This window comes from Bombus terrestris, chromosome 13 (genome assembly GCF_910591885.1).
Source record: "Bombus terrestris chromosome 13, iyBomTerr1.2, whole genome shotgun sequence".
Lineage (NCBI taxonomy): Eukaryota > Metazoa > Arthropoda > Insecta > Hymenoptera > Apidae > Bombus > Bombus terrestris.
Genome location: NC_063281.1, coordinates 4,743,337 through 4,815,425, shown reverse-complemented (window position 1 = coordinate 4,815,425; position 72,089 = coordinate 4,743,337). Strand labels below are relative to the sequence as shown.

Genomic DNA, 72,089 nt, shown 5'->3' with positions numbered 1-72,089 from the left:
TAAAGCAATCAAGGAACTTCCCATAAAAGGGATTGCACTCGTCGCATCAATCTTTAACGCTATCCTCCGCCTTCAACACTTTCCCAAGGCTTGGAAAATCTCACTAATCACCCTCATCCCTAAATCCGGTAAACCAATATATGAAACCACCTCTTATCGCCCAATCAGTCTTTTACCAACCCTGTCTAAACTATTCGAGAGGATGCTCACGAATCGTCTCCTCCCACTCCTAGAAGAATTGAAAACACTCCCTGACCACCAATTCGGCTTCCGAAAACAACACTCAACAGTATAGCAAATCCACCGCATAACCCACATGATCAGCCAAACCCTTGAAAAGAAAAAATACTGTTCAGCGGTATTCTTAGACATCCAACAGGCATTCGACAAAGTATGGCATGAAAGGCTACTCTACAAGATCAAAAAGATCCTACCCCATCCATACTACTCCATCTTAAAATCCTACCTAACCAACAGACAATTCATAGTTAAATGCCTAGGCGCCTCTTCCGCAACATTCCCAATAGAATCCGGCATACCCCAAGGTAGTGTCCTCGGACCCCTACTGTTCTCCATCTACACTGCCGACTTACCCACATCAAACGAGGTAACAATAGCAACATTTGCCGACGACACAGCGCTATTAGCTACCCACGCAGACCCGGCAATTGCCTCATCCACTCTCCAGCGAAGTCTCGACTCCATGGAAAAGTGGTTCCAAAAATGGGGCTTCAAAATAAACGAAAAAAAATCCTCTCATGTAACCTTCACGCTCCGAAAACAAACCTGCCCCCAGGTCACCATTAACAACACAATAATCCCAAGCAAGGACTTCGTAAAATACCTAGGCATGACCCTGGACAGGAGGCTAACTTGGAAAAAACATATCTCAGAGAAATCAAAGCAATTAAAGGAAAAACTAAGAAAACTCTATTGGCTCACGGGCCGACGCTCCAAACTAAACATACAGAACAAAATAACCCTCTACAAGGCCGTAATAAAACCTGTCTGGACCTACGGAATCCAACTATGGGGAACAGCAAGTAATTCCAACATTGAAATACTCCAACGCTTCCAATCGAAAACGCTAAGATCCTTATTAAATGCACCCTGGTATGTTATCAACGAAACAATCCACCGTGACCTCAAGATACCTACAGTCAAAGATGAAATACACAAGTTCAGAAGCAGACATAACACAAGAGTCAACAACCACCACAACCCACTAGTCACCCAACTACTGGACACGACGGACCAGATCCGCAGACTAAAAAGAAAATACCCTCTAGATTAAATCCTTAGTTTCTACTAGAACCAACGATATAAAATTATTATAATCCATGTCATTGTATCACGCCAAACTAAGTTACTGAAAATTCTCAACGAGAATTGATTGTAAATATTCTAATAAATAAAAAAGAAAAGAAAAAAAATGTCTCCTCTATCTCTGACTGTTTGACAAATCGAGTGACCGCTCGATTTAGCTATCACTCTCCTCTTAATCAAATCTTCCATTTTGCATGGTAACTAAGCGCGAATTAAAGTGTTTTATAGATAATAATAAGATAATAATAGAGACATAAAATGGTTTCTCGTAGAGTCGATGCTTGACATTGATCAGAAAGAGTTTCTTATACGTTGCTGCCTTTTAATTTATCGATAAAGGTTTATCATTCTTGCTCACTGTTCTCAAGTTGAGATTCTCTCAGCTGGAAAAATAATTCAAAGTACGTATGGAAATTCAGAATTCTCACTAGTGCATGTCATTTGGCCTTTGTCTATTCGTAGTATCCGCCGAAGCATGTATCATGACATCATTTGTCGAGTGATATTTAATATTAAATGGTATTAAATTAATACACGTATATGTTTGTTATACGTATATACGTATCACGTAGATGAGTAAATAAATTATATATTATTTATGACCCAGTGTAATTTAATAGTATTTCTTGTAGAAACATATCCATGAATACATTCTTTAAAAAATATCATTTTATCCTAGAAACCTGCAAATGTCAAAGAAGACGCGAATACTTTCAAATACCATAGCCAATTTTTCATTTTCTATATTCTACATTTTTCTATAATTTAATATATCGTTAAAATTCAAATGTTCTGAACCGCGCACTTTACTACGTATTGCGTAATAATGACATTCTAAATTATAGCTACTTATATCAACTTATACTTGCAAATATATGTATAAATTATTCTGTCTCTTAGATTTATTAATGTTCTTTTCCCCTCATTAACATTTGTACGATGTTACTGAATAAAAAATTAATATACAATAAACCTTTCAACGGTTTCTGTCCCGTGACTTGCTACACAAAGCAGACTCTATTTCTCGAACAAGATGATTGCCAGATATCTAAATATCTTCATTGCATATTTTCAACTATCTTAAGGACCCGCCATAAATCTTTGGATTTCTCTAGTTAAGGTCCTTCAAACCGAACAAATATCTTTTAGTTTAGCATTCCTTAATTTATTATCTATCCCGGAAAGATACGGGAAATCTGGTTTGTCTCACGTATGATGCTTCCTGCCAGCAACTTTCTCTCGAGGGCGGGTAGCATTCTTCCTCACCCGTCAACCTGGTAGATTAACCAATTAACAGCGATCTCCATTTCTCTCACTTTCCTAACGAAAACTTTCCTTAACGAATCCGATTGTCTCCTACCCTTAGACACAGCCATCATAGTTTACCTCCGCAGCATCATCATCATAGTTCCTGGACGTTTCATGAGCAATCATCATCTTAACTTATATCGCGCACTCTGCTCAATCGCTATCTTAACTCATTGTCTAACAGTCGCGTTGTAACCGAGAAGTGTAAATCGTCAGTTGTAATCGCGAGCTCTACGTAAAGTGTCGAAAGCGAGAATTGCTAATAAATATACTGTTTAAACATCTCCGAGTGTTTCTTTGGCACCTATCACATTTTGTACACCTCACGTACAATATTTCGGTTCGGCATAACAGTCACGTTTATACGTATATACGTTATTATGTTCTTAAAAATATGAAAAATATTAAAAATATGAAAAACTGTTTCAAGCGAAAGCTGTTCTCTTTCGAGAGACAATTAATCTTTTTATAGACTATGGCATAAAGAACATACGAAGGCCAACAGTGTTTTCTTTTCAGTATTCCTTAAAAAATGATATTTAAACCAATTATATCGAGAAACCATTTGTTTAGGAGATATTTCGCTTTGAATATTACAAACTCGTACTGTTAGTGCACGAATATGATAATATATCTGAAATAGATATCTTCGTGCATTTGTTTTCTTTTTGCGCGGTAGTACAGGAAAGTGTCTTTGTATATTGTAGCACTTTGTTTCGCTTTAAAACATTTAGTTAGTGATAATGTTATTTACAACTAACGAGAAAGTAGAGTTTGTACTGCTTCGTTGTGACGAATGTTTATCTTATTGCGAGGTTTGTGATAAATTTCATGAACGTTATCCTACTAGACCGAAATCGTTTATGATGCTGAGAAGACACTTACTCGTCTCCATATTAGGCGCAAAAAAGTGATTTTCCTTTTTTTGAACGTCGAAAAAGTGCAAAAGTAGGAAAATTGCCGAACTCGTGCTTGGTCTGAGGCGGACGAAATAAATGTTTCAGCAACGATTGAAAATAATCCGAATTATAAAATAATATCATTCGTAACATTTTGGCTATTTCAGGACTATTTAAATGGACCATCCGTTGTGCACAAAATTCTAGTCTGTGCATACAACTCTATTCAGTTATATAGATAAAATGATACATAAAATAAATATACAAAATAAATCATTAATCGGTAATAAATCAAAGAAGCTTAATTTTGAACAATTCTTTGCTACATTTACAGTTTTGTTATTTATTTGTTGTACAAATCTGGTGCTTAATAGTTAAGTGGAGTAATAACTCACAATCACTGAATTCTTCGTGATTCTATAATAACATACGATTGATATTTTTCATTTCTCTGGTGTGCAACAGTTGCCAAAAATTTTCACGATTCCATTTGGGTTTTAGTTCTATAAGAAGTCCTGGTTTACAGAATGCGAGAGATACCTTACTACATTCCGTCCAATTAGACGTATCAGCGAAGGTAAATAAAACGTGATTACTGCAGCTCCAACTGTAACACACTTTTTTCTGCACTTCAACAAAGTTACAAAACTATTTTTAATCGAGCAAGAATTCTCGTAATGTATTTTACTACATACTGCACGATAGCTGTGTTATAAGTCGGTGCTGCTGAACGAACTTGTACTTGAAAATATGTTGAAACTTAACCTCGCTTTTCTCGAATTGTCTTATATTCTTCTTGTCTCATTAAAGGTTGAACGTCAATAACAAAAAAAAAAAAAAAAAGAAATTAATGTAAGTATGTCTTTAATCGGAATATGTTATTTAATATACATATGCATATATATACTTTGTACGTAGATGAGCAAAGTACAACATTTATGACTTACAAGTTTAAAAATTCTATTCCTTGTAGAAATATGAGAACTATTTGCAAGTATATTCTTTTTACGATAGAATTGAATTATAATTTTATTACATACTACATGTACTTGAAAATATATTATCGAATCCTACAAACCTACAAACATCAAGCAAGACGAAACAATTTTTCCATTTGTTTGCGGAAGCAATGCGACAGATCGGGTAAGTTCATTTCATTTTATATGGTCCACTGGTGTAAGGTTGTGTGAAGTGTAGGGTGCCAAAGAGATACTCGGCGGTGTTCAACAATATATTTATTTAACAATCCTCGCCTTCAACTCGTTTCGTACAATTCTAACTCATTTTTCGCTTCTCGGTTACAACTCGACTATTCTCACTTTGCAGTTAAAAATCGACTCTCTCTCGTTTTGCTGTTAAAACTCGAATGTTTCTTTGATCCGTTGCCATGTACGCTTTCAAATATTCGGCGGAAGGATCGTAGGAATATCGATGGCTCATTACGCTTCGGTGATATACTTTGTATCGACGGAACCGTTGGAAGATTTCGTTGTCGTATAGTGCCGCTACTACAGTGTCGATTTCGACCACTTTTGGATATGTTGTAGAAATCGATATTTTGAACATTTTCCTATACATATAAGAGCTGAGTTCGCTTAGTTACTGAAATATTCGCGAAAAACTACCGGTACCATTATAATAAACTATTAAAGTATATAAAAGGCGCTGTAGTCGTTGGTCTGTGCCAACGTTACGTGTCAGTAGCGTTTAGCTGCCGTCGGTCATTTATCGTCTGTTTCTAAAGGACGGTCGGGCGATTTAAAAGCCCGTATATTACAACGTATACCTGCTAAGCTACAGGAAATGTCTTTTATAACTTATAATTCAAATAAAATTCAAATTTACCAATGTATTAAGTTTGGGTTTGAGTTAGAATTTTCAATCCGGTCGCCGCGAGAAAAACTCGCAAGGAGCTTGCGTGAAATAATAAGAAATCAACCAATCGACCAATACTGATGCCACAGATTATCAGCAGAATTCACTATAGTAGGATCAGCTGTGTTTCATTTAAAGCGAGTTTAGCCCGTATATGTATAGTAAAATGTTGTTCAAAACGTTGAGTTTTACAACATATCCAAATGTCATCGAAAGCAAAGTCTAGTCAGCAGCTTTTTTACAGTTTCACCAGTCCATTCCTTTTGCCTACAATTTAACAAAAAGATTCAAAAATGTTTTTAACCGGGCAACAACTTTCCTACTTTACTTCACCATCTACATACTGCATAATAATTATGTTATAAATTATAGATGCTTATACCAAACTGTGCTCGCAAATACCATATAAATTATCCTCCTTTGTAGATTATTCTATATTCTTTTTTCTGCATTAACATTTGTTTTTAATAAAAAAAATTAATGTACATATATTTGTAACCTATACGCGCGCGTGTGTGTGTGTGTGTGTGTGTGTGCGCGCGCGCGCGCGCGCGTTATGTAGAAGTTCAATAGGATGTATCCCTCACAGGAATGTGAGAGCTAAGTAAGTAAAATTTTTTACACTTGAATTAGATTCTAATTTCATTACATGATACATATATTTAAAAAATATGATTGTATCTTAGAAACCTCAAGCAAAACGCATTGTATATTGTCTATTGCTTTTCTACAGTTTAACGAGATCAAAAGATTGTGTTCAACCGAATAGCTATTTCCATTAGAATTTTTGCCAATGGAAAATTATTTAAAAATTCTGTATAATTTTTTGGTTTGTACCCAAGAATATGTGACAAAGTTGAACAGTAGAAAATTATGAAAAAAAAAAAAAAGAAAGAGATAATTAAGAGATAATTCTATTATCTGTGCATCCATATAGATAGGAGGTGATTTAGCGGTTTTAGTTGTTGCTGGTATTTGTGGTTCTATGGTCATTTCTTTTGAGAGCAAATTGAAGGAACTGTTGAAATGAGCTTTGTATCGTAAGGAAGCAAGAGAAATTTCGAAATGCGAAAATAATAAAAAAAGACTGGATTAATATAATATCAAATTGTTATGCAGGAAAACAATTTATATTTATTTTAATTCACTCAACTTAACTCTGTTATTCAAGTTAATTCAGTAAATTAATATAAAATATCTAAATTATTTATTTATTGCTGTATTCTATTATATTAAAAGCAATTTCATTATGGTTCTTCCCATATTTTATATTTTTATTACGATTGATAAAATATTTGCAGTTGTATGTTTATATAATATTTTCGTTTCATTTTTAGCTATAAAATACATAGAAAAGGTTTGTACAAAGACTTGCATAGTTATCTAAATTGAAAGAGTGAGGTATCATATTAAAGCTTGTCTTGTTGTTACTTTGAATAATATTTATCTTAAAATATGAAACTTACTAATTTATATAAGTTATTCCTATACATATTACATCATGTATCATATTATAGGTTCTAATATACATTTTGAAGATTTAAATTTGGAACGTTCTTACTCATCTGTTAAAGCTTAATGTCAAAGTAAGTTAGCCAACATTTTATTTACTAAAAAATTGAACAAAAAAAGTAACAGAATTATGCTTTTAAAACATTATATAGTTTAGTAATTTTGGTTACTTCCGCTCTAAATAAACTGATTCAAATGTCTATTTATTTAAATATTTAGTGTGATCACACATTAAATTAATCTAAATGTTCAACTTTTGCTAAATTATGTACTTGTAGACGAGTCTCCTCTCTGGCCGAGAGTAGCCTTCTCTAGGCTCTTGTCATACTTGACTTATAAGTCTGAGTCTTGATGCGAATTTTGAGCCAAACCAGAATATCACGACTCAGGCTCGTGGTCTAATTTCATGTTAAACATGGATATCACGAGTCTCACCCGTGGTCTTTATCTCGGGCCAAGTATGTGTCTCGAATACTGCCTTTTTCTAAATACTGCATGTTTCAAGTTCCGACACACTGTCTCTGCTGCTTCGGCTCCTTTCTCGACCATCCTTCCGAGCCGGATTCTTCCGAGTTGAATGGCATGGCAAGGGACAAGCACACGGCGTTTCATCGCCTTCTGAAATACTCGAGGTATTTACGCCTCTGAATCCTAGTCCCTATACCCAACTCTTTTCCTATCAAGGTTGCCCCATTACCATTTTACAGCCACATCGCTTGCGTTACGTTGCGTTGCGATGCGTCACATGTTCTTTTTTTTTTTTTTTATTTCCAGGTTTTTTACATAGTTTTTTTTACATGATTTTTTTCCAGAATAAACGCTGAATTCTGGTTGTGGGGTGGTTCAGACAAAAGTACCGATACGCGACGGTACGACATAGCCATGCATTATTACATTTTTTTTTTTTTTAAGATTATTATTGTACTTAAATTTAAGCCGCTGTTGCGCTGTGCTTATGTACGATATTTTAATTTATATCCTGAAAGCCTGGACGCAGAAACAGGGCAGATGCGTTACATGAGTGACACAGCGTAGGTTGTAGGTCGTAGGTTGTAGATTAATCACAGTCTGTAACTCACAGTTACACGCACACTCAAATGTATTTCAGTGGTAAGATTTGCGCAATACTTTCTTTTAACGAAATAAATAATAAATCATTTAATATAAGTTAAATTCTTTCAATAAAATTTAAAAATTAAATTAATAAAATAAATTTCAATAAAAACACAAAACAGTTAGTTAGGAGGAATATTTTCATATATTTATTGTATATATTGTAAACAATTTCATTTATTCATAAGTTATTAGTATGCGTAATGTACAAATATATAATATGGGCAAAGTACAGAAAATGAATAAAATGCAAAATCAGATAAAATATAAGGCCAGTTTAACAGTACGGTATTATCACTATCATCCGTTTCATGGAGTTTAAGAACATGAACGTGTTCCTGTGGTATTGGTTCCTTTTTGTACATACTATTCTTGAAAAGTTGTAGCACTTCGTTAGTTATTGAGTTAGTTATAAAAATATGCGCTAGTATTGCTGAAATCTAATCGGATTCTGCTTAATGGAGTAATTATTTCTGACTTTAATTTATTCCGACCTCTCGTTTGTATTTCGTTCAATGAAAAGAAAAAGATCTTCCTATATTTGTATCAGAATCGGGCATAGACAAACACAAAATTGTCAATTTGGAAATGTTTACTTCTTTGTTTCCCCCGCTGGAACCTTTTAGTTTGTTAATTCTATTCCAAAATTATGAAATATTAAATTTCAGATCATTTTGTTATGCTGTTTGTGCAAATTGGAATGCTTAACAAGTACCATTCATGCAAACACTCTTGTTTATTAACTTTTGCTTGAAATTTATCGATATACGAATCGATATACGAAATACGTTGTTCCTGTGGAAAAATATACAACGATAAAACTGGTAAAAATGTAAGTACACGCTTCGAAGAACACGAGAGGTGATCTGGACTGAGCTACATACATTCGGCCATAGCAGAGCATCAAAAGAATACCGGACACAAGATCTTATTTCATCTCGAAATCATTGGCGTCAAAACTAGAGGACATTTTTTGCGAAAATACAGGGAATCCATAGAAATATTTAAAAAACCAGATATGCACATAAACAGTTGACAGAGATGGAGACTTTTAACGCTATTTCTCCTATTCTAACGATCTAATCTAATCTAGCGATCTAATCTTTTCCTATCTTGTAATTGGTCCAATTTAGTTTATTATAAATCGAAGTACTGCACTCATGCTTATAAAATTCTGGAATTGTTGGGTATCTTCAATTTGAAGCTTTTTGGAATTTGAACTTGTTCTTGTTTTGAACTTGTTGTTTGAACTTTGTAAGTGATACACATTCTCCTAATTCTTCCTTGCGATTAATTCAAATCCTGATATAGTAACTACCCTTGTACGTAGTTTTGCTTTTCTTCATAACAGTTTTATCAGTAATAAGGGCACTTATTTTTTGATCATTCATGATTACACAGTACTTCATCTGCATTTCAATGTAAACTGCAAAGAATCTCATATGAGTCGCATAAACGAATCTCAAATGGACATGATTCTGTGAATTTTTATTGACCACCTGAGAATAAAACTTATCGAACTTACTTTCAAATGGACACTTAGTACAACCAGAGAGAAAATTTCCTCTCTGGCACAACCTTGTGCTGATTGTTTCCTTGTATCGTAGACGCGGTATAGAATAGACACGACATGCGATGCTTTTTTGTGTCCCACGTTTTGGGTGTTACCCACTTATCACTTCTGTGTCACACGTAACGTTATCGTTTCAAAATTTTCTATTTCACCCGATCTTTTTTTTTTTTTATTATTATTTAATTTCTTCTTTACAATTTGTCCAGCTAAACATTTGGTAAATTTTTCTAACTTAATTGCTAAATAACACGTGGATGGTCACCCCCAGCGGGATACCATCTTCGAGTTTGACTATTTTATTTCTTTAGCGAGGTCAGTGGAGTGTTTGCTTTCCATGTCTTTCGCCCGATCTGGCCGAAATTTTGCAAATAGCTTCATTTTACATTGAAACAATGTTCGCTAGAAGGATTTTTGCCGATTCGAAAGTCAGGATCCAAAATTTTGTGAAAAATGATTTACCATTTTAGCGCTGCTCTCTGTAATTTTGAAAACTTCCATGCTTTGATCTGCTTGAAATTCTGAAAATGGGCACCTTTTAGAACCAAGATAGCAAAAACAATATTTACGAGAAGGATTTTTAGTGGCTTAAAGGTTACGACTCAAGATATTACGAAAAACGTTTTACTATTGCAATGTCACTTCCTGTTTTACCGACACAACGTACAATAAGATTACAATACTGGTTAAAATAACAGAAAACAGAGCTTTCGTACACACTTTGTAAGATACTTCTAAAGAACTGTTTAAGTTACTGACATTCGAAATGTTTATGCTATATTTCATTCGTGTTTCCTATTTTCTGTCTTTTATGTGCATTCACTTAGAACTGTACCTTCAGAGATTATATGTAAATAGTACGCGTTGTTTATATTTATCATACACTTTTTGAAGTCTGTTCTCTTTAAGTCTGTCGGTTAAATCCATTAATTGAGTCTTTATTTAACTACTTCTTTCATACTTTTATACTATATTTTACTTTATCGATAAAACTATGAAATACAAAAATATTATAAACTAGTCAACATAAAATTGAATTCGCTTAAGGGATTTGTCAAGTGATTGAGACTATTCAATAGAGACTATTCAATATTATATATGTTATGTCGCGTGAAAAGGTCCGCGCGACGTCCTTTATTGTCTGACCGTCAAGGCCCAAGCATCGTTAGAGAAACCCTCGATAAACCTAAGGCCCCACCATAAGCCGAGTCTCATTAGCTTGCAGGAACCTTGAATACTGCAAGTATTTTCGGTTTATAGCTGGTACTTAAAAAAGTCCTTAGGTCTATTGAACGTTCTTAAAGATTACGGAGAAATCTGATAGTTATGACGGGAAAAACTGTTAATTATATGATAGGGAGAACCAGGCATTTATATAATAGAAATGTCCGAATTTTCCCACGAGTCATGCCGGTAGGGTGTTTACATCTCCCATCTTCAATCGTTAACGTCTTAGCCAATGGGTAGCGCGGATCCTTGTCCTCACTTTTCCTAACGAAAAGTATGAACAACGAACGAAGCTTCCTTCGTTCAAATGGGACGCCCATACCGAGCTTTCCTCCGTAATCACATCAGAACGAACTTCAGAGTTTCTATAGTTCCGACGGAGAGTTCCTGGGGTCCGACAGAGAGTTCGTACAATTCTTACGGCTCTCAGAGTTCCTACGGTTCTCACGGTGCCTAGAGTCTCCATAGCTTTCACAGTGCCTACAGTTCCTACGGCTCTTACGGCTCCTCTTGCTCCTATTGCTACTACCGCTACTACTGCTTCTACGCCAACAAGAGGGTCAACTCTACTGGTTCGCATCCCCAAAAATCAGTCAGTCAGTCAGTTCAAGTCACTCAGTCAAGTCAGACGGTCGAAGTCAAGCATTCGAAGTCTATTCATTCGGTCATTCGGTTGATTCTGTTGATTCGATTCAGTCAAAGTCGGATTTGATCAATCTCTACGTCTACTATGACCCGAGACGACTTCATCTATTAGATTGGCAGTCAGAATCTGAGCAAGATCAAGGCAATCCTCATACTCAGCGACGTTACTAGTGTGTGTGATTATACGAAGTTGTTGGAAAATATATAATTTATAACACTGTTAATCACGGAGTTATATCATTTCAACCACCGCTATTGTCTTAAAGGAAATCAGGGGATCGATCTACTCGCGGCGTCGATTATTATAATCGTAACGGGAATTTACGACTCCCGTTGACGTGTTTCCTCGCGATTGCGTCTCCCCGCGATTGGTCGAATTTACAATATATATATATATATATAGGTCACTCAAGGATTAAAATGGATCATATAAACTTATTTTCCCTTGCTAAGAAATTAAGCGATCACGAGACGACAATTGAATGACTTCGGAAATTCAATAAATTCCAAGAGAAAAATGGTGTGTGAAACACAAGAAACAAGTGATTTGTGTCGAAGAAAAAGAAGGTTTAGGCCCTTTTCGATGTTGCAAATGTGAGAAATATGATCATATTGCAGTAGTATGCAATACATTGTTGTTGTTATTATCTAGTTTATATTATATCACATTATGTATTTTATGTGAAAATAGGTTGCTAACTGGTTAATTATAACATATGCTTTTGCACGTCGGTATCTTTTGAACAAATGAAATGTGATCGATAGCTAAAAAATTTCTTCTAAAACAATTATGGACAGGTTTCATTTGTAGAAAAGTTTGTATTATACTATACAACAGCAATCTTTGTTATAGTTTCTTTTGGTTTCTTCATTTTTTATTTCATGTATATGTATGCGAATATCGTAATATACAGCGATCAGTAGTAATTTGTGTAGAAAGTGTACGTAGTTAATGCTAGATAGCGTTTGACCACGTTTAATAGCACCTCAAGAATAATTAATGCATGTGCGATTTTTTATGGACACCCGCGCATCGGAAGATCGTGGTGCGTATATAAAATTTGTATAAACATTGCTTATATGTGCTATTATTTACTAATTGTTTATAAAGGCAAAAGATCAGAGGAAACATTAATCCTCTCTACTCAAAAATTTCACGATGGTTTAATCTGTGATTTGTCTCTTCATCTGCAGGATGGTTTACGTTTTCAAATCTTCGAATGGCTAATCTTCTTCTCTACGCTCGTACGAGGTAAGCTGCTGCCCGTGTAACGTTCGATTTGGAGATCCCTGTGCATGCTGCTGTTTAGGCTGACCTATTTTCGTTCGTGTAAGAAGGATCAATCGCGCACAGGGATATTTCGGCTAATATTTAATTGTCAATAACTAAAAAACAAAGCCAAAAGCGCAATTTCTTCATTCTTGATTTTCATTATATTTTAGCTTGATGGATCGCCTCTTAAATTTTTTTACACCTGTAGGCGAATGTGTAGCCCTCGATGGGATTCGGTCGTCTTGGAATAATCGTAGAAACTGATGGATGCAAAATTGAACGAATTTGCGGGAAGAATCATGAATTCTTGGTGTGGTATGTATGATATATATGATTGATATATACCTACATATACTGAAAAATATCACCAATATTAGATATCGTATTTCATAGAGTTTAGTTTAGATCTCATTATACCAGCCGCCGTGGCGTACAGTTAAGATTCAGTCTGCCAGAGTATTATCATCTAAAGCCACTACCTAAGTCTGAACCTTGATGACACATTTATGGTTCCGGCTATCGGCTCATACTCATACTCTTGAAAATGCGTCAGCCTTGACACGTGCATTTTCCCCTATAGAGGAGTCGACAGTAACATACGTATGCAGTTATATCAGTTTTTTATTGATTTACACGTAAAAGGTATTCAATTAATATGTAATATGATTAAATTATAAACAATTATATGGTTTATTAATAGTGAATAATATAGACGCAATTTTTATTATATTCATGCAACTTCCATATTCCGTTATATTTCAGTCACGAATTCTTTATATTAATATCATCATTAAACTTGTATGAACAAATTGGATATGTTTACGAATTTTAATTACCTATGTAAAATGTAAGAAACATATATAATCGAAAGTAACTATGTGATTTATTTTACTACAGTCACGATAGTCAACGAATACAAAATGATACGACTCGCTCGCCGTTTCGGAAAGGATTGGTGAATCCCTATGAAGGAAACGGCCTCCTTGCCATCCTCCGTGATCTCGTCCCTTTGATCCTCCGCGTAGGCACGATCATATAAACAGGTCTCGACACTCGCTAGGAAAAATCGTCGAAAAATTGAGTTGCGAAAAATCAACATGGAAGACAAGAAAGTTCTCGTTCTTACGAGATCGACAGGGATAAATAGACTGCCTCTGTCTCTATCAGACATTCGTAGCATCTCTCGCATGCGAAGAACAAGAACCTTCTTCTCTTTCATGTTGATTTTTTGCAACTAGTTCCGACTCAGTTTTCAGGCGATTTCCCCTATGCTTCGGTATATGAGTGCCGTGACCTGTTTATATAATCTTGCACGTGGATGCCTTTACACATGGCATAATACGCGTCCATTCCAGGCATTCTCAGTAAGGCGTGTGGGCCGATACGGAGAGAGCCGTTTGATAACATTGACATTGATTCTAAGATACATTTTCTTACACAAACATTTTCTATTCCTATGACACACCTCGATATATATTACTAAAAACAATATTTTCGAACAAACACTCGATAGAGAAAGGAAGAAGAATATGTAAAATATTCTTTTTCTACTCCCCTCATCCGCTTCTTTCAACACGCATTTTTTAATTTTAGAGAATCTTTGTAATTACGCAATGTGGTCGGTAGAGTCAGTATTTGCTACGTTACATTATTTTCGATATTCTTTAAAGCACGTAGCTCTTATTAAATTTAATTACAATATCCATACGGAAAATTAAAACCCGACTGTTCGTCGATTATTGTATGGTCGTGTTAGTAAACTTCCTTTTTCTTTTTTTCTTGTACATCCTCGTTTTAACATCCGTTATTAGTAGTAGAGTGGACACAACCTCTCCTGGAAATAAAAAATGTTAACTATTTCTATATATTGTACTCTATTTTATTTTATTATTCGTATTTTGTCTGGACACAAACTTTTATTATGCACGGTAGGCATTGTTCCGTTTTTTTAAATACTGTAAATAAGGCTAAGCTGGTGGAAGGTATTCGTGAGATGATACATACATCATATATATATATATACGTGTGTGTGCGTGTATTTGTATAATATATATGTATAACATATGATATATATTACGTGTAAATTTTCTTAAAGATTTGCATCATCTATGAAATTGTAAGATAATTAAAAAAACATCGAGCATTCTATTTGAAAAAGTTAAATTTACACCGAAGCTTTAGAAAATGAGAAACTTGGATGAAATTCATTTTAGACATTCGACGCAGTGTATTCGATAAAATATCTTTCCCCGAGACACTCTGTTATATTAGTTTCAAAACTAAAGATATTATTTATGCTAAAGTATATATATGTACATACAATGACTTTTATATCACTGCAAGAATCATCACTAATTTAATAGTACATAGAGACAATAAAAGTGAAAAATTTTCGAGATGCTTAATTACAATGTTCGACGTATACGATTAGCCGTAATTCATTGAAAATTACTTTTTAAAAATTTTCATCTGTAATTATTTATTTTATTTAGGATATTAATTTTAACCGATAAACAATTCAATTTCTATTGATTTACGCTTTAGAAATGGTTTAGATAGTCGTGACCGTACATATGATGCAATAGGCTGAAATTTAAATACTACTAATATAATCTCAAATAAATAATCTCAAATTGTTACATTATTGTTATCGCAACATTCTTGCTTCAAATTTTTCTCAAAAAGTGAAATCTATCTGTATGTAATTACATTATAAAAAATTTCCAATGAGTAGTAATAATAACATATATACGTATATATATATATATATATATATATGTTATTATGTTATATTATATTATATTAAAATTTATTATATTGTATTAAAAATTAACGTTGTACTTATGTCTTAAAAAGATATATATTAGATACAAAAAGCAGATATTAACGTCGCTAACATTGCTATAATACTTATTTTGTACCGAGACAATTATTTAAATTATAGATATAATATAAATAAAATACAAATGATAAAGGGGAAACATTATTTCATGTATGTAAGTGTAATAATAGACATAAATTTTATCTATCCAAGTGATAGAAATTTGTAATTAATTAATATTTTAATAGTACCGGTGATTATTCTGATTTTCCTTGCAAAAAGGGACAAGGAAGGAGTGGTTAAAGGGGTGCGTAAAACGGTAATGAATGGTATCGTTATACACATGCATAAGATAGCATGTATGTAAAGATCGTTGTTACAAACTACGTGGAACATCTTTAGAGATCCATCACTTGTTGAGTGGGGATGAGGTGAGAGTATAAAAGGTGAATTCCTTATTTCCTTAGGATCATAAACGATTGGATGTAATAGTACTCATCTTCTTCATTCAAAAGTGTTTCCTTTCCCTTCCATCAAGATGAAAACAATTGTAAGTAATTTTTTACGTTTTTTTCTTTTTTTAATTTTTACGTTTGCACTCGTTTACGTTTTGTATAAGTCTAAACCAATATAATACAGCTGAAATATTTTTATCAACAATGTTCTGTTTTAAGTGGTGTTCGTACAACATAATTTGTCTTGTCAATATATCTTGTCGTTAAGATTAAACGAAATTGTAGTGCTAAAATTCTTATTATCGATGATCGATGTTCGGTGATCAACCAATACGAGTCCTTCGTTAGTTGAATTACCAGATTTTTTTAACTCTTATTGATCTTCCGAGTTACGGTCACGTACTTTTTAAATTGACGAAAATATCGATTGATATTATCAGAAATCGGCACTTAACTAACGAAAGATAAATAGCGCTTACTATTAAATCAAATAATAATTTATATTAGAAACGTGAATCACTAGGAGCAAAAAGCAAGTACATTCTGAGTCGCCGCGTCGTTTCTGTTTCAAAAAGTTATCATATTTATAGTATGCATTTTGCGTGCGAAAGTAACGTATATATTATTTTTGAAAATTCGAATTACGAGTAGGATGATCTTTAATCTGTGTTACGACACGAACAACTGTGAAGAATACCAAGCAAACGAAATCGACGACGAGTCCGCAAACTCGTCGTAGGTCAGGAGTTAAATGACCCGCATTGGCATCTTACTTTCACTCATCTCACTAACACTACGTGGATGGTGACGATCACAGACTTCCATTTTTATCAATTCTTCGTCTTTCGATAGACAATATGACATTTGTTAAATATAAGAGTGCTAAATATAGTTACGTTGACTAGGTTGACTAACTAAAGATTCTCTTCGTTAGGTAATAGCGATAGTTGTGGGATTAGCAGCAGCGCAAGATTCAAATTACAATGCTCGTAACAATTACCACGAGGATAGATCGAATCCTCCGACTGACGAAAGGAGGGGTCCATTGACGACCACACCTATTCCAATTTTACATTGGAATAAACAGCAAGAGCACGATGGAACTTATAAAGCTAGGTATCACAATTGTTAATTAACTTCTTGCGTCGATCAGTTAATATGTTGTTCGTTTATCGCATACAACTCCAAGCATATGCATTTAAATCTGGAGTTTAAAATAGAAACTACTTATACATATGTGTGTGTATACGTTCGATATAGAAGAATCTCTTTCAATTTCGTTATAGTTCTTGTTGATGTTTAATGTATTTTAATAGTAATAAAACGTTGCGTCATCATGGCGTTTAATAACGCACGAATACAATGAAATTGACATAATTTAGATTTATTAAATTATTACTTTCTTGCATTACTTTTACTATTTTATATTTTATGATTATTTCTTTTACTTACGATTATACTTGAAATAGTTTACGAAACTTATAAATCAATAAAACATTGAAAGTTAGATAAATAATAGAAATGACAAAGTATCGTTGTATGACACCTTTTTACGCAGTACATTTTATTTATATTTTATTATACTGAATATTATGCTTAGTAAAATAGTTATGCTATAGTAAAAATAATTACACTTAGCAAAATTGAACTTGCTTGTGCAACTTGAAGAAATATTTCATTTCTACTTTCCTGTGTTCGGTATTAGTTATTTAAAATTAGACAATTTCGGATTAAGTATTATACGCAATAATAATTAAATGTTTACTTTTGAGTAATGTTTAAATAATTACTGTTCAAAGTGACGTTAAATATGATATTATCTCCGTATGCATACAAGTTGGAAAAGGTTTTACTTCAATTAAGATTTTCACTTTCACGCTTCACTAATTATGTAAGCATTTTTCATTCTACATTTAAAGAGATATATTAATGCATGTAACATGTATGATGCACTGAATACATACGACATATGTATAATAAGAATAAAGAATCGAAATTTATCGCAATCTTTAAGCTTGTGTAAGTGTAAGTTTTACGATAACATATTTACAACGTGATGCGAAAATAATTTGTATTAATATTTGCAATTTTGAAACAAAACCGTTTAAATGACGTATAATCATCTGCGTGTATAGTATAGTTTAACGATTAAATCGAGTTCAAGATATAGATTCTATGAATCAAAATTTGGTTAGTTTGTAGCACTCTCGACAAAAGTAACAATTTTTATGTGTGTATATTGGTTATTTGTTTTCTTACAGTATAGTAGAATAGAGATTTAAAAATGTATTTGTAAGTGAAAGCTCTATTTCAACACGAAACAATAACGACGGGTATGCATCTTAAGAGGAGGTGTAATCCAAAAGAATGTGATTTGAAATCTGATGTGAATAAATTATTCATAGCTATGAAACGGGAAACAATATTATCGCTGAGGAGAGCGGTTACATTAAGAAAGTAGGCGAAGGCGAGGAACAAGGAGAAGCATTGGTCCAACAAGGAAGCTTCTCATACACGAGTCCCGAAGGGAAGCTGATCACCATCCATTATACGGCCGACGAGACTGGCTTTCACGCGACCGGAGATCACATTCCCACGCCACCGCCAGTCAGCGAAGAGATTCAGAAAGGCCTCGACCTCATCTATGCAGGCATTCGTCAGCAAGAGGTACACGTCCCACGATTTTTCCTTTTTTCACTTTCTGATTCTTTTCTCCATTCGCTCTGTCTCCTCTCCGTGTACTCCAATATCCGATACATCTTTTTCTCTTTATTTTCATTCTTATTCGAAAGAAATATTTAACAAGAATGCATACGTTAATTATACGAATTATTAGTTTAACAGATGAGATAATACGCGTATATCCAAGCCTATTGTATAGAAATAGATTTAGAAATACTTTTATAACGCGGGTTTATACGCTTCTCAAGTACATGAAACACGAAACAAATATCATTTGAATAAACATTAAATATCGTTACTGTATGCCAGACTATATATCTTCGATATCGTAATTTGCAAATATAAGCTTTCTTAATTAGTTTATCACGTTGAATGTTAAATGAAATGAGAAAGTAAAGGCATGTACGATGTATTGATTATTATCGAGGAGAATACCTCGTATAAAAAAATCTTACTCTGTGTCCTCGATTTACTTTTTCACGTAGAATTACGAAATCATAGAACTAAATCGCAGAACTTTCTTTCCAGTAATACTACCAATTACATAATATCCTATATAGCGAGTACGCGTAAGAGGATGTAATCATACATAATGATATTAAAACGTCGCGAACAAGGAAACATAACGCAAATACATTTTTTTTCAATTACTAATTTAGAGTAAAGTTATATGTCTTGCAATTAGTTGATATAACGAGATGAGAATAATAGCATTATTATTATATTCCAGGAAGCAGATGCGCGCGAAGCAGCTCAAAAGGGACAACAGCAACCCTTGAATCAGCAAATCGAGCGGCGAGATAATTATGATAGAAAATTTCGAAAATGAAGTAAATAAAAAATAAACATCGTTGAGATACGTTCTACATGTAGTGTAAAAACAAACGATTAAGTCCTTAAATTAAGACTATTTTAATAAAATAAATTTAATAATATGTAAATATGTAAATGTGCTTTCCTTTGTCGTTATTAACGATCTCAAATATTAAAAAAGTAATAATTGTAGAGTAAAATAATTTAGTAGCAAACCAATTAAAAGCTTCGTTGATCGATGATGTTTAAAAGAAGGTAATAAAAATATCTACGTATAAAATAATAAATGTTCGTTTGACATTTATCTCAGAAGGGGGATACTATTTCCACCCATAAAATTAATTTAACATAGATCTTATTTTTTATACTTTTTATTAAATTACACTTTGTTCTGATCTAGGTTGGAATCTGGATCGACTCTGTAAACTTCTTTTTATCATCTACATTTTGCAAGATTTCAAGGACATTTCTGATTGTCTATGTTGAAATTATTTTTTTGCTTGTTAGAACAAAGGCTATAAATCATACATCATAGCTATTATACGATAAATTTTGAAGTTATGGTATAAGACTTAATATCCTTCGTTAAAAGATTTTGGCTAATATTGGCTTCCATTTGAACAAAAATTACTTGTTACTGAATGATCTTTTCCCAAAAAATGTTTAAAGCAACTGTTTCTTTGGATCTTTGTTATAAATTTCGTCGAAATAAACGAATCACATTTAGCAGTATGATCGTCTAACGAATTTTAAGAAAATAGACATATCAACGTCCAATTAACACTATAAACACGATGGTAGCATCTCGCCCGTGGTAATAGTCTTTTGATTATTATGTTAAATAGCGAAGTAAACAGTTAGATAGTTATAATTGAAATTGAATGATGTACCATGTCAGTCAGAGTACATTAAATTATTAAATTTATTACTTTCAGAACTATCGATATATATCAAGCTATGTATACATGTTTCTCGATATGTATTTACATTTGTGGCCATTTATTTATAATGTTACATAGGGAAGCGACTTTGAATCTCTGTATTATTGTATATCTTCCTTTTTCTCATTAGGGAAATGGTAATTTTGTAGAAATTGAACGTTTCCTGCTATCGTATCATTGCAAAATGCGTATAAAAGTAGATATTTAGTGAAAATGAATTTATTCATTTAAGAATTTCACCTTTACGAATTATGTAATTGTTCCGTAACGGAATGTAGAAATAGAAATACTTACTTACACAGGTACAAAAAAATATGCGAACAGTTATATTTGTGACATTTAACAAATGGAATATACAGGATGATCCACGAAACGTGATCAGCTCAGATTATTCTGTTGTTAGTGGATCGCTCGGAAACTCTTTTGTCTGGTAGGTATAACACGGCTGAAAGAGAGCTATAAGATGATTATGTATAGTAAGATTTTGTAAAAATATTTTCTTTCAGAAAAATCAAAGAAACATTAAAAGGAAATAACAATCCAATTTTATTTAACAGTGACTAATTTGTCGTCTATGCAATTATGTTACAACCGATAAACATCGGTTTGAATATCGTCTACATTAAGATACGTTGTTTTCTACTCTTATAGAATTTTTATTAAATACATAAATATATAGGATGAACCACCTAAGAATTTAAGCTGAAATAATTTCCATACTATTAGTTATATCGAAAAATGTCTGAGATGAAAGTTGAGTGATTTTAAGAAGAAATATTTCGATGCTATTAGCTTTTCTGTAGGTGGACACGTAAACGTTATGCGGTGGTGAACTTTGTTTCTTCCGAATGGATTCATATACTTTTTAATACATTAATCGATGCAGCCTGAGATTCTCTATAACAAATTATTAACCTACTTATTTCGAAAAACTGTTAGTTTAATAGATATATTAATTTTTATTTTGTGAAACTTATCCTTTTTGTTTTCCTGTGTTTGCATGAAAACGATAAAAAGTTTAAGTAATGAGAATCGGAAACTGTATTTGAATACAAATCATTGAATATTAAACATTACATAGTATAGTATTTACATGTACACTCACCTGCATGAAATGTATTGCGTATTTGACGGAAGTGAATGATATATTCCATGCACTCGCTGCACCCGCGAACGATGATTGTTAGATGGCGCCCGTGACTCTACGCAAGCGTCGGAAGGTCATGTTCTCTTCTTTCGTTCCTCCGTAGTTGATAAATGCGTCTTAGGGCCATACAGTTAGCGTTAGCGAATGAGATCGATGCGTCGTTGTTAGGTGTGTAAGTATTTCTCTTAACAAATTGAAACATAATGTGTACATGACTCGACACATGCTTCTGAAGTTTATCACACAATTTTAATTTAGATTTCGATTTACAATTCAATCTCTTCAATCTGTTTCGAATAACCAACTAGCCAGCTGTAGCAAAAATATGTAGATGCAATTAAAGAAATTCATTAAGTACTTAGCTTTTTTAAAATACAGAAATATAATGTTACTACAGGTGGACTGAACACGGTGGAATATGTAAGAATGCACTAAAGTTATTGAGAAAATGTTTGTACAAGTGGTTTGGTACGATAGGAAGTAATGTATTGCAGACTGAGGTAATAAGTTAGAAATCAAGATAAAAGTCGAACATTATAAAAGACACAGATTGGTAAAGATTGGTAAAATTTGGACTGCGTTTCTTATCAGTAGATATCAAGATGTCAATGCCTTTTGCATTAACATTCTGGGCGGTCATTTCTTTGTGAGATCTCGTCTCTTTTGGTTTATTTTTTTTAGTTCGAAATAGTTTTCGTATCGTCTGTAGGATGCTGGTTGGGATGTTATTGTTATTTTTAATTACACTTCACTTAATTACATTTAATTACATTACAACGCCATATTTCACACATTATACATGTCTATATCAGTGATTGCAGCGTGACGTTGAATGACCGACTTTTCGACAATTTTTACATTGTACGCTATTTTTATTTTTGAGGAATCTCCATGAGACAATAGAATGTATACAAAATTTAATATGTCGAAGATTAGAAATATTTCCTTTTGACACTAACTGCACGATATATTATATTGGGAGAAGTCTACTTTCTTGTGCTGACCATTTTGCTGAAAAACGCAGAACAGAGGAGAATTGAACACTACCAGGTTGTCCTCTTTTTAATTCTTCAAACACTACTTTAGATTCGAAATAACCATTAAGATCCTTAAGTAACATTTTAATCTTTATTTTTGATCTGGTACAGTTGGTTCATTTAGAAACCTCTTGTGTTCCTACTTTGCGTTAGCTTCGTTTCTGCATTACAACCGTATATTTGTAACTGTATTTCATAAAATACTCTTGCCGGCTTCCCACGCCGCTCGAGCTTCAGCACATACAGCACAGTAACATTTACTAATAGCAATTTGCAATATTTAAATTTAACTAGCTCTCAAATTAATACTTTTTTTATCATAACTGTAGTAGGTAACCCTATTCGTCATATTGTTCGAGTAATGGAAAATGATAAAAAGTTTAATGAAATCTATTATATATATGTAATTTATATAATTATATATATGTGTATATTATATGTACATAAATGTATTTTATATGTGTATATATAATACAGTATATATGTATGTATGAAATGTATGAAATTCGTATAAATTGAAGTTTTGCGTACAATTGTGTTTACCGAACTCTGAAGATAGCTATACATACTTGCGCTTGCATATTGGAAAAAGGATTGAATTATGACAATCGTATGCATTGTGATAAGTTTTATTCCTATTATCGCTATATATAATTATAGAAGTTTGGTTACTTAATTCATAAATAATTTAATATATAAATTAAATAAAAATTTGTATCGAATAGTATTATAAGGACAAAATAATTAGTTTCAGTAATAGCAGGAAACACGTTTCAACATTATTATCGGAAATGAACGCCAGATCACGTTAAAACACGTCTTTGTGGTTGCTTTAAATCTACTATAGTTTTAATAATCGCTCATTGACAAATATCCTATCCATCCGAATAAACAAATCATGGTATATAACATAACAAATATTCGTTGCTAGAAAGTAATCAGAATCTTTGAAACGAGTTGAAATATTTAACGTGTTTTTATTTAGTTTCATAATAGATAACGTAATGAATTAATGTTGATTAAAATCATTGAACGCACATTCATGTTGCTATATATATAAAACGCCATTGTTTTTTTAATATTTTCAGTATCATAAGTGTCAACGGTCAATTGACGGATATTTTTCATTTTAACAAGCATACTGAAAAGTTAACGAACATGTTTTACTTTCACCTACACACTTCCATCACTGTCATATACTGTCACACATTGATTCTTGAGACTTGCAATACTTACAGAATAATTACGAGAGATTAAACTGTAAACTTTCAAGTTTCTGTCTCAAACATAGCTTCGGATGTTAAAGCGTATTGTGAAAACTCAAGTACAAACAGTCAACTACGAACGAATAATTAGCACAGAAATTCGGAAGATTTTATTGTTAGCAGCGTAGCGTTATTATAAATGTTTAACTAATTTTTTAGAATACAGTTAGTATAAAGTTAAAGCCAGCTGGATTACGCTATTCTTTATTGTAGGATTTAGATTCCTTTAACAAAAGAAAACTGAGAGAAAACCTTTATTTTTCATTAGCATGAAATATTCTGTATTGAATCCATACTGTGAATTTTTCTAATCGCTACAGATAATAAACATTTCTTTCTCATCACTTCGATATTAGAATATTTTAATCGTATTAAGTATAATTTTGGAAGTCACTTATACACAGCGTACATCAATTGACAGATGTCGTATTTTAGGGGATGCAACACCATGACCTAAATTCTCTTGACTTCCTTGTATGGGGTTATCTCAAACGTAAAGTATATTCGCGTCCATCCATTTATTGGAAGACTTGGAAGAACAAATTAAACTACATTTTTCAAATATAAACAGCGACCACTTTAACTTCGTTACGAATGAATAAAGAGACGATCTATGAGAAACGCTTACTATATGTATAAAGGCAGAACACCCAAACATCATCTTTAATAAAGTAAAATAAAGTAAGTACGTGACTTTGTTGTTAAATATTCTAATAAATAATACTTACATATGAGTAAAAAGAGTATGTAAATCCATTTTAGAAAAATGTGCCCTAAATTTTTCGTGCGCTTATTTGCACTTAGAAAACAAGCAAAGTCGTAGGAAGATATTACCATACCTTTCAACTTTGGCTTAAACAATCTTTTTCTGTCTCTTATCAAATTCAAGATGTAATTCGTCTCAGTTGCGTGACGCATCCTGTATATAAATCAGCAACTAAATGAGTTTCACTGTATTGTTTTTAAATTTATTAATTTTTTATTACCATACCTACGATGTATTCTGTTATCTATTTTATAGTAATGGAGTTTTTAACTCAACTATTTGACGCAATAGGTTTCCTTATATTTTCATGGTTTAAAGTATCATTGGAGGATAATAAGTACTACAATAACCTAACATGGCACAACGTTTACAGCTTACAATTCCTTTGTAATATTGCAGACTAAGTTTTTAGGTTCTAAAAAAGCCTATTTTCACGCTAATTTTGTTATCCACGCACAATGTGAGAAATACGCATTATACGTAAAATAAGTATTATCGTGTCCTATTATTATTTAACGTCTATTAAAATTTCATCAAAGGTTAGCATAATTTCTTCCAGTTTTATATTAGTAACAAGGCATAAAGAGAAAGAAAATCCCAATAAGATGTCGTCCAAGATACCCGTATTATTTTTTAAAATGAACTTTGGAGCAATATATTACGTTGTGGATCTTGAGTTACGTCTGTACGTATTAGGTAACGATAGATCATACGGAGTTGATTCAAATCCTACGTATTTGTTATTTTTCTGATGGAGAAATCTACCAGTTTGCGGATCTGTTTTGAAATATATTACCCTTCTAATACCAAACGGGTCGATGTAACCAAAAGAACCGACGTTTGCTCCACTTGAATCTTGTTCCTCTTCGTGATACTGCCTTTTCAAATAATATTGGAATCCGTTAGCAGTGTTGTATGTTCCATCGAATTGAGGATATGCCGTTGGACTACTTCGTGATGTGGCCGTTGGTAATTGAAAGCTTGGTTTCAGATGTTCATTTCGAGCAACAGGAAAATTCTGATAGGTATTTCGAGAATAGTTGTTTAAATTGCCAAGATCGGACGAAGAACTTGCTCGATTTGGATTGTAGTAGTAATTGTTAGACTTAGATACAGCAGGAGAATAATCAGCTTCGGGTTTAATAGTGGTGCTGGCATAATAATCTGAATTTATATCGTTACCAACTAAAGGAACAACGTGTTCTCTTTCTGGTTGTCTGAAAAAAGACATTAACTGGCATTAGTTTTTACAGTCGATTAATTTTGCAATTAAACATTTTAACTTTGATTTCACGTTTAATAACATTATAAAGTGAAATCTCCGAATGAAATTAAACAATGTGACAAATTAAAATCTACATTTTCCATGGCAAAGAAGTTGAAAGCTTAATTTGAAACATGTTCACAAGGTAACTGGACAAAGCTGTTATAGTTGGGTCGGATTTAGGATTGAAAGTTGACCACGTAAGACAATCCTATAGGAATACAAATCGACGGTAGGCGCATATTTAACGATCCCCATTTAACGGCAAATATATAAATAAAGAACTTATTGTTTCATCCTTTATATATTATTAATATTAATATCTATTAATATCTATTTAATCAATGAAATAGCATTTTCTGGCTATCGCCAAAACATTGTCGTACTATACATAAAACATTATAGTTAATAACTATATGTCGGTAATTGCGCATAAAATTTTAATGGACCACAAATAGTGGAAAAGTTTTACCTGCGGTAGGCGAGTATTCAAACGAGGCCTTAGAATGCCGCGATAAAAATGTAAGATAATATCGGGGGCACATGCGTGGAAGAAATCTTTGTTACATTCAAATACGGATCTTTTCTACCGCTTTTCTACTTCTATTCTAGTAGCTAAATACGGAATTTCAAAGAACGAAAAAAGAAAGGAAATCCCGGAAGAAGTCAAACAATTGTTAATAACGACGGCAGATACGGACAGGGCTCTTCAGGCAGATATGGATACAGAATTTTAGAAAGTTATAGGCATGGAGACAATTTCAAAAAGAAGATGACATACTTTTTATGTGATTTCTACAAGTCGTCTTTTAACATCATTTCGTTGGTCTCGAAATTGGGTACGTGTCGTATTTGGTGTCCTAAATGTTAACAAAATATGTACCATACGTGATGTTCAATGTGCTGACTATCTAAATAAAAATTCATAATATGAATACCATTGAATTACAATACCGTACAATACCGCCTTTACTTTTTACTTTTTAAAAAAATAACAGTATAAATATTTCAAATGAGCAGGTTGCAGTACATAGAAAAAGAACAAAATAATTTGTTCGCAGCTCTTCGCGAAACGCGCGAAACTGCGGCTGATGCAGTGAGCTCAGGGATCAACATTTGTATGGTTAACGCTGGGAGTCGTAGAAATAAAGCCTTAGTTGTAAGCTTTGTAATATTATTAACAAATCGACACGTCTCAAGTGGCAAAGATGTACGTCGTGGGTTCTCTGGATTAGATATTGCAATTGGACAAACGCTATATGGCGAAGAATAATGTATTGTATTCTGTACACTATGTTCTGTTGCAATTGATACTGATCAATCACTACTGAGTGACTGCGATTTCTAAGCATTTACGCAAACATGAAAGGGGGCATCAAAGAGTAGTATCAAAAAAACATTAATGTGACGTAGTGTGCATCAGGCTCTTCTTCGAGTGAATACATTTAACCACTAGCCTTTTTATATCGAAAAATTAGAGGGAAAGGAGCATCGGCGTAGAAGAAAGTGTGGAGACTTTTGCTTCGAGATGTTCCCGATACTTCTAGGATCTATAAAATTCTAACGAACATAAAAATGACGTAGATAGTAATATGTATAATTTATGAGAAACGGAAACACATAAGGAAGTTATAGTTTATAGAAAACGAAACGCATGGAAATAATAAGAAACCTATTATGTGCTATATTATATACATGGTTGATTTAACCATATATATAAAATAACATAAAATAACAACAAAAACAAAGACGTTGAGATTAATCGAACTGAAAAAATAGTAATAATGTATGAGCGAGTAATAATGGAGTCGTATCAACGCGGTGAAGGGAAGGTAACCATGGAAGAGGAACTTTGTAGTTTAGTTAGGTATAAACTAACCAAAACGTGATGCTCCATCAACTAAATCAGGAAAGGAGATAGAAAATACTTTAGCACCTCATAGTTGATTGGTCCTCTGATGTACTATATAGTGCTATAGTATAGTGCTAACAACGTAACCGAGTATAGCATTGTATGTTACGTCGAAAGTACCACGATTCGTTTCAAATTCAGGAAAAATACATCGAACATAGGACAAAAGAGTTTTAAAGTATTTAGCTACGGCAAGAAAAGGTAATAACGAGATAGAGGTAAATTGGACATCCGATTTCGATGATAGGGATTCTTACAGCAGAATGGTAGCGTTCTTCGGTGAAAACGCGATTTCTTGAAAATCAATGAAGGAAAAGATGTCTATTTCCACCGAAATAAATAAATAAAGACCGATTACGTAGCTTTAGCGGACATCATAAAGGAGATCACGAGTATCGATATGATGTGTATGAGTGTGTATGAATAGAGCAGAGACTCTTCTTGAAATGAAATAACGCCTAATTATTTTATAATAGTTGTAAGACAAACTAAAAGATTTAGTTTAATTAAACGTGAAATTCTTTAAATACATATATCTACGTAATGCTCAAACTTGATTCGGGTATGTATATTATCCGTTGTAGGCACTAAATTTTTCTTTTTGTTCAGAGTTTTATCATTTTAGCGACGATAACCGTTTAACTTAAAAATTTTATTATTTTATGCATAAGGACTTGTATGCAATAATTCTAGCAAAATTGCATGTTTTCATAGCCATCCTATGCTTTTTGAACTTGTATTCTGGCTAGAACTATATATTATAAAGTAGTAATACTACCTGAAAGGATTTGGTGGACGTGATGGTTGTACAAGAATTCCAGTTTGAGGAGGTACTCTTTTTGCTTCCGTTACAGCATCGTAAATAGGTCTGTTTTTACCCACATAAATCATTTTCGACCTAATGCAAACAAAAATTTTTATATAATTAGATATTTTGATCAATTCGCAGCAATAATAAAAATGGTATGGAATGGGCTCGAATAGGATTGAATGGAATAGAGTGGAATTAAATTAAATAAATTCAATTGTGCATATATTCGATTTTGGGAGTTCCTTGTCTCTTTTATTAAAAACGCGATATGTTTAATTACGTAAAGAATTTTATTTCATTTTTTAAGTTATTATGAATACAATGGTATGTAAATAACTGTGTCGTCCAGGGAGCCTCAGAAGCCTGTAGAAGAATAAAACTGTCTTCTTTTTGTCTTCTCTTTCTTCTTGTTGTTCTAAATGACCACATCTATAAATCGTTGCGAATTTCAAAGCACTGACGTAAGCGTAGACTCACAATGTTAATTATTAATATGTATATTGTAAAAAAATGTTCACTAGACACAGCTTGGTAAGATTCTTTTGATGAACACATCTAAATTCTACTTTGCGCAGATTATCGTTAATCTTAATTAAAAGGATTAGTTTGAATTTCATATTGTTTTAATTTGAAATTTCTTCATAATTATTCATAATTCATAATTGATTTAATGAGTATAAATGATATATTGGATATAGTGTATAAAATATAGTATTGATTTAATAAGTATAATAATCGCGATTGAATAAGTATCTTTAATAAAGTTGGGAATCACATATTATTCGACTATTGAGATCGTATCGAATGCCAGCGTGTGCTACAACGTAGAAATATTACAAGAACATTGGGTGGAGACTAGAATAAGTATGCAGAATACTTATTTCTCTTACGCGTATGTAATCTCAAATAGGTTTTCAGCCGCGGATGATATCTTGAGTTTGTTCTGCATTTATAGGGTCCTTGGCAGAAATATCGACATACCGCACTATGTGTAAACTTTGTTAAAATGACGGACATGAAAACTTCTTATAAATCAGAACAGATGATGATACACGGAGTTTTATTTTATGAACTTAGCAGGAAGTTAAATTACAAGGTGCAACATATAAAAACGTATAAAACCCACAAAAGGTGGGTTGCATCGTGTCAGTGAGGGTAAAAGTCTCACCCACTCATGCTCTCATGCTGCGAGTCAACTTTAGGCGAATCGAAACGATCGGATTAATCCGCAAGACGGATTTGGAGTAAAACTGCTCGAACGTTCTGCTCTCAAGTGTATCGGCCGTTAAGAAATTATATGTTGCGACCAGGACAGCGTGATTTCACATATTCGGTTTTCTGAAAATTGGTAGAAAAATCAAGGTAAAAGGTGAAATTTGTTTATTCTACCGTATTCTACTCGTAGCGAGGATTAACTTTCCAAAAGAAACCATGTGCTTTATGAAACTCAGCCGTTCTCCTGGAAAGTGACGCTAATGTTCTATTAGCTCGTGTATTGACAACATTTACGATATGTTGATATTTCGCAGTCAAATAAAAGGCAAGTAGCATGATATTAACGAGGAAACAGGAAATTATTTCTTAGCACGTGAAATAACCGATCACAAATAGAACGATGCCAAGAGTTAAATAGCGTCGAAGAGGCTACGATTTCGTATTATTAGTCTTTTTGAGGGCATATAAAGGTCAATTACGTTTCTTTTGGAATCACGTAGAATAGATATGATAGATAGTCGACTTTTTCACTTGAAAAAACTAATATACTTGGTAAATAAAGACAACATTTTTGGAGCTACTAAATATTTCCTATTCACCGTAGAATAGCAAATACATACATCTTTCGGTTGGCTGCAAAGTAAAATCAGGGAGAATTAATCAGGGAGAGTAATCAAAGTAAAATCTGAGAAAATAGATTCTCCGATTAGTGCTGAAATTTCTGATCCTGGTCTCAGATTCGGAACTACACGTAACGATTGTCACATAAATGAGCCAGATATCGTACGGATCCTTGAGTGCAAAATATTCGTTCGGGAATGGAGGTATGCAGTAAAAAATATCCTACGCTGAGATTGGATCGAGGGGAGAAGAGGTTACCGAAAACCGTTAGGTCGAACCATACAACACCACTCTTTTCACAACGTTTAGCTCTCATATCAATGTTGAACTCTGTAACTCTGTTAAATCGATCACACACACATATATATATATATATACATATATATGCGAATACATCGGCAAAGAAAGTGATCAAGCCACTTTCAACATTAATGCTTAAAATGAAGCGGAGAATGCTATCGTTTAGCATCCACGAGACGTCGCCTACCATTATGCACTTGACTGCCTATTTTGAGAATGGACAGCGTGTTCAATTCACTGGCGACAATACTGCCGATATCGCAGTACATTCGCGAGATACATTGATGGTATTTTTTAAGTTGTATGTCGTTGATCATTTTGCCAAAACGCTACTCTGCAACGAGACATCTTCCTATTATATTTAAAATTAAAATATGTTTCAACGTCGTAAGCAAGGTTCCTCGCTAGAAAAACGCAGTCAGTCACGTGTACGCCGCGCACCCCAACAACACGAATGCTACTGTCTACGAATGTTATTCCACGTCGTTAAAAGTCCTACGTCCTTTAAAAATCTATGCGCTGTAAATAGTGTGATGCGTCCATTTCTTCAGCCGGCCTGTAAAACATTCGATCTGTTAACAAACGATTCCCATTAGGACAAGACTCTCATAGAAGCGGTCCTCGCAAGTTCTGCTTCGAACGTTGAATTTTTATTTTCTGCGATATTAGCATTATCTGATCTACTATTTTTGTCGATGAAGCACAGAGATAGCGTGCCAGGCCATACCTTACACCGCATCTGGACCAAACATTCATTGCCAGACTTGAAATTCAACGATATGATTTTCATCTCAGCCCCCACTGAAATTGATAAAATCGTACAGTCGATATTAGGGAAGAGCGAGAGAACTCTAAGCCTTCTTTTGTCGAACAGTGCACACGATCTTGTAACGAACAAGAGATATTTGCAACTAGATCAACCCTAAATGACGATCAAGAATTGCATATAATGCGATTCTTACCAATACCCGAAACGAAACGTTCTTTGGACGCACCTGATAGAACAAGAAAAACTTTCATGATCAATTTGCTGTTTAACAATCTACGCTTCGAAGGTCGAATTGCGCTTGCAGTTGCCTCAGCTGGGATAATTGCAACGTTGTTAGCACGCAATGTCTAAATTACCATCAAATACATGTTGAGATGAAAATGCCGTGTGCAACATTCCAAAGCGAAGCGTTAAATCCATGATTCTTCTATCATGTTCTGTCATTGTGTGGAACGAAAGTTTTATGTCTCGTAAAAGTGGAATAGAAACTTTTGGTAGAACTTTCAAGGACATTGATAATAATAACAACAGAGAGATGATAGAAAATGTCACTGTGTGCTAGAAGACTTGGTAAACCTTGCTCGTAATATTCAAAGGTACGTGAGCTGAGTCAACGCATGCCTTAAAAGATCTTATGCGTGCTCCTCGATTGAGGAGCTTTCTCTTACCATAAACGTCACTATGGAAGGTTTTGCGAACTATAACGGAAAGGTTCCATTCGATAACCCACTTTTAACTCTTCTTTTAACACATTTTTTTCCGGTTTCAAGAGCGAGTAATATTAGCTCCAACAGAATAAATCGATAAACAGTTTTCAACGTAAACAACGATTTTATTTTAAATAATGTTGATGTTTCTTCTCAGATTTATATCTCAATCGACATAGTAGTGGACGAGCAGGGCACTGTTCATTATCGCGTAAAGTCTCTTCATTGGCATACGGATATGCCAATTTATTCTTTAAAGTTGAAGATAGTAATAGATAACAGTAAAGTAAATCCATGAAAACGATACGATGGAACACAATGTAAATACAAAATCTGAATAAGTATAGTATAATAGAGACGACATTTTTGACAGATTACTGCTGGAGCAAAAATCATGATACGTCGGATACCAATGACTTCATCGGATCTACCATTCTAATGTAAACGATGGCAGTTCCTTATTAGACTTTGTTACGCTATGACTATTAATAAGACACAAGGTCAAACATTCAAAGGTGGCAGTTATACGTATCCTGTCCCCATGTAAGTTCCGATAACAACCTGTGCTCGCTTGTTCCGAGTGACAACGCTATTAACGTAGTGTAAGGAGGCTCTGGCTTAGGTGCGAATGAAACGTGTCAACGACTAGTTTTATATAAAATTAAGTTCATTATCGTATTGCGTGCAGTAATAGAAAAATTTCAACCAGATTTACTACATACGTAACATAATATACGTATGTTTAGACACGCACGTTTTATAATTATCTGCGTTACCTGAGAATTCGAAATCCGTTATCGTCAGCTATGTAATCTTTAAGTCGTAAATATCCAAGAGGGTCTAGCCAGCCTTCTGTGCCGATAACTGTGCCATCCAATAATCTTTTCTCCTTCCTGTATTGTCCATTTAATGTTTGGAAACGAAAGTACCTTTCAGGTCCTTCGTCGGTTTGAATATGATATTGCGTATTTGGATCAACGTTCCAACCACTTTTTTCAGCTTCTATTTCGCTCGTAGACAAACACAAGATGGAAACCTGAAACGATCGAAAAATAACAATTGTTTTCCCGTAAATTGTAAATTTTATTTTATGCTATGTCGGTAAGTAAACAGAGAAATACAATAAGGTAACACCTCTCATATGAAGAATATAAGAAACTTGTATAAGATGATTTCAATATTTTCAAGGTTTTATTTGAAAATGAAAAATATGGCGAATTGTTCTTCATAGGGATCATAAAGCGAGCGATGAATCGTTTAATCGTTAGCCGTTTAATAAACAATCTGATACACTGTTTGAACAAAAATTTAAGATATAATCGTAATTTGAGTCTACAAAATACAACAATGAATTAGGATTAATAAATTCAAAAGGTGCTTAAAGGAGCTTATAGTATTGTCAATATGCGATATTATCTTTATCTTCTCTATCACATTTGGAACATATATTTCGTTTGCCGTGTAATTTATATAGTATTTTGAACAGTTTGGAAATTAGTGTTCATCATGAGCTTGAACGTTCTTCGAGTTAACACCATAAATATTGATTAAAAATACGATACCTCGATTGCATACGGATAACATCATTGTCAATATTCCTATTATTTACCGATATTGATACTTTGTTTAATTTCGACTGTAGCATTTTGTATTTAATTTGCGACTAAAGGACTCTGTATTGCCAGAGCCTGCAGGGTAGTATTACTTAATTAATAACGCGAAGTAATAACATATTTAATTGTATTTTAATTTATGTAGCATTAATATATGACGCAGATATAATGTTCAGATTGACCAGGTAGAATTTTATTCGTGTCGTTTTGAGTGTGCATTATTTGCGGTTATGTTATTGTTGTTGGCGCGTTGATCATGTCGCAGAAAAAAGGATTTCAACGTATTTCAGCACGGAACTGTGGCGCTTAGTCACCAAACCAGTAGACGATCGTGAACAATCCTCCAATATGAATCAATCTTTCAATATGAATTGCACGTGACTAATAATATTCTCAATATTGTGTGATCATCTTTAAAATGGTTAGAAACGTTGTATTGGAAAAAATAAGTATATTCTGAAATTTATTCTACTCATTTGTATGCATCCGAGTATCAGATATTTTTTAAATTGCCATTTGCTACAAAAAGATACTAAGATTTTGATTGTATTAATCGATAAGCAGTAGCGATAATAATTCCATTCTTTACAAAATAGTATTACAATATTTATTTGCATCTAGTTGTGATTGTAATGCAACATGGGAAATTGTATTCGATTCTATTTCTATCGATACAAAATAACAGTATTCAGGAGTTTAGTCTGAGATATACATATATAAAATATTTGTTTTTCTCATTTTTAATAAAAGCTTACAAAATTTTTATTACATGTCATTACTTTAAAATAGCAAAGAAGTTCAATGTCACAAAATAAAAGAATCCAAGAATCCTATAAGTAATATTGCGAATCAATATATTGATATAAATAGTGGACTAATCAGATAAAGCAGAATAAATGAAATGAAAGATGATACAACTGTCTATAGGAACTGGAGAGCTAAAGTTATTAATTTACAAGTTATCGTAGTTTGACATTTGCAAAGTTATTTCAATGTTTACGCTATAATAAATATGCGAATCATCCGCTGGTGTAATCTAATGACCTTTCCTCGTGTTGCATAACTTATATTTTGTTTGTATTTGTAACAAAACACGTTGGTAGAAATCTACATATTTAAAAGCAAACTTTCTCGCATTGTTACTACCTTGAATATACGAGATATGTAAGAAATATTACAAATTCGAAGAATATGGATAATGTATATATGTTTTGTTTGTGTAAAACAAAAGGCAGAGAGGTTGGTGTTTATATAAATTAAGTAGATATATAGGTTTATAGTGTTTACTGCACGGTTATTGTAATTCCGGGGGCAAATTAGCTTATGTAAACGAAGGTTATCTGAAAGTCATATCTTCCGAGATTTTACTGATAATACAACTGTTTCAAACAGAATGATTTATTTTTTGTTCCTCGTTAAAAAGATAAGATCAAAACGTATAAGATCAAAACTCATGCCCCACGTCACAACCCTCAAACGACTTGGGTCGAAAATTTCGCAAGCGGATGCTAGAAGTGGAAGGTCGTGTCTATAAGCGTATCGAGTTTGAGGCCGATACTTCCATATACAAGTAGGAGATCTTACGTTCATTATGTTCGTACTATCATTATTAATGAGTAATTAATATCAATCCTCAATCCCAAATGTTGAAATGGATCTCTGAATATGAACATTTCCAAGTCCATGGTTTTCATCTTTAACTTTGATTCTTTCGTTTTCTTTCGCAACACCATTTTCTGTCCAGTGATTCCAAGAATGTTAAATTTATTTTTATGGTTAAAAATTACATCATTTTAACAGATGTCACTTTTTAAGATGAATTTCTCATATTATGTCTTTCCTTTCTATTAGTTTTACTTGTAGGTTTATTCCTGTAACTTTGCTATAACTGATTTCTTCCAATACCGACCGTATAGTGGATGTTGTAACAGATCGACGGATAACTGTAATGTACGATCTTGTTTTATATTTCTTATAATCCTTTTTCTGTTATACACGTCTGAAATGTATGGTTGTCCTTTTCGGGGTATGGGTTCGTACTGTCGCTTGTACTATAGGCATGTTGCCTATTCGGCAAAAATAGTACCAGAGGAAAATCCGTTTATAAAGACGATATTGCAATTTATCCGACTCTTGGTAGTTGCGGATTTGATAGGTAAGTGTATTGTTGATTTAGCAATAAGTGAAGTTCTCGATTCGAGTGAAGTTCCGGTTCGAGTATACATTCGTTATCCTGAGACAGATATATACATAAAGATACCTAGATATTCTACAGGGTCGTTTTGTTTTAATCTTTCAATACAATTATTACCTACGCTTACTTCTGTTGAAAAGATAGTAATTTCTCTGTATGATTTATTTTTTGTGTCGTGGAGAATTAAAAATAGGTAAATATACATATGTTAAAATAAGTGTTACTCTTTCATTCGGAAGCTTGATATAATACACACGAATTACAATACTTACAATGACGAAACTAAATAGGAAGAATTTGTGGCTCTCGGCCAATATGATTTTTCTTTCGGATGATTTAGGGAAATTATGTTCTAATTTTATATTGATATAATGTATTATATTCTAGTTTTCTTTTAATACAGAAGGCAATTTCCAATGTTCCAATGATCTATTGTTCAAAAGTTATGAATACACTTTTTGTCTTTCGTATACTACATCTATTTTTTTTGAAAAATGTGATACATGTACATGTATCTCTTGTATTTCTTGATGTAATATTGCCATTACATGCAATATTCTTACTATATATACGTTTGTTGATATTGTTTTGATAGCATATCAATTTTTTACTTATCAATCATTTAAGTGTTAATATTACAATATATCATTAAGTGTTTCTGTATACTGTATATGTTGACAAGGATAAAAGTCTCGGGTAGCCGAAAATTCCCATGCTTGGTTCACTGTACCTTTTATAGTTTTATTCAAATAATATTCGAAAATAAAATTGAAAATCAATCGAATACAGTTTAAAAAAAAATACTTTATTTTACGTATAATGTATTTATTTAATGCATCTTTTGGCCAGTGATTTTCTTTTTTACTTTGCTTATCTGTGTTTACAATTTGAGAGGGACAAACTGCTTTACGCTTAGCAGGAATAAATACAACATATAACCGATAAAAAACGTGTTATTGTTCGGACATTGTAGTACAATATTTGTGACATTGCGATTGTCTTATAAGACGAAACTGTCAACAGAGATGTTTTATCGTAAATATTTTGTATACTGCAGTCCACTTATAAGAAGTAAATGTTTGTAACATATTTTGATATAAAAATTCTAATATCTTTTTTTATGATGATAAATATATAGGCATACACAAAGGGATATTCATTGCATCGATTTTGCTATCATATAAAAGTTGGCATATTTACCCTAAGAATAAATGTACAATGCATTAAAATCATTTGCTTTTTTAGATAGCCTATGGCTGTTTCAGAAATAAAATTTTCGCAATTTTCTATTCAAAAAACCGATGAATTAGACATAATCGTTACATTGTATTGTGCTATAAGAGAACTGTTTCTTCCCGATAATTTTCATGGTACGTTAATGTTTATCGTTATCGTTACATTTACTCTATTATTATTTTTTACTCTTCTCGAATATCATACTATATAATTTTGCTGAATAAGCGCTCTGCATAATTCTGAAAATTACAATTTTATCACTATATATTTATTATTAAGAAAATATGGAAGCTGCAAGTAGCAATTAAGTGACATTATAACCATGGTATTATTCCAGTATTTAATTATACTTTTATAACTGCTCTATTTTGTTTCGATTGAATGACTATTGGTTTCTTATTCCTTATGTCGCGTTCACACTATTGCTTGCGAGCTGTTATGGACAGCTGTGTGGATACGATATTAGAGTGTGCAATATCATGTTGCGAAAGGATTATAACGAGATCTGCATATGCAGTGTAATATAATCGAAAGTAAAACAATTACAAAAGCTATAGTAGCTGAAATTATTATATATTTAGTTTACAAAATTACTCTAACCATTATGAGATTCGAGATAAAATAGGGAATCATAATTTGTTCTCAATAATAAGAAAATATGTTTCGAATAAGAATTTCAAATCAATTATTTTGGTGATGACGGTAACAAGATGCTTTAGGGATACCACTTTTTTTGATTGAACAATATATTTTGTCATTCGAAAAATAAATATAATAATATATCAATCATAATTTATAATAAAAGACCATGTCTTTGTATAAATATGTGAATGTGCATTGTCGACCAAGTAAAATGTTGTATATTTATTTATTGTGAATCATTAGAGATGGAAATAAATTTTCATTTCTCCGACGACATGCACAAGTTAAATTATGGCACAACATTTTGCAGTCTTCTCTTCTTTGAAAACACATTATGTCGATTTGAATAACTCGTTTTCGTATTTTATATCTTGCGTTATCGTATTCTTACAAGATTACAAGAAGCCTACCTCTATTATTATAAAACTGAAATATAATAAAATATATTTACACTAAAAGAATTATTTTTATGCTTCACTTTAGATGTCGCTATAACATACGATTGATTAAAATTGTAATTTACTTTCAATGGGATGGAAGATATTTTTAATATATAAACATTATGAGACAAATGTGAAGATGTGCGTGTGCAATTATATTCGATTCTTTTTGTAATATACTTCTAGAAATGTACTTTTAACAGCAAAATTATCTTTAATGTCGTATACACAAATTGTTAATGATAAAACAAGGCAGTACAAAGAATAGTGAGATCTGCAGTATTGGGGACAACGGAAGCAAGGGAAAGGTGACGGAGAAAATAACTGACAGGGATCGTACAGACAATGCTTTACTAACAGTAATTTAGCGGTTTCAACGCTTGCTTTAGGTGCCACTATAAGATATGATTGGTTAAAATTGTAATTTTCTTTCAGTGAAACGGAATATACATCCATTTATAATAAGGAAAATTGTGAGTTTATACACATTTAGTATTTGTCAAAAGTTTGAGACCAAGTTATATCGGTGAAACATTAACGGTATATTTTATGAGCCTAATTAAGAAAAAATGCGAAATACGAATTCGCGCCATGAATCTATTAAGAGAATTAGTAAAGCGTTTACTGAAACAAGACGAAATATAAATGAGTTGCGCAGGATAATAAATTCTATTTTCAATCGCTGTCAATCTTGTATTGCCAAAGGCAATGAATATTTTGAGATACCGGGGACAACGTATCAGTTACTTCTGGAAGCGCTAAGAGTGTTACTCTATCTTTGACGATCTTAGACAATAAACATGACTCATATATGCAAGTAGACTAGAGAAAAATATATATTGTTGATTTGTTGCTACATTGTATCGCAGAAACCGAAAGTCCGTTACTATTCTCATCGTGTTTCGTGTTTTTGTCATAAAGTTTATTTTCTAATAAAGTTTTAAATAATCTGCTTTACGTTTTTTTAATTCTTTTGCCCCACAGAGTATACCAATAAAGTATTGCCGTTAAAATCTAGGACACTCTTGATTTCAACTATTTATTAACGAAACTCTTCTTAATTTTTCAATATCATATAATCAAACACTTTTTACAACTACTGTATGCAATTTGTAAATTTATGAAACTTTATAAATAATATATACTTTGTACGTTTTGCAAGTTTCTAAACGTACGTTTCTAAACACACGAGAATTAATATTTAGATTAAACGAATTAATGATTAATTTCCAAAAAAATATGACTAATAATTTCAAAGAGAGAATTTGCTTTACATTAGAATACACATTACTTGCTAATAGTATTCATTGTATATTATTGGACGTTGTATGTACGTAATTAGATCAATTTTAGTTCTATACTCAAATGTGTGTCACAGCAATAATCCTATTCATTAATAAAATTGACATTCATCGAGAGTCCATTCGTTTTCCATATTCAATTACGACCTTCGCAATTTCAACTTGACATGCATAACACGTTGCATTAATTATTAGTGCATTTTACTCAACAACGTTTTACCATACGTTCTAAGAATATAAGCTCGCCAGGTTGTCTCTTTTATACGTTACATACCAAATATGTGTAACTTTTAATACCAAAGTAATATTTTATTATGTTTATTTTATCGGAAAATACAAAAATATTAGATATTATAATTGCAAATATTTGTATGTTTATTTGCGCTTTCAATTGCATTATTGTATCACTTAATTTTATTAAATATTATCGTGATATAAATTTTAATAAATATATTTTCTTACACAACCGGTATGAATATTTTTTTTATATTAATTTTAATTAAAGATTAAGGAAAAAATCTGTCTATATATTAAACGCCTCAATTACGAGGAATTAAAAATAAAATATAAAAAACATTGAGGAACATGTTTCCCAAAATTCATGACTTTTAAATTGTAAATTTTATATAAGACACAACATATTATAATAGGACGAGAAAAAATATTATTGCAAACACTATAATTACTATTGTGTATTAAGATGTGGAAACGAGACGAAAGCAAGGGAATACTGGAAAGGAGAGGGAGAAAAAAGATGCAGACTATGTAAAAGGAAAGAAGAAGACCTGAGACATGCAATAGAAGAATGTGAAATAACGGGAGAACCAAAGGACATAGAAAAAACACTAAATGAGACTGGAGCAGGTCTAACAGAACTAAAAACAATAATAGAGAAGAGAAGGGCAATGTAAGATGGAGAGGAACGACAGGAAGGAAGCACAGCAAGGAGGCAAAAGCCCAAAGTTGCAATAGTTTTTAGTCATTAGTTTTTAGTTTTGGTTTTTAGAGATAGAATAATTAAGGGAGTGCAATATAATAGTGTGGATAAGAGGAGAGGTAGATATATAAGAAAAGAATTAGACATAATAGATGTAAAACCGAAAGTTCGTCCAAAGCCGAAAGGCACGGACTAAGTAAATAGTAAATAAATGCTATTGTGTATTAAAATAATGAGTAACAGTTGATGCATGTAATATAATATTTAAAGGCTCAAGTTCAAAGGTATTTATTACTTTTACTTATTCGAGATTTATATAAGACAGGAGAAATGTACAAATTTTTAGTTATATGATGTTAAGGAACGATAATACTTGTAAATTACAAGAAACTCTAAACGTTAAGAAAGAAGATATACATGTACGTAGATATACATATATCGTGCATATATAGGAGGCCACATTTATCTCTGCCACCCTTTTAATTTTGTTTCAGTAATTCATCTTCCTTGAACTTGTATCTCAATAAATTGCTTGCGGAATTTTTGACCCAAATTATTTTAAGTGATATGTTATGGGACATTGTATCTAGTGGTAAACAAAAAAATAGGCCATATAGTTTAAGTGACATTACTACTAGTAAAATCTCAGAAAATATGACCTTGAAATGACGTTCACTCTCATAGTCCAATTTTCCTCCTAAAATGTATGTACAATAACTTTCTCTTGAAACATTTTTCTGTATCGTTACAAACAAGAGAGCAATTAAGGTTGGCAGAGTTAGGTGATATATGTATATGTATTTATGATGTCCTTTCTTCCTTACTAGCCAGTTTTTTACGGTCTATAAACACATGTATGTTCAACCAAACTCTGTTTACATGGGAGCGAATGTTGTGTGAAAACTTGTGTTATGTAGATATTATTGGGTAATTAAGAGTGGGAATTTATGTCATACACGACATATGTAACATATATTAACATAATGAGAATAATTATAATAAGATTATTATAATCGTAAGATATCTTAACATTTGCTCGATGATAATATACCATAGTAATAAAAATGAAGCACTATGTAATAGTGCGCGAAATTAATTAGCTGATGTTTTTGTAGATAACTAAGGTATTTAAAAATTAATCAAATTCCAGTTAAAGTATATCGAAAAGTAATTTGTTTTAAGTAGAATATTTTTATAAATACGAGGATTCTAGCATACGTATACGTATTAGAAACAGCGAATTTTCGTCGTTTTTGTTATCAAATATGTTCTAATTATACAATGGTTGTTTCTATTGTTTTGCATGTATTTTGGATACAGGATTAGTCTAGTAACTAGGCATATATGCTGGCCATATGTGTTCCTATCCCAAATACAAAAAAATGTAAAAGAGAATTTTGCATTGTTTTTCGGGTTCTACCGCAGCGTATTCTTTCAGAACTGCACCGGTGCAGTTGCAAAGAGCAATTGCATTTTATTAGATGGAACCCTGTGATTTTTTGCCTTAACTGATTCTTCTTGGCAATCTGAAAAAACAAGTATTAGAATACAATTTCAAAGAAATTAATATTTTGTCAGATATGTCAAATTTTATACAATGTTCATCGATAATTGAAATGTCACATCGCGTCATTGTTTATGTTTACTAACAGTGATATTCATAAGAATTCTCGTGTCATTTATAACGCCTCATGTTCAGACTTATCTAGACTTACCATCTTATTCAGTTTTTAACTAGTGCAATATCGAAAGTTATGTCAGATCGCGTCGGTGTATAGTCGCAAAGATAGGTTTTGTAATTAACGAGAAAGTGGATGTGTTTATTGTTCTCATCAAGCGCGATAAAAATCCAAATCCTGCAGCAGAGATCATCGTCGCGAATACGCCAATCGTGTACAACTGCCGTGAACATATTTTAGGAAAAGAGAACACAATTGAAGAAAGTATGGTTCGTTTGAGCAAAGAAGGAAAGATTATACACAGTCTAGTTGTAGGTACAAAATGAGAAAAAACGATAAAAATGATTTCGCACCCAAGATCCGACGCCTTGGGCACCACGTTTAAACTTAAATCTCCTTCGGTTATTCTTGTGGGACTTTTTAAAAAATAGGAAGAGAATGAATTAAAGGAACTGTTTAGGATGAGTGCTGATCAATGTAAGGGAAAATATAAAGAAAACGAGTGAAAAAATCTTTAAAGTGCAATGATTAGATATTTTGGAAAGTTAGATAAAAGTTATATGTTTCGAAGAGTATTGGCACGAGGAATTAATCAATACAAATGTACTGATGTCTTTTTGTAAAAAATCGCACTGCACGCTGATAGAGCTTGATAAACAATGCAAAATTCTCCTTTACAGTTTTCCCTGACTACAATCAAAAAAACAGTTAAGTCCAGTTCAGTTACCGGACTCGTTCTGCATTTTAAATACACTCTTTATAAAGAAACGCTGCTTCATCATTTGTACATGAAATATAGTTTTCAACATTTTCTGCTGGTCAGAAATAAAGGTTTCGAATAATTGTTTTAATTCTATTAAACTATCCACTATAATATATGTGCTATTAAACTATACTATAAAAGTTTGTTACGCGTACCTGATACATTAATTAGACTACGAATACGAAATTGAATTTATGTCTTTCCTACGTGTTTTAATGTGAAGAGTGCAGCCAAGAGACGCATTTGAGACGTGTTATATCTCAGGCAATTAATTATAAAAGTCTCAGAATGCAGCTTACCGTTAACAGGTTCAGACAGCTTAATATCCAAAAAAGCATAGTCGTTGCAATGATTGTAAAAGTACAGTAGAATTATATCACCATGCTGTTCTTTTTTCTTCCCCTTCTTTCTGTGTTTCTTCTTCTTTTTTATAAATCACGTATAAAATTGTTCAAAGCTAATGGATATTTCGTCGTCTAACGATACTTTTTGAAAGATTATACGTTCTCAGAATTCAGTAAAGGAAAGTGAAATGACACAAAACTCTACTGTTTTTGACCAAATCGTATAAAGTATTTCATAGCTCATCTTTTCTTTGATACATCAAACTTACAAGAAACGGACATTCTTGATTTCGAACATAAAGCGTTAAAATTTAAACAACATCTTTCATTTTCCTTGCAGTGCAAAAATTAAATTGGAATTTTAATACATTTTTTATCTTCTACTTTAAATAGCTTATGTGATCTATTCAGATGGTCTTTTATTATTTGTAAATGAATTTATAGATAAAAGTGAAAATGAAATAGAAAAAGGAAATCGATATATGTGTACCACAGTGAATCATCCGCACGGATTTGAACGAAGTGAGCGGAGCAGACGCGATACGGGGACTGAGACGATGTGGATGCTTTGTATTTTCAAAGCTATCGCCGACCATTCTATGGATCTCCACTCTTTCCTTTACCGTCATTCCCCTACTCTTTCAAGGAACTGGCGCGGTTTTTCCTGCATAAAATCATTTTCATCTCATTTTCTATTTAAGCACAGTAGCTAATTTTATACATTTTATATTTGATACCTATAACGAAGCAGCAAAAAGATATTGTCATGTTTGATGACATCTTTATATTTCATATCGTTCCTTTATATTTGCCCGTATAAAATTTAAGATTTTTTAAAATTATAACTATTTTATAACTTATGTTCGATATTTCGAATTTCGAAATGCGTAGTTAATATAATTAATAAATACCTCGCTTTCATATTACGTTATAGATTTGTAAGTACCGTAATGGCCACGTAACGCTATTCATATTTTTGAATAACTAATCTTCTATCCGTAAGTTGTTAAATGTAGGAAATTGAAGATCATATTACATACTTGTTACCCTGACACTGAATGGCTCATTGTTGGTATCACAAGTGTAAATCGATCAATGTATTTGTTCTCTTACGTGTTAATTTATATTATTCAACTATATATTGTATTGTGTAGCTTGCGTTATATTACCTTCGTATTATCATATTCATCTGTAATGTTCATTATAATATAAAGCGTCTATCAAGGTTTAATTCGCTATTATAAAATACTATTACGCGGTCTGTATGTATTCTCGTATAGAACTGTATAGAAACTCAAGTTTTAGATTATAATTTTGTATTTGATGAGGACAAAAAGTAATTGTACGATATATATCACATGAATCGAAACGATGTACAACTATGTATGTTGAAGCGACATAGTTACGTGCATCCAGGTATTACATTATATGATTGCTTTAATAGCATAGCGTTTAGTTTAGTCAGGGTCAGATGAAGTACTATAAATATTTCTGTGCAGGAAGTTCGGATTGCTCTTGAATAAAGATCGATCATGACGTGTATAATCACCGATCGATAGACAAGCCTACCTGACATAGGTAAATAGTACTTGTACCAATATTACATTTGATTTGAAAGATAAAATGACAGTATGGTCAAGTGCAGAGTTGTATATGAACAAAAAATGTTACAATCTCGTAATTACACGATACGATACATATGCGACGAATCAACTCCTACTGATCCTTTATTTTAAGAAAGTTCATTGCCAATGAACACATTAATGGATTTATTGCAGAAAATTTCATTTTCAAAATTGTAAATTGACGATAATAAAACGAATAATGTACGATTTTTTAAATTTATGTACAACGAAAGAAAAGGATTCTTTCGTTTATAAAATTTCCAATAATGAAAGTCGAACAAGGTTATCAGAGCTACATGCAGGAAAGCCCAATTTATCTTTTTATAGCGATCAATTGGTCGAGTTTCACGATCATATTTTCTCCTTCGTTTGCATCGCTTTCACTTTTACGAGTTAAGACTCTTGTACGCGTTGAATTGGTGCAACTGTATGCGTATATATGAAGCGTCATCTTTGTCAGTGAAACTTTTATACGTGTATCGTGTTAATGTTGCATATGTTCTAATTTTCTCTTTTTTTTTCTTCCATTTGAATTTTTACTGCTACAATTTTTTTTTTTTTTTTTTTTTTTGTGACAATGTATTACTTTATAGAAAGTACAATATTCTAATTAAATCTGCTTTTCGTTTACAAATATTTATTACCGAGTAATATTAGTCGATATCAACTAAATAATAGGAATTTAAAAAATTTAAAATTTCCCTATATTTTATTAAAATAATTCATTTACTAACAATGATAGAAAAATATATTTCTTAAATTATGCACACATTTACTGACAAATAATAACAATACGAAAGACATGTTTTATAAGGTGAATATATAATCGAATAACTTACATGAAATAACTTTGATCAAATAACATATATGAAAGTCATTGTGCGTGCAACGTGTATGTTCTGCCTAATAACCATGGTAAATATTCATTAACGAGGGAGATGATATCTTTACGAAAAAATCATAAAATTTGCGTGATTTTAAAAGCTGTCATTTACAGAATTTTGCATTCTTTTCGACTTGTGACATCGCAAAATTGTCTACGTGAGTGAAAACAATAGCAAATTAAAAGTATAATTTAATGTTTATTTTATAAGCAATCTTTACGCTTCTTGATTCTTGATTCTTGATAAAAATTATTATTATCGACATAATAATCCTGTCAAGCTTTTCACGAGGCGTGTAAGGATCAGCGATCAGTATTCTTTCTATTCTGTATGCCGTCTATTTATGAAGAAAACAAAAGACAACATTGAGAAAACTTCTCATTACCAGTAAGAATAAACAATTGCCAGGAAATAGATAGAATCAGAAACATAATCTCGCAGTCGGTCTTTGTGCGAAAATACATATTGTACATATTGTCCATGATTTTAATATCCATCTTCGCGATAAATTTCAGTTTGTTAACTTTGAATATTTCGCAGTAGTTAAAATAAATCCAATATATCGAATAAAGTTTCTTTATTTGAAACCTCGCTTTCTAGAAAATCGAGTTTAAACATATTTAATCAAGAACTAGTCCGATACACGCATACTCGATGAATTCTTAAATTTGATTTTCTCGAAAACAAGGCCTTAAATGAAAAGATTTTATTCTACGCTTTTATCTTATTCTTCGTTATTTCCACATAAATCTGTTTTCTGGTTGTACCACGCGTCTTGACAGATATTTTATTCATTTTACGTATGTGTGTAAGCAATCCATAGATCTTCGTCTCTTTATCAAAATTATGACAATCTCTATTAAAACTCTCTTATAATGATACATCGAAATTCAAATACCTGTATCGAAAATATAACTTTTTCTTTCGTTTGCTAATTCGATTTATTTCATATTCTATCAACGATTTTAAGAATAATAAAGGTAATTTTTTACGATAGATTATAAATCGCTTTAAAATCTGTATTGATCGAAATGAAGTTTAGAAAATTGTGAAAATGTGAAAAAGGTTGAACACAAGAATGAATTTTTAATTATAAGCAGACGTAAAGTAAGATACTTGCGAATAGGCAAATGGACGATTTTAATATAACGTTTACAGTTTGAAGTAATATCAGAATCGCTCACTCATATAGAGTTTAGGATGTATCATAAATTATTGAGAGAACAAATTTCGATATTAAGAAATAAGTATGTGTAAATGGGTATACTTCCTAATGGATACGCATTACTAAATCTCTAAATTTTTTATCATAATTCCAATGATATATGTATGTTCTAAAATTAATAGAGAAACGTAGTGAAACAATATGTTAATAAGCTTTTACGTACTCAGTTTAATCAGGTTGAAACCATAGTATAATTTTCACAGATGCGATACAAATGCCATGATCAGCTTAAAACCAAATGTTATTTCGATTATCGCTCGCGTTATACAGAATGTCACCGAATTGATGATATAAGTCGAAAAGATCTACATGAAAAGATAAGACAAGATTGTAGAATAACATTTATTCGTACAGAGCTCTGTTTTCGGAACTATCGAGTTTGGAAATCGGGTATACTTAAATATGGCTAATTCCTGACTGGACAAGAGTAAAATAGTCAATAGGAGGTTATTCTACGCGTGAAATAAGTTCTAGGCTAATTCTTAACTAAACATATTCATACTCTACTTTCTTGAAAATGATCCCTTAAATGAAACAATTTTATTCCACATGCTTCGTTTATTTTCGCATTTAGAATAACCTGCTGGTCGTTTGCTCATATTTAGTCGATAATTAGTCATGTTCCTAATATCTAGGACAAATATTTTTGTGACATATTTGTCACTTTAAATTTTCGACTTAGTTTTAGATTCAATTTGGCTTGTACTACCAGCTCGGTGACACCCTGTATATCTAATTTAACGTAACCAAATAGTTAAAACTGAAAAAAAAGACAAAGTATCCAATCCATACTCACGTCGCAGTCGTTAAGCGAGAAATAACTTTTTACTTACACTTTGCAAGAAACGAGAAGAAATGATTTTCGTATATTAAAATTCAGGAACGGATATTTAAATCTAAATTGGGAAAACGACAAAAATGCATGATTTTAAATCGATATTACTAAAGTAAGAAATGTATCTAACTTGAATGAATATATAAATAAACATATATAATTTTCAGCAAAAAACATACAATTTTCTTAATAAGAATTAACGTTAACAATAGGGGTAATTCAATTACAGTAGCTTTGTGTATGTTAAATATGTTAAATATTAGATAGAAAGAAAAATATCAGATCTGAAACTATATTTACGTTATATTAATATTGAAATTACGATATTTAACAAATGTTTGATATGGGAAATACTTACCACGAGTAGGAATAACAGCAGCATCCTTTGTATTTTCACTAAATAGAATAGATATCAATGAAATATGTATTAAACATGAAATACTAATCTTAGTTGTTATTGGTAAAAGTATAGAAAACAATCCTCTCGAGTCTAATCACAACCACTTACTGATCCACCGCAGCCAAGTTGAAGTTGAATCACAGTTAAAGGCCTACGTAAATAAACCTACGTATCCGTACTTGGGAGAGCAGACCGGACCTACGCCTTCGCAATTCTCCTTTACGGATTACAATATGATTGTGTGTTTCACATATATTCGTATTACACCGCAATACATATACGTAGTCAAACGGTACTGTATAATAAAATTTTGTTTTATTTTGTTGACTCCAATGTTACGTCGTTTATAGAGACATTATACATTTTTACGTTACATTATTACGTCAAAATCTTCTAGTAGAAAAATATTATAAGGAGAAAGAACATTTATGTATAAGTTCCAAATTTATTTCTATTAAACGTGATCTATTAGTATCATTCTGTGAGAATGTCACAACTCATACGCCATATTCTCATACTCTCGCAATTAAACATGTGACAAATGACAGTATATAAATAAATTTTTGTTCTCTTCTTTTATACAAAATTTTTAAATTATTTTCTTAGATAAATGAAATGGTGTATCGGATATCATGAAACGAGCAATTCCTGTAAATTTTATTTTCAAATCGGGCCTAAGAATTTCAAAGACATGCAGCGAATCTATTATGGAAAAATTCATTTAGGGGGTTAAATACCAAATCGATTTCTACGAACTAATAATGTACTCGTAATAAAATTAATCTAAGAGTCACATTTACAACTCGAACGCAAAAGCGATTTAAGAAGCAGAAATCCGAATAATAATTTATAAACATGCAATTACATGTCTTATTTAAGCGACGATGTTCAGGAAGAATGCTATAAGCCCAGTTCTTAATAAATATTTTATTCTATAATTATATTTTATAATTGTTATTTGGAGAATAACTTATATGCAGAAGGATAAGTATACGTAAATCTGAATTATTTCTGAATTGTTCTCTTGTAATACTAATATACGTGTATTGCACATATTTTTACAATTTCAAATGATTAACAAGTTAAATTAGTAAGTTTTCCGGAAAGTTTTATCATCGTTATTTTTTTGAACGAAAAAATACCAATCGTTTCAATTAAAATATTTATTAACTTGCATTCGATATTTCCACCTATCTGTCCATTAATTTATCCCATTTAAATTTTTCGTTCTTTCATTAATGTCTTCCTCCACTATCTCCATAATCTGTCAAACAGTTTTAGAAAAATTTGATTCAACTAAAAAAAATTTGGTAAAGCAGCCTAGGATTCATTTCATTATTGAACAATTTATTCATCATATTTTTTAACATCAATTTTCTCATTTTTATCCAGCGATACTATACCATTTTTCCACATATAGTATAATGTTTAACGATATATACATGTATGCATGTATATAGCATAGTACTTCGTTTTAATATCTTTCCTCTTTGTGTAATTCAAATAAGGTTGTATTTGAATTTCTCTTAATTTGGAAAATGTCAGTAATATTGCTATAATGAAAATTACAAAAATTTTGATATCCATTAGTCGACGATTCATTTAGTTTGTACGTTCGAATATTACTTAGTTTTGCAACTGATTTGCCACGCAGGATTCAAGTGTCTCTCATTACCAAAAGTGGATCGTTTCGTGTAACGAAACCTTAATCGAGAGAAAATCTTGTTACTTTATCCTACAACACTATAATATTTACTTCCTACGATTGAAATATCGTTTGTTTAGTACGTAAAAAATTTAACTATATCGTTAAATAATGCGATATATATGATTAGAAACAGAAGATAAAAATAACTGTAAATTTACCATGTACGTGCAATTTTGATTTCACTTTATTCTGAACGTAAGATCTTTTAAAGATTGCAGTAACTTTAAGATTCCAATTTGTAACGTACAAAAGTATGTTTTATAGCGTCAGAATGTATTTTACAAATATAGATACCTACAATTTTCTTTTCACAAAAGCATTAATTTTTCAAAGTAATAATTAATCTATATAGTGTGCGATTATAATAATATATACGGATATATATATAGTGACGGATAGTGTACGTTTGCCACTATTTCTATTTCTATTTCAGTATGTGTGACATAAAATTTCTTCTTTCAACTTCAAATTCTCTATTCTGAGAAAAATTTTATATCATATTCCGTTACATCATATTATATAAGATTTACCACGTGAGTTCATTCTATTGTTAGTACATTTTATTATCATTGTATAATAGTAAATAGTAACATATAACCTGAATGAGATTACGTCATTCTTATTCTAAGCACAGTGAGAATTCCATTGCCACGTTGAACATTGCCTTCACTTTGTCCTTGCTCGCATTTTACATTTACCTAGACCCGTGTAAATCAAGGAACCTATCACGTGTGTAGTAATTATATAATTGTATGTGTAGACACATGCCCATTTATCGTCTTCAGAATATATAACGTCTTCTAAATTGTTTCATTAACATGCAAAATATAAATATTCTATTGATAGAGTACCGATGTTTACGCAGGTATTATACACCGAGAAACGAGCAAAATATACACATTGTATGTACATGCATAATACAAGATCATGCATCATAATACAATATCAGTCATCCATGACTGGAACGTGAAATATTTTCAAGAACGTGTTATCTATACGCGGAAATGTTTCAGAAAAGAATTGAATGATTTTAAGGAGAACACAATTTTTTTTTAATCAATCAAATAAAATTTGATTTTTAACAGGATTATATACAAAAATCTACATATACCTCTGAGATGTAAAACGTTATAGTAAAGTAAAGTTCAAACATTTATCGTTAAAATGAAACATAATTTATTCGTTTCGAAAGAATATAAAATACAATGTTACAAAAATTACATACATCTATTATATCTACATGAAATCACAAAAGTAGTAGCATTATAATATCTCGTCATTCCCCTGGCGTTGAAAAAATTAAAAATTTGATAATCCAAACTATTTTAATTTTTTAAATTTCTGTTAGATATAAATTAATAGTAATTATATTGATTACGCTCGATAGGATCCAACAACGATTTGAAGATAGGTTTGAGAACGTATAAAGAATATCGAAAGGAGAGCGAGATGGTATTTTATCTGAATTGTGCTTAAAGGTGGTCGCTTTGTTGATTTCGTACCGAAGATTTTTGATGGCGAATTACGGGGTTTTTATCGAATCGCATTAGTTTGATTGGAAGGTAGGGATGACCATATTTGGTCATTCGGCGATGCACTTCGCGTTGACCTCGCGCGACATGTGTCCCTGATTCGGACGTTCCCATGTCGCACATCCGGGCACAACATATCCCCCACCCGCCGTCCTGGAGAAAGTGCACTTGTAATTTAATCTATTATAAAATATTTATTCTTCTCCTTCTTCTCCTCCTTTTACTTTTGCTTATATATATATATATAAGTATGGTAATACGCAATACGCGGGATCAGTCAGTAAGAATGACCATGCAAAATAACTCGTTTCTTACTGACTTTATCGAATAATATTTAAAATGAGATTTATCGTGTTTGAGAAACATGGGATATAGTTTGCTTTTTAATACTTTATATCTTTCGAGATATTAAGGTTGCCTAGTTTATCAAATGGTATTGTATATTTGTTATAACACTAATCGATCCAGCTGGACATCCTTCTACAAAAGAATATTAACCTGTTTATGCCGAAAAACCCTCATAGTTCAGCAGATATTTTAACTTCAATTTGTGAAATTTAACATATAAAAGATAAAGACAACGTAAACACAAGAATATCTCTTCACGTTTTTCCTAGTCTTTCGTACATTAAATTTGACAAATCGAAGATAAAATATCTGCTGAACTAATGGGTTTTCGATGTAAATAGGTTGATACTTTCTCATAGAGAACGTCCAGTTGAATCGGTTGATGTTATAAGAGATTCAACTCAAGATCAACTTATCTCCAGGAATGTAAGGTATTAAAAAGTCAAATTATATTTAACCGGTTGGGTCTCTGAAATAGAATAAATTTTATTTCAAATATTTTTTGATAAAATCAATATGTAACGAGTTATTTCAGCTGATCGTTTTTACTGACACACTCTGTATAACGTAATATATCATTTTACAAAGATAATAACCAGTTTACATAATATGTCGGTAATATACAATAGTAATAACTAGACTGCAAAACTCCGCATATAGTACATAAAAATACATAAATTATTGAAATCAGAGCAATTTCTATAATTTTTAGCGGATGAAACAAATTTCTATATAGATTCTATTTCTTTAATTTTGTTCAGAAAAGTATGAAATTGCATAAAAATCCGCAGTCTAGTCATAACATAGGCAAGTTTAAATAATAATTTTTACATAGTTTGTTATCAGCTTAGTCCTGTACGATAACGATTAGTGTTTATTGTCTATGAAAATTGGCGGTTCGTTTTGTAATTATTATAATTGCAGTAAGTATAAACGTTCCGCTTATACGATCCGCTTATAGTAACGAGATAAGACTATAGTTGCACTCTACAGGTATCATATTATTATTTGCGCTTAGATTGCACGTTCCTTATAAGCACGTGCAATGCATCTGAGCCTTTAACCCTTTGAGTGCTATGGGAGCATATACGCGTCTGGCGAAAGCTATCGGTGTGGACTAAGGACACATATATTCGTTTTCTGTAAGTGCCCGGCGTGGACTAAAGACGCATGTATGGGTTTGTCAATTTTTCCGAACACCTATGCAGAAGTAATACTATTACGTTTGTGTGAGATAAATATAAATGCATTCCTTAGTAACGGCAGTAAACAAATGCCAATAATGCCTCGTTATAACAGTTGTCTATCTGTTTCGCGGACAGTCGCATCTAATTATCAAGAAGAAAATGTGTTGTTTGTGTGCAAAATAAGGGAATGCAGAAAATGCGATGTCGGATTGTGTATCGATAATTGTTTTGAAATTTTGCACGCACAACTGAATTATTAACTTGTGTTATATTTACTAAATTTAGTTTTCTAGTTGATTGTTTTCTAGTTTATTACCCAGATTCTAGTTAACTGTAAATTTCAATGTTTATAATAAATAATTAAAAATAACTAAAAAAGAACGCTCTTGAATCATTTAATCTCGTGCAAAAGAACTTATTACGATTTGCGCTTTGAATAGTCAATCAACAGAGTTCAGTCTAACGAAAAAGTATTCCATCCACAGCGATCGTCAGCGCTAGACGCGCGCCGTCCGTACGGACCGCATAGGCCGCGAGTATTCAGCACTCAAAGGGTTATGATTTTTTGAAACTTCCAGTGTTTTTGGTAAAAGTTCCTAAAAGTAGGAAATGTTGAGTCGCTCGTACGATTGCTAGTAACTCTCTACTTGCAAAAACTACCGGTAAATCGTTTCCCTTTTATCTGATGCGTCATTAGCATAAATCGTTTTGCGACATCAGTTTATTGTAACAGTCGTGCTGTTGTCAATTTTTCTTTTAATATATCAAAGGCTTCTTGTTCCTCGTCAGGCCATCTGAATTCCGAAGGTTTTGGATTTGGAATTCGAATAGGTTCCACAATATGTGAAAAATGTTCTATAAGTTTCCGATAATGTCAATTCCAGAAAGAAAATTATTAATTGCTTCTAATCTTGGCGGGTCTGACTTTGTACCATTTTTGGTAATTATATAGCCCAGATAAATTGTTTCTTCGCGCAAGAATTGACATTTATTAGGTTGCAATTTTAATCTACTGTTTATTATTCTTCCAAAAATTTGCTATAATCCTTCTTGTTGTTCTTTAAGTAAACATCCACGAATAATTATATTGTCTGTATACACAAATCGTGTTATTCCGGGTAACAAAGATTTCATTGATCGTTGAGAAGTTGAGGGAGCATCAAGCTTTTATCAAGATAATATCGTTCTAATATTTGTAAAATATATTGTTTACCTTCTTGGTTTTTTGTTAATAAATTATTACATTCTGATATTGGCCTGATTTACGCCTCACTCTGCGGTATCATTAACTGTTTTCAAATCTTCAGCTTTTTTCTGAAATGAAATTTTTAATAGAGACATAGTTTTTCATATTATCCAAAACAATTGTTTTTAAGAACTAAGCACCTAATATCTACTTGGGTACTTTCTACAATATCAGCTATACATTTTTTATACGCAAAGATAATCTTGTATCAGGTATAGTTTCAAGTATTACAATCATTGACCTTAATCTATTTAAGAGAACAAGTTATCTTCTTCAATTTTGATTATAGTTGACGTATCGTTATGAACGATATTAAGAAGATCGTCTAATGAGTTAACAAACTCCTTCTCTCTTCTTTTTTTTTGTACTTTCACTTCGATGTTTCTGAAACCGTTGTAATCGTCATCAATTTTAATATAACGTTAATAGTAAGACATTAACACGCAAAACTTACTAGAAGAAAGTTTTAAGCCAATAACTCGACTTTCATCATATTGCAACAGATATACATATTTTTTCATAACTTTCAGTTTCCATTTTTTTAAATTCACTTTTTCTTTGCATATAACTCTGCTATACGCACACCGCCAAACCTTAACTAAGAATGAAGAACAGACGCTTGCTATTACTAACAAAGACCCAGGTAACGGCTTTCTAAATAGCTAAGTTTAAGAAGTTAATTTTTAAGTTTAAGTTTAGGTTTAGCATTTGTTTTTGGTTTTGGTTTAGATTTGGCTAGCATTTAGATTTGGTTTAGCAGGAGGCTAAAGAAAGTTTTCTCGACTCTCCAAGCTTGCATACAGATTGAGTGAAAAACCACGATGGAACTAATATCTCCTCAGAAAGATAAGTTTGGTTTAGGTCCTAAGTATTTACCTGTCTTGGATGGGCGATTTCGGTAAAGTTGACAGTCCCTCTTTAGTCTAACGATTCACTCACCACATCTCCGTGCGGATCCTCTTGAATCCAGCTCGCATGACTTTGACTTTCTGAACAGGATGCAAAAGAGTAAGTGGTCAATCGAGTGTAGTAATGCGATGACGACAGGACACGTTAAATGGCTTGCCCATCTTTTTATATAAAAATTATAGAAAGTGCAGATAGAGAGAAGAACGTTACGGTGCAGGAAATTTCGGACCCTCTAGTATCCATTGGGGCGAGGGGGGGGGGATGCCTGAACAAGTCTCCCTGCGGCGGTCATTTGACGACTGTAAAATAACTGATACAGCGACTGAACCCCAAAAATCCTTCCCCGTTGTATACTAGAAGGCTACGGCAAGACTGCTTCTTGACCTTTTGTGGGAATCCATGCTGAAAATACGTCTCTTCAATTCAAAAATATAGAAAATAATCGACGGTTCACTGAAAGGAAAATAAGCTGCCATAGCATAGAACCTTTGCTGACGACGGAGGACGCCAGATTGGTGCAGGTGGCGATAAAGTGGAGAGGAATTACAAAGGAGAACAGACATGCGAAGAGTGAAAATTCGGAGAGATGTCAGGGTGGAAGCTGACAAACTTCCTCGCTAAAATTACCTGAATATATTTAAATATATTGATATTGTAGTATCGTGAGTAAAAAACCTGGTTAAAAACTAACCAAAACAATGTCGTCTATCCTTCGGTTATTAGTTTATATAGAAAAAAGCCTATGTGCCCAAAGTCACCTAGTTCTTGCGGAGCGTTAACAGGATGGGATTAGAGAAAGGAAAAAATAGCGCTAATGGAGGGGGACGATTTGAATTCAAAGAGTTGTTGATCGGGAAGCGTTGAGCGGTTAATCGAGAAGTAAGAGTGAGTCGAGAGGTCAGAGTTAATCGAGGAGTCGAAGAGTAGAGTGGTTAGCGTTGTCGAGTTGCGAGAGTTACTAGCGTAGCTGAGAGGTTGAGTTGTTGACGTTGTCCAGTTGCGTGAGTGATCAAGTTAGAGTAAGATCGTTACAATTAGTTCCATATTAAACAACCATCGTTCTTTCTGTCTCATTAATATCTGTATAACTAATTTATTGTAAATAAATTACAAATAATAAATAGTATCAAAAAAATTGTATACCCTAATATTTCCACGATACTACAATATGTAATATATTAATATATTTAATATATTTTAATTAATTACGTACATATGTATAATATTACATATTAATATATTTAAATATATTATTAATATTAATATTAATATTCACGTATTTAAATATATTTAAATTCTTCTCCCGCTAGAAACTAAAGACTAACTGCCTTACCGGTATGCATTTTCGCTAGTTTGTGCTGCTATCTAAGGGATAGCGAGAACATTATTAACTGGCCTAACACATGATCGATTTCAGGTTATGCGTGTTCTATCTTAATTATTGACATCTCTAATCGATCCATAATTTAATAATCGTATTGATTCCGGTTATGAAAGTGTCAAATGCGCTTAGATTAATTAAAATTGTTTATCGGTTAATTTTTAACATGATAAAATTAATTATTTTTAAAGGCTGCATTTAATGCCATTATTATAATCTTGATATTCTAAATATTATTTCAATTATATCCATATTAATGTACTAAAGTATTATTATTAGGTTGTCCGAAATGTTTCTTTCGTTTTATAAGGAAATAATAGACGCACAATGTTTTTTGTTTTATATTAGTTTATCGAATTATGCACAAATATAATAATAGAAATAGAACGAAATGGATTATACCTAATTCAATAAAATAATATAAAACAGAAATTATTGTTCATCTATTATCACCTTATGAAACGAAAGAAACTTTTTGGACAACCTAATACATTATCTCATTCACGAATTCCAATTAAGCGAAGTTTGCTGTATCTTGAATCCATGCAATACATATATAATATTTGTGCAACGATCCGTGAGTAATTCAATACTTAAAATATGTCTGGAAGTATGAAGTACTGAGGAATTACATGTGAAGATAAGATGTTACAGATAAGTATTTTCTGCCTATGAAAAATAGACTTAAAAGGAATGGACACAATACTTTGTGGTCTTTTTGACTTATCTCTTGCAGGTGGTATAATTAGGTGATATAATTAGTGTTAAACAGTTATCTACTTCAACATTATGAAGATGGAAAACTATATTTTGAAAATTATGAGATGATTGTTTTTTGTGTAAGTATACATCAAATACACGATACAAGTGAATTGTTTAATATGTCAACAGTAAATAACCTCAAACTGTTTGTCTTTAAACCTATATATGCAAATTATGAAAGCGTTGGTAACTTTCCCTTACACATTATATGAAGGATGTTTACATTGTTTGATCTAAAATTGTTGATTTATGTAAAATATAATGACAGCTTTTAAAACATCCAATTTAAATGAATGTTATGAATGAATATTTTCAGACCAAGGCAGTTTGTTTGATAATTTATTTAGAAAATTTCGTTATCACTGGAAAATCATATTATGTGTGTTATTTTGCATTCTCTAGTTAAAGATAACTTGTCTTATGTTTTGCAATATTACTATGTAATAATTTCGTTAAATGATGCATTTCGACCTGGAACTTGCATCAATTTTATTCTTTGTTGGATGGATTCTCAACATTTATAAATATATGTTTCATAGACCCAGACTTTTCCTGCGAAAGGAGCAGATTTATTTGTGTATGTGCACAATCATTGTACGTGCAATATTGACTATCGAAACAACTACTTATATCGTTGTAACAGTTGTAATCTACCAAAGTATATAGCTGCTTTATATGTGGATGGTAACAATATTAGCATAACTATTAAACATAATCAATGTGGACAAAGATATCTTACATCATACATGGTATTTAATGATACAAGAAATGAGTGGGTTCAATCTGGATACATTAATGTCATTAAAACAAATATTTGATGATGTTTCTGGAAAGTATGTTTATGCTTACATATTTTATGTATTTCCATATATATTTTACACATATTCCTGTATATATATATATAATACAAATATTTATTTATAGATTTCCAGAGGTTGCAGCTTAATGTTCTTTTAACAACTTAAGATCAGTATTACTAGAAAGATAAGCTGGTGTAACAAGCCATAAATTGTGCAATTGTTGGATATTTTGTACAAGCGATTACAAACGAACCAGTCTCTAGAATATATAAAAATACATTATACAGGTCAGTAATAGAGGAAGATGCAATAATATTGTCGACTGATATTTTATTAAAAGATTTTTATGCAAAGGTAAGGAATTGTTCCTTGATGTTATGTAGCATATGGCATAATATTACTCCTAATATTGTTGTACATATGTCATAACAATGTCTTTGCTTCTACTATCTGAGACGAAATTTCAGGAAGGATTATTAATTATAGAAAAAGAGGCAAATATTGTATAAAACAATTTTTCTAATATTCAAAAACCAATGTTTCGAAACCAAAGTCGAGTTCAATAGCAAGCCAACTGCCATTAAAGAAAGAAACCTGCTATGTGTGTGTGAGCGATTTACACACGCTCCCCAGTATGAAGAAAGACTAAGGAAGTAAAAATCAAAACCGCGTATGCTTGCTTGTTCCAAGGCTTCAGAAACACGCAGGGGTATGAAAACACAAGGCTCGCTTTCTCGGCGATCATGTTTCCTTTATTTATTTACATCAGATTTACTTGTTACTTGAACTACTTAGGTGCTGCGTACTGTCCGCCAAAAATAGCAAATTGCTCAAAATAGAAATACGTTTGATTTTTTGTTGCAAGCTGTCGAGTTCCTTTCACCTCACTTTTTTTAAATTTCTCAGTTTCAGTCCGCAAAGTCTTCTCCCTGCATTAAGCTAGTGTACGTCAGTATGCAAATTTTTTTTTTTTTATTTATTTCCTAATATTCACAATTTGTCTAATTTAGACATTAGGTCGAATATTTTAGCAGTTATATTAACATGTAGGTGGCTACCCCCACGGGGGTACCATCCTCGCATTTGCTAGATTATATTCTTTGTGAGGTCTGCTGGGTGCTTCCTTTTTAGCCTTCCAGTATGCAATTGTCAATCTTCGTAATCAGCATTAATATCTTGTGAACAACCTTTCTACTTTCGGTGCATCAATGCTTTATTTCCGCTTTTTATTAAATTAATCACTTTTGCCACTATTTTCATTGTTGTATTATTGTTGTATATTATTATTGTATTAGTATTGTTGTATTTAATATTAACGTTTTCCCACATAACGCTTTCCACTAGCTTGCTTGTCTCGCTGTTGATACATTCGGATAGACTGCAGATTATATAGGAGAGGAAATAGATGTCTTAATTTTATTAAAAGTTGGAACAAGGTATTAGTACTTAGGTATTAGTACGTTGTGGCGGAACGTGCATTGAGAAGAAACATCTGAAAAGGTAATGGTTCGCTCGTCGCATCATCCGGCGATTTTTTTTAGCTGTATGTGCATTGCATCCGTTGGTCTACTTTCTGCATGTAATGTGTTGATGTTTTGAATGCAATTGCTGTCTGCCAACATAAATTATATTATTAAATTAACTGTCGGAAGACGTAGAATATATAAAATGGGCGGTATTCTACGCAAACGTTGAACATCCTATTTACTCGTTCGCATACACGAGCGGGTTAGAAGTCACCGAATTCTTCTCAAACGACCCGTCTGTCCTCCTCGAGAATCCTAACATGTACATTTTCCTTCACGACTCTCTTCTCGCATGATAAAATCTCATTCCAATTCTCATACCAACGACCGGCTATAGTGACTGACTGCTTCTGAAATATTTTGTTACTTGAAGTATAATGAAACGATTAAATCCCCTTCAAAACTGAATATAAAATACAAGTAAGCTGAATGTGCTTTTAACAAAAATAGGGCCAGAGGCAATTGTTGGTAATGGGATAACGAATTTTCCTTTCTTTGTCCCTTCTAAGATAACTTGAAAGCACGATCTCACTGGATTTCAGCTCACTTTGAAAGAGATTTACGCGCGTTTCCTCTCTTATTTGAACTGCCTTTTTGTCGAAGAATTAGACTAATGAAGTGATAATTTGTTTTGTATAGTATTTTTGGAAATTATCTCTCATCAAGTAACGGCCAATTATTATGAAGAATATCTTGTCATTGTTTTTTACACTCGTTTATCTAGTACGTTGCAAAAAATTGTCTCTATTGATGTATAATCACCGCGTAAGTTTCTTTTTTGAGAAATAAACATAATGTATCCTGATACGATGGCTATATATCTATTTGTTTTAATTTTCTTATCAAGTATCGTGATTCGAAACTTAATGATACGTTATTAATTACAAACAGAGGTTTCTGAAATTTAGTTCTAGTATTACTTTTACTAGGATGAGAAAATACCATTATAGTAATTCTATTGTATTTCTTGCAAAAAAATATTTAATTGTATAGATTTAATTTAATTTAATTATTTTCAATTGGAAAATTTTGATTCTAAATATTCTTTCTGAACGATTCTGAATATTCCTCTTTTAAACTTTCATAATTTTCTTTTAATATGTTTAAAAGTTCTTCACAGCTATATCGTATATTAGTTTTTACTTTCATAACAGCTGACAATATAATTAATTGTTAAGTTCATTGTTGCAGACTATTTCCGAGCAGACCAATAAACGTCGATCAACGAAAAAAAACTTTTTCCACATCTGTATTTGTTTCAGAAAGGCTCATTAAAAGTTCGATAATTATTCTTGTATCTTTTAAAGGAATAGGTTGACTTTCAAAATACTAAATTTATTACATACAATTGATAATGATATTCTAATGATAATTCTAATAATAATTCTTCCTAAGTAATACTAAATGCAGGACATAATCAGTGCATAACAACTTTGCAGTACAATTGTCGAGAAAGCAGTACCGTACTGCAAAATGGGGTACGGATGGTCACCTCGTTTAAAGGGAATATTTCACGCTAAAAAAGCAAAACCTTGTCAATTGATTTAAAATGTGATTTTGAACAAATAGTGCCAACTTTAACATTTGAACATTATAGATTTATATGTACGTATTGTTATACATGACTGCGCAAGGATCGCGCGCAGGTTCCATGTTGTATCTAGGATTGTAGCCAATCAACAAGCAAAACTAACGCTATAATAACAGAAGACCGGTTCGTACATTCGCCTTTTCGGTTCGGATGTGGTAAGATGTATATCGTGTAGAAGATATAATTTTGTACCTGCCACGCGTATATCAGTTAGTAATAAATATTAAGTGAAGAATTACGCATTTAATTTGTTACATTTTCATTAAGCACAAATACGAAAAGATGTAAAATCGTTCATTGCTTTATTCAAGGTAAATATTTTATATATGTTTATACAACTAAGGATTGTTCTTGTTTAAGTTATTCTAATTTGGATTATGTAACTTAATCTATACTATCACGCTGTATCAAAGATATAAATAGTAATATGTAGTCTATATTATACATATAGATTTAAACGTGTAATAAAAATATACTCGCGTGTAATTAGGTAATTAAGGAATACGGAATTTACGTCCTTAATTTAATTATATTTTTCGATAACTGCGTAAGTTAATGGATCTGTACATTTTTGTCTGTGTGACCATTAACCTCCTCGTCTACACACTGGGTCGTTTTCCAGCAATTTTAAGTGATTCTTCATTTTATCCATATTTTTGTTCAAATTTTGCTTTGCTTAAGAAAATGAGAATATCACGTAACGCTAAAAACCATTGGATAATATTCTAGAAACTTTGAAAATGAATTTTTCAAGAATTTTTGTGGATTTCTTGAAAGAAAAAATCTAAATAAAATTTGCATGATCTCGAAAGACCCAGCATGCAAACAACGCCAGTAAGAATAAGGTTGCGGATGAGAGGTTAATACACGATTAGTTAGAAATATGTACAAAAATGAAAATTAACGAAATTAAGCATCAAAATATGTGTTTGTGACTATTGTATATGGGCCCACATGATCATCGCTAACGATTAACTTTTTATAATTCAGTTTGTGATGCAATATAGGAAATTTTGTTAATTTCTATCTTTATCAATACAAAACAATATATTTCAAAAGTTTATTTTTAAATACATGCAAATTATTTTTGTTTCTTCTCTTTTTTTTATTAAAAGTTATAGACTTTTTACCATATTTCACTGTCCTGCACAATTATTATTTAATATAAAAAATGAATATATTAGTACAACTCGCAACACGTTAAAATCTCAATATTAATATTACATTAGCATTTCTGCTAATTTCATATATATATTTATTTATAATTATTTATTTATAAATAAATAAACAAACATATATATAATTCCAAATATATTCAAGTAACTTCCAATCCCACAAATCAGTACCATTAGATTTTAAATGCATATGAAAATTGCATAAATTGCGTATATGTATGTATATATGTATATATTTATATGTTTTTCTCACGTATACGTTTCTCTAAAATATAAGTGTAAAATTGCAGTATCAACTGGCTCGTGTTACGGAATAAGTAAAAGAAAACACGAATGTATAGATGCTTATGGAATCGGAGAGTTAAATTACTATGATTATTTACTGTTCTAAATCCATTTTAGCAATGGTTCATGTCTTTATTGTTCGTATATTACGATTAGACATGAAATAACAGACACGAAATCTCTAATTTCGATACACGTTATAAACATACGTTAAGAACACAGTGTTTCAGTGCCTTAATACATGTTAAAAATCATCTTTCTATGCTAAAAATCATTTGTCTCAGGACCTTGTCATGCCTTTTTTTGTCATACCTTGTAAAATAGTGCCTACTTTCGTTAATTTTACAAGCTTTCGAGTTGTCAACAGTTGTACTATGAAGCGAAATTATATTTTAGTCATTTCAATATATTTGGTGTACTGATAGATTATTTTCCTTAAATTTATATATAGTTCCCCCATAAGGGTAAAAATATTACAATATTACAATATCAAACTATAAAAATATTCTTTTTTATATAAATTGGACTGCTTTAAAGTTCTATATAGTCTGAAGCATTGATTAGATAAAACATCAATAGAAGCAGAAATCCATAGAAAAAAATCAATTGGAAAGTTTTAGCAAGTAAAACAAGATAGATTATGAGAATATTTTGTGGAATCTCGAATATTATAGCTATAAGTTCATTTGTAACTTGTAAATAGAGTATACTATAAAGATAGTGCCATTTTTCATTTTAGTGCCATTAGTTATTTGTTTTTATTAAAATTTTCTTATTTAGAAGTGAAATTCAAAGAGATAATACACAGTATTCTAACATTTGAAAAATATATTGCAACATTTTATTCAATGTTGTACTCTCACAAAATAATCATGCTGTAATTTTGATATTTTCATTTAATTTACCTAATTTGTTATAATTTCTTAGAGCTTCCGAAGTCTTTGGGTCTCCAGAAACATGCGGATTTAAAACGAGTCAAGCAAATCTATTCCTCTGTAAGGCATATCGTTATATATCTAATTTTATGCTGAAATGGTGAGTGCCTTTTATATATTAAGATATTGCGCGCATTTACAAACGATTTACAAATTGCTGTGATACTGTTTGATGCGGTAATTGCCGTATTAAAAAGATAATTAGAATGATTAGGGCGAGATCTGTATTGATACGCGTCGTGTGCTTGTAGGAAAGTTAAAAATCGCTGTGAATTTGTCGCGGGTAGCAACTGGACACCGATTTAATATTGTTTGTATCACACATCGCGACCTTACGATCAGAAGTTGATCGCGCCGTTACGTTTAGCGAATGTTTATCTTCTTTTTCAGCTAAACATTACCCAGTTTTCGTCTTTTTGTATATCCTTTACCTGGACATCGCCGCTACGAAGGAAATAGAATTTAGTGAAGTAAAAAATAAAAAAGTCAATATTATTGTGCCCTTGAATACGAATGTTGTTTGAATTACAAGGTCCAGAAATAAAAATCTATAAGTAGATTTTTATTACTGTCTCTTGTAACTTTCAGTTAGAGTTATATACCAAGGTTAATTTTTTTGCAATGTCCTTTGTTGTAAATATATCAACACGCTATTGCTATCACCTTCACGCTCGAACAGAGAAAGTTCCTTTGTAAATATGTCGACATCGCTCTTAAGAGTATGAAAGAAATTAGCGATGTTAAATGAAGAAAATATTTTGTTTTATAAACAAACGATTTTATTTTTCTGGTACATGAGATAATTCACGGCATGACCCTTCTTAAATCGTTGAATTACGATTGCTACGTTCATGGAATACCAAGTGAAAACTGTAGATCTAATTATAATATAGAAGTGGAACGTCGTTTCGAATGCGACCGATGAGCAATATTCGACATTTTATATTTTTATTAATTCTGCAGAGAATAAATAAGTGTGTCTTTCAGCTAAAAGGTTTTTATCATACATATGTATTGATAATTAATCTCATGAAGTTGACCTTAAGAGCCCTATGTAGAATAGATAAACCAAACTCTTGCGTCTCCGTCGCTTTGTTGCGCTTGCTCGCTGCTTTGCGGTCGGAAGATTTTCCTAGGTACAAACACGTCGTGGGTTTGTGCATTCCTTTCTAGGTGCTCAATATCTTCCGACACGATGAAGGCGGGTTTTAGACGGTCTACGGAGACTTTCACGCTTTTGTCCTTCACCCGTATGGTAAAGGTTTTCTCCCCACGCTGTATAACCTGATAGGGGCCATCGCACGGTGGTTGCAGTGGGTCTCCGATTGCATCGTGACGTACGAAAACGTACGGCGACGTTTCTAAATCGCGGAACATGAACGTTTTCTTTTCGCCGTGTTGTGAAGTCGGCAGAGGTCTAATCTCGCTCATTCGCTCTCGCAGACGGTTTGCGAATTCCGCGTTGGCCGGTTGTTTTGCTGGTTAAATTATTTCGGCTGCCGTTGCGCTCAGGTCTTCCTTGATAGCGGTTCTAATGCCTAGAAGAACTATGGGAAGGCTTTCGATCCAGTTGCTCGAATTGTGGCATTTGATTGCGGCTTTAAGCTGCCGGTGGAAGCGCTCTACCATCCCGTTGGACGCGGGGTGATAGGCTGTGGTACGCAAATGCTTAATGCCGAGCATCCGGCATAGTTCTTTGAAAAGATTGGATTCGAATTGGCGTCCTTGATCTGTTGTTATTTTTGCTGGGACGCCAAACCGCGCTATCCATGTGGAGAGAAGAGCCGAAGCAACGGTCGTTGCTTCCATATCTGGTATAGGAATCGTTTCGGGCCAACGTGAAAAACGATCGATACATGTTAGACAATATCGGCAGCCTTGTGAGTATTGCATGACGATAACGTCTAAATGTATATGCTCGAATCGTCCTGCGAGCTCTCCGAATGTTCCGGTCGGCGTTGATACGTGTCTCGTTATTTTACATTCTTGACACGGGATGCATTGCCGTGTCCATGTTTGGCAATCTTTGTTTAGCGCAGGCCAAACAAAACGCGATTTTACGAGTTTTTGGGTCGCGCGTATCCCTGGGTGGGAAAGTCCGTGAAGTGAATTGAATACGTCGCGCCGCAAGGGTTTTGGTACGTACGGTCGTACAATGTCGCCTGACACGTCACAGTATATTTCCGCGTCGTAATCCGGAAAACGAATTTTCTTAAGCTGCAACGCGGATGTATCGGAGTTAACGATGTCGCGGAGTTCCTCGTCGTTTTCTTGCGCGGCGGCGAGGGTTTTGTGATCCACGGATTTTCCTATGGCTTCGATGCGCGATAGGACGTCGGCAACGTTATTATTCAGCCCTTTTATATGCCTTATATCGGTCTTGAACTGACCGATATAATCTAGCTGCCAGAATTGTCGCGGCGAACACTTGTCGGGATTTTGACTGAACGCATAAGTGAGGGGTTTATGGTCAGTGAAAATAATAAAATTCCTCCCCTCTACGGCGTGTCTAAATCGCTTGATCGCGGTATACATAGCGAGCAATTCGCGATCATACGCGCTATATTTTCGCTGCGCGGAATTTAAGGGTTTAGTTAAAAAACCCAACGGTTGCCAAGTGTCGTTCGTGCGTTGCTGCAACACCGCTCCTATTGCAAAGTCGGACGCGTCTACAGCGAGGCTGATGGGCGCGCCAGGTATAGGATGCGCTAACATCGTAGCGTTAGCTAGGGCGCGTTTTGACTCGCTAAAGCTCGTTTTGGCTTCCTCCGACCAAATAATGGGCATGTTGCCCTTTTTCGCCCCTTGAAGCAAATCGTTGAGGGGTTGTAAAATTTTAGCTGCCCCCGGTATGAAACGTCGGTAAAAGTTGATCATACCGAGGTATCTGCGTAGTGCCTTGATGTTCGCAGGGAGCGGTGCTTCATTTATGGCTTTAACTCGATCAGCGAGCGGTTTTATTCCGTGCGCGTTTACCGTATAGCCTAGGAAGGCTATTTCATTAACGCCGAACTCGCACTTTGCGAGGTTGATTACTACGCCGTAATGGTTTAGACGTTCGAACAAAATCCGCAAGTGCTCGCGGTACTGTTCCTCGGTTTCCGAAGCTACCAAGAAGTCATCTACGTACGCGTATACGAATTCTAAGCCTCGCGTGATTTCATCGACAAATCGTTGACACGTTTGCGCGGCGTTTCGAAGCCCAAACATCATGTTGGTTGCCTCGAAAAGGCCGAATGGTGTCGCAATCGCGGTTTTTTTAACGTCCTCAGGCGCGATTGGGATTTGATGGTAGGCGCGCACTAAATCAATTTTTGAGAATATTCGCCTACCGTGTAGATGCTGCGCGAAGTCTTGTATGTGCGGTGGAGAGTACCTGTCGGGAACAGTGCGGGCGTTCAGCGCCCTGTAGTCACCGCAAGGTCGCAGACTTCCATCCTTCTTTGGGACGACGTGTAGTGGAGATGCCCAGGAACTCTTCGATGGGCGCATGACTCCTTGCTCGATAAGCGTTGCAAATTCCGCCTTGATTTGCTTGAGACGGTCCGTCAGGCCCATTCTCAGTCTCAGCGCCCTCTCTTCTTTTGGGACCACATTCGCGGGCGTCATCCTTAGCGCCTTAACTTTCACCTGGTCGGTCGGAGATATCCCCCATTCCTCGTCGTCTCTTCTCTTTCTTGCTCCTTTCCACGACGTACCACCCATCGGAATCACTCCTCTCTCTCTCTCTCTCAGAGTAATTGGCAGCCTCCTTCCTTCCACGTGTCTCCGCGTACGATGGTTCCCCTTTCCTCGGTCTCTTAGTCACCGCCGTGACTTTATTCCCTTCCGCCGGAGATACCATCTTTCTCTTCGGCTGCTCCATCGCCGGCCTCCGAGAGATACCTTGTCTTCTCATCTCTTGTTTATTTTCAGCAGTTGTCATCATTGTTATTCGCTCAGACCTTCCCATTTTAATCCGGTCGGGCTCCGTTTTCACTCTTCTACCCGGTGTCCCCATACACTGCTCCAATGTGGACATCGAGCCTTCCACCATCAAACTCGTCGTCTTTAGGTCCTCATTTTCTTTCCTGTTGTGATCTAATTCCTTCGCTAGCATTCTTAGAGCTTTGACTACCCCCATCAGGGTTCTTGTCAAGCTATAAACCTCAAATGCTGTTAAATAGTGCTTTTCCTCTTTTTCACCGTCGCTATACGGATCGTCAAGCTCCTCCACTGTGCTATCCCCCATTTCACTGTCTCCTGGCAATTGTTTCCCGTATCTAGCGAGAGAGCTCATTTCCATTGCCCTCCTCGCCAAATACCTTTTCCCCCTATCGCTCATTTCTCTCGGCGTGTTCTGACTCCCCTCAGAATCCTCCCCGCCCGTCATACACCTCTTTGTTTCCGCCAGTAGTCGGGCTCCTTAGCAACTTTTTGCTAGGCTTAAAGGGATTTACCCCCTCCTCTCCTTCTCTGCTCCCACTACCAGGCAGCACCGTGATTGTAACATCTTTTAATTTCGCATCGGAGATAGCTCTAGGCCTTTCGCTCCCCGACTCCATCCTGTTGTTTAGACTACCGGTCGTTTTTACCGCACGAAAGGAGGCTCTTTTTTCCGGAGGAGGGGAAAATTCAATTACGCATACCCCGTGCCCCTGCACGTGGGTTATGTGGGACTCGGCAGATGTTATGCAATATCCACTAAAAATCCCTCCCTCTTTCTCTCCTAAGGTACTCGAGGTTCCAACCCGGTACGATCATTCGATAATACTTCGGGTTGGCCTCTACACAATGTACCCTACTTCAGTCTTCTAGATGTTTCTATCTCCTTTGTCTTCTTTGTCTTCTGGTTGTTCCTGAGCGTCCATAGCGCGATTCCACCTCCTTCTCTGAACAATAATAATTGTATTCATCGGCGACCTGCGGGTCGAATTACGAATTGTTAAACGCGTACGGACACACTGTTATTTGCGCTAATAAAGATTTAAAACTCGGATAATTATAGAAGTGTGAATCATTGTAAAAACCGGAATCACTCCAGCGTCCTGCCCGTTAATTAAAATCCTGACGGTATCTTGCCCGTTCATCAGCGGAGGCCAACATCAGGCGAGCCAAATTTTGATTAATATTAATAATTTGTTACCGTTCTGCCAATGGAAGCGTTTATGTAATATTTCTGTCGAGTTGTCTCACGAATAAAAATCATAAAATATCTATACCAACATTATCAAGCCGGACGAAATCAACACGCGTGCCAATAATAATTGTTTATTCCGAACAATCCTCTCCCGTGCTAGTATTCCTGCATACAGCAGGTTAGCCGAAACGTGGAGAGTATTGACCAGTAGTCTTGAACTCTAATTAACGCTATTTAGTTTAACGATAAAATATCTACTTGAAACAGTCCTTAGTCTGTTTCTGGTGGCAGCAACTACCGTATCGGTTGAAATTTTCTATTATAGATCTCAAAAGGTATCGTTCAAGTAAAACAAATAGTTTTCAATTTCAAATTTAAATAGCGAAACGTAACATAATAATAGAATAATAAAAATTTTGGTCAATATTTTTAACTTGGATGGTCACTCCCTCCACCAAGGCCGATACCTCCATTTGGTCGCCGAGAACCACTTTAAGCTTCTCGGCCACTTCATTCACCGCTACATCTCTGTCGAATTCTATTAAGATGTGGCCAGCCCTCGTTTTCCTCATGCCGGTGGTACCCACAATGGTACTTCTCACCATGATCTTCCTCTATATCTCCATCAACCTTGGTCCTCATCGACCTTGATCAGGATGGCTTCCTTTCTTCTCTTTCCCGGGAGTATTCTTCTACCGGCTCCTCCACCGTCTCTTCCACTCCCTTTCTCACCTAACGATTTCGACTCCGGTGGCCTTCGTCTTTTCTCCTTCTTTCTTTTCTCCACGACATGCCACCTCCTCTCGGAGTCATCGGCGACCTCCGCCCCTCCGCATATCTCCGCGTACGTTGGCTCTACTCTTCTAGGTCTTTTAGCCCCCGCCGCGACCTTACTGCCTTCCGCCGGTGAAACTATTTTCCTTTTTGGTTGCTCCGCAACCGGCTTCCGAAAAGGATCTGCCTTCGTCTTCTCCTGACTACACACGGCCGTCCTGACGACTATCCGCCCAGTCTCCTCCACTTTACCCAGGCTAAGCTTCGTCAATACTCTTCTGCCCGGTGCCCCCATACACTGCTCGAGCGTACACACCGAGCCCTCCACCATGTCGCTCATCTTTTTGAGATCTACGTTCTCCTTCCTATCTCTACCCAGTCCCTTAGCGATGGTCCTTAACGCTTTCACCACCGCCGTTAGGGTCCTGGTGAGACTATTCGTCTCATAGCCCGTCAAGTAATATCTCGCGTCCTTCTCGTTATCACTGAACGGGTCTTCAGACTCCTCCACTGCACTATCTCCGATCTCGTTCGCGCTCGGAATTCTCTTATCATACCCGGCAGGAGAGCTCATCTCTACGGCTCTCCTCGCCAAGTATCTTTTTTCTCTATCGGTCTTTTCCACAGGCGTAACACTCGTCTCAGAGTCCCCGCCATCACACGATTCCTTCCTTCCTGCGGTGCTTGGATTCCTCAACAGCCTCCTTCTTGGCTTGAAGGGGTTTACTCCTTCGCCCCCTTCCCTGCTGCCACTTCCAGGCAACACCGTGATCGTGACATCCTTTAATTTAACATTGAAGATGACTCTCGGCTTCGCATCGTCCAACGTTCTCCTTTTTACTCCGCTCAATTGATCACCGGTCGCGTTTACCGCACGCGAGGAGGTCCTGGGATCGACCTTCCCCCCGCCGTTTTTCCAGTCGCTTGATAACCGTCGGGACGAGCCTGGAGAGCCACTCGATCCACCAACGGGGCCTGGGGGCTCCGCAACCCCCTGAACCGCAAGTTTGTTCCCTTTTCTAGACTTATCCATATTTGTTAAAAATTTTTTCATAGTCCATGTGCATAGCCAGTCGTCAACGGTTATCAAAGGAACGGATTCCTTTATTTATAGGTGTTAAATCCATCTCTTCACGGTAAAAACCGTTAGATCGGTAAGCCGATTTGTGATTTGAAATATATACTTATGTCTTCCGCTCCTTCGTCGTCACACTCGGTTTAGCCATGCACGCCGTGTCCGGGGCAGAGAATTGCCCACTCGAACACGGCGTACATGTTATCGGCGGTACCACTGGGAGGTAGGAGTGCGACTTGAGCAGGCGAGACCAAGGTCTCTCCCGCCAACTCTAGAAACTGGCAGAAAGAATGGTGGAGCTAGGAATCATTATATTTGAAGTGGTATGGCGTGATAGGTGTAGAAGGAATGCTCAGATGTTTCAACAAAAAACGTTTATTAACTTAACAACTGACGTCCAATAACAACAAGCAACAAATAACAATTAGCACAAGTAACAATTAACAATTAACAGTTAGCACGCTTGGTAACGATCAGCGCTTAACGCAGGTTATAGGAAGTAGAGCGCTCGTATCACGTAATCCTTCGCACTTCGCAGCTCGGGGCAGACTCAATCTCTTTGATTCAAAAGCCACGCTGATTCATTTCTTTGTTAGCCATCGATATCGCGCGCGTTTGTTTAGAAGTCCGTGACGACTGCCACGTGTGCGGTCTCCCGAAAGTTCGGCGAAGGAGCCGTAGGGATATCGATGACACCTAAGGCTCGTCGGCATAGCGCTTTTAAGATAAAGCGCCTCGTGCCGCGAAACCGTTGGAAATTTCCAAGGTCGAGTGTCGCCACATATTATATAGTACATAGCTTTGGAACCAAATAATGGATTCTAATGGTATTTGATCTATATGAATTTATAGACAGTGAGGAACATATTTTTTGCTAATAAATCAAAATTTTATTTCTCATTATTTTCCGCAGCATGATCAATTTTGAAGCAATTCGTCGTCTTCCACTTGGTGTTTTTCTATAAGAACAAGCAATACAGTCCCGTTTTCTTCCTGTCACATAGCATATATGTTGTTTATTGTTCAGTCTATTGTTCGACCAAGATGTGGATGGACGTGTTCTTGATTCATGAAAATCACCTCTCAACTGATTTATGAGACTTTTGACAAACCTTTAATGTGTTATTGGTTTTTTACTCTTTCTTTCTTCTAAGGTTTGGTAATTCATGTAAGAATTGATAATGCACATTTCCAGTCCCCCAGAAAATAATTTTCTTCGCTATTTCAATGATTTCCACATAAAGCAATACACCGAATTAATCCGCACGATCGACACCGTAAAACTATTTCAGGTTTATCGATTGATATAACATCACCACCGCGTAATATGCTGAGGGTAGATTG

The 72,089-nt window shown here is 33.5% G+C and overlaps 2 protein-coding genes and 2 long non-coding RNA genes across 5 annotated transcripts; 2 read left to right on the top strand and 2 right to left on the bottom strand.

Annotated features, from left to right (window-relative positions):
- Nucleotides 1-15,982: 15,982 nt before the first annotated feature.
- Nucleotides 15,983-19,647, top strand: LOC100649052 (endocuticle structural glycoprotein ABD-4). Its single transcript, XM_003394686.4, has 4 exons — nucleotides 15,983-16,119; nucleotides 16,959-17,140; nucleotides 18,430-18,691; nucleotides 19,437-19,647. Exons 1-4 carry the CDS (start codon nucleotides 16,108-16,110, stop codon nucleotides 19,533-19,535), a joined length of 555 nt encoding a protein of 184 aa, XP_003394734.1. The 5' UTR covers nucleotides 15,983-16,107; the 3' UTR covers nucleotides 19,536-19,647.
- Nucleotides 19,648-23,257: 3,610 nt separating this feature from the next.
- Nucleotides 23,258-48,502, bottom strand: LOC100649166. Of its 2 annotated transcripts, none has more exons than XM_003394688.4 (4): nucleotides 48,351-48,502; nucleotides 33,051-33,310; nucleotides 28,630-28,749; nucleotides 23,258-25,892 (listed from the first exon to the last, which is right to left on the bottom strand). In XM_003394688.4, the coding sequence occupies exons 1-4, from the start codon at nucleotides 48,372-48,374 to the stop codon at nucleotides 25,334-25,336; spliced, it is 963 nt and encodes a 320-aa protein (XP_003394736.1). In that variant the 5' UTR covers nucleotides 48,375-48,502; the 3' UTR covers nucleotides 23,258-25,333. The 2 variants fall into 2 exon arrangements, with proteins under 2 accessions (XP_003394736.1, XP_003394735.1); XM_003394687.4 differs by lacking the exon at nucleotides 48,351-48,502 and adding an exon at nucleotides 43,379-43,992.
- Nucleotides 48,503-54,395: 5,893 nt separating this feature from the next.
- Nucleotides 54,396-55,649, bottom strand: LOC125386169. The gene is made up of 2 exons (XR_007226075.1): nucleotides 55,290-55,649; nucleotides 54,396-54,481 (listed from the first exon to the last, which is right to left on the bottom strand). It is a non-coding gene; the product is annotated as an uncharacterized LOC125386169 (long non-coding RNA).
- A 1,475-nt stretch (nucleotides 55,650-57,124) lies between these two features.
- On the top strand, nucleotides 57,125-65,207 carry LOC105667196. Its single transcript, XR_007226212.1, has 5 exons — nucleotides 57,125-57,542; nucleotides 58,005-58,298; nucleotides 58,390-61,693; nucleotides 63,770-63,877; nucleotides 64,168-65,207. It is a non-coding gene; the product is annotated as an uncharacterized LOC105667196 (long non-coding RNA).
- Nucleotides 65,208-72,089: the final 6,882 nt, after the last annotated feature.

What these genes read in the sequence shown, in the direction of transcription:
- LOC100649052 (XM_003394686.4), top strand. An exon ending in GATGGAACTTATAAAGCTAG is followed by an intron (nt 17,141 to 18,429) that starts GTATCACAATTG and finishes AATTATTCATAG; the next exon opens with CTATGAAACGGGAAACAATA. An exon ending in CAGGCATTCGTCAGCAAGAG is followed by an intron (nt 18,692 to 19,436) that starts GTACACGTCCCA and finishes ATTATATTCCAG; the next exon opens with GAAGCAGATGCGCGCGAAGC.
- LOC100649166 (XM_003394687.4), bottom strand. Translation starts at nt 43,417, where the DNA reads ATGCTTTTTTGGATATTAAGCTGTCTGAACCTGTTAACG. An exon ending in AACGGATTTCGAATTCTCAG is followed by an intron (nt 28,750 to 33,050) that starts GTAACGCAGATA and finishes TGTTTGCATTAG; the next exon opens with GTCGAAAATGATTTATGTGG. An exon ending in CGTCCACCAAATCCTTTCAG is followed by an intron (nt 25,893 to 28,629) that starts GTAGTATTACTA and finishes GTCTTTTTTCAG; the next exon opens with ACAACCAGAAAGAGAACACG.